Consider the following 68,782-nt stretch of genomic DNA (forward strand, 5'->3'; position numbering starts at 1 on the left):
GTGCTGAGAGTTGGCGGGGGAGGGAGGATTTGATGCTCCGACCCTGACTGCTCTATCCTTCCCTCTCGGTCTCCGGCGTTGCCCTCCACTTGCCCCCCCCCCTCCCCCAGCCCCCCCGCTTCCAGTTCACAGTCAATGGGAGCTTCGTGCCCAGAAAACGGGCTGGCAGGGGAGGTGCTTGTCACCTGACCCGTGGACTCTGGGCTACTGCCCCCCTGCCGTGGGCCAGGCCCTGGGGCCTCCGGAGCCTTTGGAGTGGAAAGTGTTAGGGTGGGGATCTGCCCTGTCGCCAGATGTAACTGTGCGAGGCCCTTTTCCGGTTACCGAGGCCCGAATTCTTGGAGTAGGGCCAGCGGGGAGAAGCGCGATCCCGGGTTGGGGGCTCAGGACTCGTCAGACGGCCTGCCTCGTGGAGTCGGGCGGCCTGCGTCCTCCGGCCGGGGGTGTCCGCTCCGTTACTGTGCACTCGAGGCCTGCTCAATGCCCCCCGCCCCCCGGGGGAGGGAGTGTGCTTAGGGTCGTGAACTAGAATAGCTTTTCATCCAGCCCCTGGTGAGCGGGTCTCCGTCTGCTCCCCCGCCCCCATCGGATGGGCTCCCCTACGCTTCCTTCTTTGTTTCAATTGTCTAGGTGCCCCCCGAGCCTCCCGCTCAACTGGGTCCCGAGAACGCGGCCTGGAGCGGCGTTCTGTCCCCCGGGGACCCTGAAGAGGGGCGGGAGGGAGACGGCACCGCCTGGGATCCGTTGGGGGGTGGGCCTGGGTGTCCAGGGGATCGTTAGGTCTCTGGGCACATGGAGACGCGGCTAACATGGCGGCGGCTGCGGGGAGAGGGAAGCGCTTTGCTGGAGCTGCATTGTGAGCACAAAGCGAAAGCAGAGGGGGAGGGAGAGACCGGGCAGCCGCCCGGCTGGCCTCCGTCGACCCCCTCCGAAAACAAAACAAAAAACAAGAAAAAAAACCCAGAGCCACTCCGACAGTATTTTGGATTCAATATTTAGTACTTCTAGATCACACCATGAGGTTCATCTTCAAGGCAGCCTTTTGTTTTATGCTTTCAGCCCAGGACAGTGTATCAACTGTTTTAGGGGGACACACGTGTGTGCATGTGTCTATAGAGGGAAGGTTTAGGCGGAGGGAATGCAGTTCACCCTTCGTACGATTGGAGGTGAAAAGGGAGAAACAGATTCAGTATAGAAAATGGGGTAATTACATCAGTGACTATTTTGCAAACTTTTTGTTTTTACCTTAAAAAGAAAAATAACTTTGATTTGATAACTTCTGCTGGTCTGTCTCTAGTAAAACTGATTATGACCTTGAATTTTGAGGAAGTCATTTAAAAATGTTTATTTTGCTAGCCATCTAATAGTGTTACTTAAGATGATGAGGCTAAAATTTGGGCTGTGGGAAATTTGGGCTTGAAAGCTGGTGATATAGAGGTCTTATTTTAATGGCTCATTTAATGATTCATTATACTTTTTTGAATTTTAAAACAATATTTTTATATTTGATACTTTGTCTCATCAGTATTGGGAATTTTACTTGGATTTCTTGGACATTATTTTCAATTGAGAGATGCTCTCTAATTATGGATTTCTATCTTTTTTTCTGACCCTTTGTTTTGTCAAACAAGTGTGGTTTATTATAAATGATTGCAGTAATAGATTTATGAATAGCAACAAGGCAACAAAAGTATTTTAATTGTAAAGTAGCTACATTCAAATATGTAATAGAATAACCATGGCCAAGGCCAGTGTTGGTCTGAGTCTGCCATCTGATTTAGTTTTTGGCATTCTATTTGAAATTGAGACTTAGGTATCTCTTAAAAACCCCTTACAGCAGTAAATCTGTTAATCTGGCTGATGCTTGAATGATTTCATTTTCAGATTTCCTAGGAAATCTTGATTCCTTTTAGGAATCAAAAGATAAATATTAATGATTTAATATTTTAAGTGTAGACATTTATATTTTAATGACTAAAAATAATTCTTCAAAGGTATTAATATAAAGGTGCAGATAAACAGCTAGCTTAGTTGTGAAGTGACTGTAAGAGACTAGTGTTCAAGTGAATTGGAAAAAAATAGAAATCTAGTTTATAAGCCTTAGGAGTGCCTGAACCATGACAGGTCACTCCTGCATAGGCTGATATTACTATATGCTGTACATTGCCCACCTCTCTGCCCCTCCTCCCAAGTTACAAAGGAAAAAGTAAAGTAAATATTACAGCGGTTATAGACTAGGCTAGTAAGTACTGAAAAATTCCCTTGAATGGGGATTTAACAAAGTATACAAAGTAACAAATGTATTTCATATCTTTTCTGGTCTTAAGTGTTTTGGGTGCTAGATATCAGAAAGGTCAAATTACAGTTAAGTGAGGCTTTTTGATAACTCACAGACTTGGAGCTACCTATTTGTGAAATAGTTAAATTGTCAGTATTGATGTGACTTAATTACTATTAAAACTTGACGCTTTACTTTTGAGAAACTCAATACTTTTTTATATCTAGATGATTTGGTGTAGAAAGGACTGAAGTGATTCATTTTTGTTATAGGGAGTGAGCATTCTTAATACACCTAAAATAGGATTTACTTTACAAACTGGTTTTGAACTTCGTTTAGAAACTGTTAGGGGATAAAGTAAGATACTGTGTATAACTGGATTTCTTTTTACTTCAGTCTACTTAGCAATTGATATTTGAGCTGTATTTGTCTTCTGGACAAAATGACTTTTCCAATGGGTTCTAAAAATCAAGTATCCTGACAAAAATGACTACCAGATATGTAGTATCACTTACATTAAGGCATAATTGCAATTTTTATTTCACTTTACTTAAAAAAGAAAGTTATTTGTTAATTTCCTAGTACGCCCAGTCATTAGAGGAAACCCCAAGCATCTGTTCAGTGAGAAAGCAAACTTAACATTGATGAAATACCGTCCTATTATGTAATGCAACTAAATGGCCTGGTAGTTTTTGAAATTTGGGCTTATTACATGAATGTTTAGCAGAAAGAAGAAATGCAGCTATAAATTAATCTAGTGTAAAACTCCATTTACAAATCTTTTAACTGATTAAAGTATAAATAATAACGAATTTTGAGTGATTGCCTAGTTTTCATCAGTTTATTGGTATAAAATTGGGCCCTAGGCTGTGAAAGTTGATTTTTTATATAACTTTAATATTATTTTAAAAAATATATATTTTTATTGATTTCAGAGAGGAAGGGAGAGGGAAGTAGAAACATCGATGATGAGAGGGAATCATTGATCGGCTGCCTCCCGCACGCCCCCTACTGGGTATCGATCCTGCAACTGGGGCATATGCCCTTGACTGGAATCGAACCTGGGACTCTTCAGTCCGAAGGCCGAGGCTCTATCCACTGAGCAAACCAGCTAAGGCTGCAAGATGATATTTTGAAATCAAGTCTTAATGTTAACTGAAGAGAGAGCTCATTTACATGGTGAGATGTAATCAGATATGATGCAGAATAAAGGGTGTTTTAATAGATAATATTTACAATTGCTATACACTTTGTAAATATAATGGAATTAGTATACATTAGTGACTTTGAAAGATTAACCAATGTTCTCTTGCAAAACAGCCTGACATCTATGTAACCAATATGTTACCAGATGTGTTAGCTAAAGTGTGCTGATTTTCATACCACTCCCTAAAGTCTCCTTGATCTTTATATCTTTGCAGTTAAATAATAATCAGAAAAAGGATGCTTTTGTTAGGCTAACATTTCTTACCAGAGCATGCAGTGTACCTCTGCTTAGAATTTTCAGTGCAGCTGTTGTACAGAGTTTCTTTTTAGTATTTGAAATAAAAACATTAACCATTTTGTGGGCTAACATCTGAAGTTTTTCTTGACAGTTAAAGTCTCTGATGTGTTCTTCATTGATTGCATGAACTATTCCTCTGCAATGCAGAGGACAAGATTACTTGGTTTTGCATTTACCTTGTCTTAGAAAAAACGCATTTATAATGCTTAATTTGTTCTTCTCTGCCTGCCTGTGTGTGCTGTGTGTGTGCCATAGGGAAGTATTTAAATTTGAATTTGAAAAGATGATGTGAATTCCCTCATGTGATAATAGGGTGTTGGGGTCCAACCCCAGCCGGTCCAGGGGTTCCCCAAAGGTGTGGACGGAGTCGGCGATGAAGGAATGACACGGAAGCAGCGTTCATTTGATCAGCATAGTGAGGTTCTCCCTCCAGGATCTCCAGCCAAGTTCTGTGTACAGGTTCTCTCCAGGATCTTTTGCCATGTTCTGTCTAGGTTCTCCAGCCAAGATCTGTAGCCAGGTTCTGTTGCCATGTTTTCTTGCTAGGTTCTGTCTCTAGGTTCTGTCTCTAGGTTCTGTCCCTAGGTTCTTCAGCCAGGTTCTCTCCCTAGGTTCTGTCTTCTAGGTTCTCTCTCCTGTTGTCTTGTTACATCTGTATTTATACCAGTTGATTTTAATCCTATCAATTTCTATTCCAAAGGTTAGGGTGTTTCTTATCTCCATTCCACTTATGTAGCTTAAGTGTGATTGTTCTTAGTTAAAGTGATTAACTACCCGCCTGGCACTTAGTTAAGGGGTTTTATTCCCTCCCTAACTTCAGGGAAAAATCCCTACCTGGGGAAACAACCTTTCTTGGAGAGGTGACCTTGGTTAAAACACATAGCGCCAAGGGGAGCAGACATATTAAGAACAGTATGCCATATATGCCAGGTCCCTTGAAACAGCAAGGATGGACCGGCTCCCGGCAATAGGGGTATCTTTTTCTGGGATCAAGGCAGAATCCTAAGTATTACAAGGAGAATGGGTTGTTTTAACCTAGCCACATTATTGTACTGTAGGATAATTCCTATGTGGCAAATACTGGTATAAAAATACATTTTGTGTGACTTAGATTAAGCTATACTTTGTCATAATTTTATGTAATTTCTTAAATTACAGTTAGAATTAAAGATTAGTAGTGTTTCATCTTTTAAAAAATTAGTAAATACTTGTGAAAGGTTAACCTAAAATAATATGGCCATTATTTTATTACTATTCTGTTAAAGAATCTAAGACTTTTTAAATAAGAGCTTAAAGCTATCTTACAATTTAATCCAATTCATTTACAGGAGAGGAAATTGAGATACTTGTGTGAAATGGCCTGGCTTGGAATGGGTGAATCTTAAGGTGTCTTGTAATGTTTTATGGGGGTAATTAGAATTGTAATGCTCTGCACCATAAGTTTACTTTTTTTATGTAGAACCAAGTAAAGTAAAGCCTTTTACTTCAAATCCTTCAGTTTTAGAGTTCTTTTGTTTTAAAAGCTGAAAGTAAAAGAAAAAGCTTCTCATTTCTTCATTGTTAGACCTTTATTAACATCTTATTGTTAAATTAGTGCAGTGGTCTCAACCTTCTGGCCCTTTAAATACAGTTCCTCATGTTGTGACCCAACCATAAAATTATTTTCGTTGCTACTTTATAACTGTAGTGTTGCTACTGTTATGAATTGTAATGTAAATATCTGATATGCAGGATGGTCTGAGGCGACCCCTGTGAAAGGGTCGTTCGACCGCCAAAGGGGTCTCGCGACCCACAGGTTGAGAACTGCTGAATTAGTGTTTGTAGGCTGTCCAGATAATGAGGTCCTCAGACTAGCAGTACAGGTAACGTCCTGTATTGTTGGGACATTGTGTAATGAAATGAACTTTTAAGTTGAACTCTGAAGTTTCTCTTTATGCTAAGGTAAGCCCCAAATGTACATTTACCAGTCTTTACTCAAGCTTGGTATGTTGTAGAGCAGAAAATTAGGGAAAAGCCTTACCAGTAAAAAGTAGGAGGAGGTATGTCAACTTTCCTATCTTAATTCTTATATTCCAAGCTTCTGGATAATTTTTAGTAATTGGTTCCTTTTTCTGGAGTAAATGAGTAGTACGTATGTTGCAGAGAAGAATGCGAGGAGTAGTCGAAGAGTTTAGCTCAAGTTGGAATTGTAAATTGCTTGGCTTCTGCATATTTATTTTTAATACTAGCTATTCCAGTGTTTTTGGTGGGTAGAATATAAGTGTAAAAACATAGATGAGCCCGGCCCACAGGGCTCAGTGGTTGAGCCTTGACCTATGAACCAGGAGGTTACAGTTCAATTCCTAGTCAGGGCATATTCTTGGGTTGCAGGCTTGTTCCCCAGTAGGGGGCATGGAGGAGGCAGCCATCAGTGATTCTCTCTCATTGATGTTTCTATCTCTCCCTTTCCCTTCCTCGCTGAAATCAATCAAAATATATTTAAAAAAACCATAGATGAAATAGACTTTATTGGGCAGAATTCAGAATTTCATATTTCCCGAGGAAAGGGGCAGGTGTGCTTTTTGACCATGCTCAGCTAAATTAGTCTGTTTCCTGTAACTTCCTGTGCCACCTATTGTCTGTATATTTCTTTGACATTTTTATATTGCCTTATGTTCTTCAGAATAGGTAAAAGAAGAGACTATTAATAGCATAGTGTGTCTCATGGCATATGCTAAGTATTTGCTATTTGATGAAGTCACATAGAAATATTTGTAGCTTCACCAGCAAAACCCTGTTAAAATGGATTAATCTATGAGGGGGAAATGCTTTTTGTATAGAGCTATTTATTGTTGTGGTTTCTCTACCCCCCCATCCCTCATCTTCACTCTTAAATTTTTATTGTTGAACTTGTGTGTGTGTGTGTGTGTTTTTAAATATATTTTATTGATTTCAGAGAGGAAGGGAGAAGGAGAGAGAAAGAGAAACATCAATGATAGAGAATCTATGATTGGCTGCTTCCTGCAAGCCCCCTACTGTGGTTTAAGCCCCCAACTCGGGCATATGCCCTTGAGTGGAATTGAACCCGGGACTCTTCAGTCCGCAAGCCAACGCTCTATCCACTGAGTCAAACGGGTTAGGGCAACTTGTTTTTTTTTTTTTTTTTAATTAAAACAGCATTTTTTCCTGAAGGATTTTTTTTTTTTTTAAGTGAGTAGAGTTAATGAGTAGGCGAGCAGAGCAGACTTATTTTAAAATCTAGGTAGTGTGCCTGGCCTGTGTGGCTGAGCATTGACCAGGAGGTCATGGTTCCATTCCCAGTCAGGGTACAAGCCCGGGTTATGAGTTCATTCCCCCAGTGGGGTCATGCAGGAGGCAGCTGATCAATGATTCTCTTTCATCATTGATGTTTATATCTCTCTCTCCCGCTTCCTTTCTGAAATCAGTATATACATATTTTAAAAGATCTAGTAGTGTAAGCAAGATTTGTGAATAGTCTTAGGAAGAAAGAAATTGCCAATTCTTGGTATCTGCACAATTATAAATTACTAGAAATTTCATTGCTTGCCCCTTACTGCTGTTATCCAGATAAAAATAACTGAAATATACTTTATTCATTGGGAAAAAACCTTTTGGTATTAATTTTAAATAAATTGCAGCTCACACCTTTTTACATTGAGAGTAAATCATTTGGTTGTACTGACTTATTCTAATGAGTAGCTGGATTAAAGCAACTAATTAAAAAGATTATATAACCTTTAAGATTATAAATGATTATTTGCTTTTCAAATGCACAAGCTTTAGACTTTACACACACACAGACACACACACACACACTCTCTATACTCGTGGCCTGGTGCACGGATTTGTCACTTTGAAAGGAAATTAATATGAAGAAATATATTTTTTAAAAATATATATTTTATTGATTTTTTACAGAGAGGAAGGGAGAGGGATAGAGAGTTAGAAACATCGATGAGAGAGAAGCATTGATCAGCTGCCTCCTGCACACCTCCTACTGGGGATGTGCCTGCAACCAAGGTACATGCCCTTTACTGGAATCGAACCTGGGACCCTTCAGTCCCCAGGCTGACGCTCTATTCAGTGAGCCAAACCGGCTAGGGCTGAAGAAATATTTTAATATTGCTATTTACCCTTTCTCTATAATAGAAGTGTCAGAGGTGAAAGAAAATTAGTAAAATGTATATGAAAATAATATATAGCAACAGACATGATATTAAAAACAACAAAAACATGATATAAAAAAACAACACTGATAAAAACAGTGACTGATAAATTGATTAAACTTATTCTAATAGTTCCCTGTATACCACATTAAGAGTAAAAACATTTTCAGGGTGCTTGACTAATTTCCCTTGTGAAGTATTTACAACAGTAACGTCACACGCTCTTTGAATTTGAAAGAAAGCAACATATAACTAACTGACCATGTCCGAAAACGGGTTCAGCTAGGAATATTCCTACCCTGTCTAGAGTTTGTGCTTGTGATTTACTAATAGTTACCGCAAATGCTGGCATCATGGTACACTGTCTTCGAATTACTTTAGATGGGAGACCAATGTCAGATTCCAATAGTTGGTCTTCAGACATGTTCTGTTGATGATGCTGCTCTCTTTCAGCTTTAGAATGTCAACAAAAACAACCAAATTCATGATCGACAATGATAGATTGAAACACGTATGGTTGGCGCCAGCAAGAGCTTTATATGTATCGTGCATGTGCAAGTCAACATTTATTTTTAAGTTTCTAGTCGCATTATATGTACTGGCTGGCCAGCCAGTCAGTCACATAGCCTTTTATATATATACTAGAGTCCCGGTGCACGACATTAGGGGGGGAGCGGGCCTAAGCTAGCAGTTGGACATCCCCCGAGGGGTCCTTAGTGCTGTTGTGGAGGCAGGAGAGGCTCCCGCCACTGCTGCTGTGCTCCCAGCTGTGAGCCTGGCTTCTGGCTGAGCGGCACTCCCTCTGTGGGAGCGCACTGACCACCAGGGGGCAGCTCCTGCGTTGAGCATCTACCCCCTGGTGGTCAGTGCACATCATAGCGACTGGTCTTTGCGCCATTCAGTCGATTTGCATATTAGCCTTTTATTATATAGGCTATAGATACTCTCACCTGAGGATATTTTTCCCATTGATTTTTTTTTTTTGAGAGTGAGAGTGGAGGGGAGGGGGAGAGAGAAATATCAATGTGAGAGAGACATAGCGACCCTTTCAGTCTATGGCCCCGATAACCAGCCAGGGTATGCTTTAGACTTTTAAAATATAATTCAAAGTAGATGATGCTGAGACTCTTTAACATTGAACTTTTTGTTTTCCTGCTAGGGTCAGCTGCTTCCATTCATTCACACTTAACTGCATAATTACAGCCATGGACAAGGAATAAGGGTTTTTACAGGATTATATCATTTTTTCCTTTTTTTTTTGTGGGGCAGAAAAGTCTTGTCAAATTAAACTCCTTGTTACTTACCAGCTTGAAAAATTATCTTACTGTTGGACCTTAGGTAGCTTCTAACTTAGTATCCTTTTACTGTTTTTAGTATTCAGAAATCCTACTATCTGGATAGGTAGGTGTTCATTCAGCTTCTGCATTAATAAGTTTTCTAGGGCGTGTGGAATGCTCATTTCTCAATGAAAGTCTTTCAATTTTGGACACTTTTTTTTTTTAAGTTCAAAAGAGAGAAAGGGAGAGTGAGAGAGAGATAGAAACATCAATGATGAGAGAGAATCATCCATTGGCTGCCTCCTGCACAACCCCTAATGAGGAATAGAGCCTGAAACCCAGGCATTTGCCTTGCCCGGGAATCGAACCGTGACTTTCTGGTTCATGGGTTGACCTGCTGAGCTGTACACGTTCTTAATGTTTGAGGTATACCACCACTGTTTAATATATACTTTGTTTCCTGGAACAACTTAGACTTCTGCTACATGATAAGACTTTAGCATTTGAAGATAGCTGGTATGGATCTTCTATGGATTGTATTATATGCGATCTCTCCAGTTCTTTTAAAAATTGAGGAAACATTTGTTTCCTGACTTCTAATGAATTTTACCAGCAACTAATTTTTAGTTGAATTGGTGGAGAGTGGACAGGAGGCAGAGCCAGCTGCCTACCGATATGTGGACAAAGTCAAAACTAATGTTTCTTTTTTTTTTTAAAATATATTTTTATTGATTTTTCACAGAGAGAGGAAGGGAGAGGGATAGAGAGCCAGAAACATCGATCAGCTGCCTCCTGCACACTCCCCACTGGGTACGTGCCCGCAACCAAGGCACATGCCCTCGGCCAGAATCGAACCCGGGACCCCTGAGTCCGCAGGCTGGCGCTCCATCCACTGAGCCAAACCGGTCAGGGCCAAAACTAATGTTTCTAGGTGAAGAACAGGGAGTATAAGAAGTGGGGACTTGAAATGGTATCCAGAAAAGCCACTGAATGTTATGGAAAGTTGAAAGGAAAAGAAATATTTATATTTCGTGTTTGTATTTCTTTCTACAGGTTCTTTCAGTACTGTAGAAGTGATTTATTTGAATGAAGACAAAATATAAAGTGTAGCTAGGTGCTCTTACTACTTTTGTTATTTTAGACTTCATTTTTAAGTATCTTTTGTATCCCAATTTGGAGATTTTCTCCTTAATTGAGAATAGGATTTACATATTTTCCTGGATAGCCAAATTTTCAGAGTTGTCTCTTCTTCCTAAATCTTGTTATGACGATTTACAGTTGTCTAGCTGAAGAATTATTTTTGGTCTCTCATCTCTGTTATTTCATTTTATTTGTCAGCTATTAAAGGTAATGAAGAAACATAGATTGGGACTGGGCAGCACTTGTTGGGGTAATTATTTCTTAGTACCACATGAGGATATAGTGTTTTGACATTTACCAGGTATAGTCACATCTATATCAGATGGTTCCCTGGTTCAGAGTCTCTGGGTAATCTGGGAAATGACCTGATCTTTGTCTTGCTCACATGTGGTGGTGTAAATGAATTTTTAATACATTCTGGACACTAAGTAGTTGAAAAAGGAACCCTAAGTTGAATTTTCACCCCTAGAGTGCCCGGGAGCGCAATTGCGCTCCTCCTGTCTTTCGCCAAAAGTGCCGGGAGCGCTATCGCGCTCCTCCTGCAGTGTCACTATTAGATGCTAGTAGTTCACTCTTTATTGACAGATGGCACCTAGTGCAGATTACTTATGATGCCGAATGTTTGTAGTTCTAAAATTGACCACTGGCATTTATCTGCCTAATTTTTTACAGGTACTACGATTTTATGAAGTTTACTCAGATTTTGTAGCCCTAAAGCTTTGAAATGACGTCCAGTTCTAAGTCTGCTTTTATTAGTGATGATGATATTGCTAAATATGTCAATTCCTGCTGTGAAGATGACGATTTTGTGGAAGATATTGGAGAAGGGTGTCCCTCTATTTTAACATTATGTGTCTTGTTCAAATTTTTTTTTCTACCAGTATTTTATAATACAATCAGCAAACAATATATGTCAAAGATGAAAACAAATGTAGTAAAGGTTTCCTTAAGTTTTTGAATATGTAACTTCATTTACTTGTGATTCATAATTTTTTTCCTAAACTGCTGTAAAATCAGCAAAAATGCCTTGGCAATTTTAGCATAGTTCCTAGGATATTGGTTGGCACTCAAAGGGTTAAGATAGAATCTAAGAGGGCAGGTTTTGATTACCAGTATTATGGTAGACTTTCTGATGAAGTTACCTTTTTATGCTAGGAAAACAGCCCTTCTCCCCAAAAAATGATGCTTAATATTTGTTTTATGTGGATGATATGAGTAGTTAACCCATTGGTCTAATGCCACCTACTGGGGTTCGAGTCCACAACCCAGGCATGTGCCCAAACTGGGAATTGAACCGTGACCTCCTGGTTCATGGGTTGACACTCAACCACTGAGCCACACTAGGTTTTAAATTATGAAATGCTCTGGCCGGTTTGACTCATTGTTTAGAGCATTGGCCCATGCTTCATTCCTACTCAAGGGCACGTACCTGGGTTGCAGGTTCGATCCCGGGCCCCAGTCAGGGTGCATGCGGGAGGTGACCAATCTGTCACATCATGTTTCTCTCACATCACATATCTCTCTCACATCAATGTCCCTCCCTCCCTAAGAAAATCAATTGGAAAACTATCCTTGGGTGAGGATTGACAAAATAAAATCAATAAAAAAGTAAATTATAATGAAAAACTAGAAACATGGTACAGTAACATAAAATCACAATAAGTTGATGGATGAGCTTTAATAGAATCATAGATCTTTATTTTGGCTGCACAGAGGTCTTTTTACATACTTTTCTAATGATGGTATTCCATGAAGATTTACGTCGAAGCTTGAGTTTCACATAGTAAACTGCTTTTCATTTCCTTTTTAACCTTGTTCCCAGTTACTGCTGTATGAGAGATTGCTTTAAAACTTAACATCATTATATCATGAATCTGGATTCTGCCTTTCAGTGATTCAGACACACTGGGGTTGGTATCTTCTCCATGATGGCTGGGTTCTCAACTGGGGAACTAAGGCTTGTTTACTCACATGTCTGATGCCTGGTCTAGGATGACTCCTAACTCTAGCATTGTTGACCAGATTCTTATACAAGACCTTTCTTCATGGCTTGACTTCTTCATAGTATGGCAACCTCAGGGTTATTGAACTTATATAATAACTTGGGCCCTAAACATGAGTGTTTTTAGTGACCAGCAAAGAAACACTGCTTTTATAACTCAGTCTTGGAAGTCATACAGGATCACTTTTACTGTACTGTTTTGTTTGAAGCCCACTCAATACAATGACAGGAGAATTGGACTAGTTCTTAATGGGGAGGTGCCAACATCACATTGTAGGAAAGTATGTGGGACTGCAGATATGGTAGCCATCTTTGGAAAATGGAATCTGCCATAGACCTGGATTGGATGAATATTAACATTATTATGTAGAAAATTGGAGCTTTTCTATCACAGGATAGCTTGTCCTACTAGAGGTTAGTATAGATTCATATTTAAGGATTTTTATAGGTGTAAGTCTTGACACTATCCTGAAATGTGTCAATCTTAACATATTTTATGTAGCATGAAATTAAAATTTTATAATACAAATTATATGTTCATTGCAGAATATCTAAGTATACAAAACAAGGAAAAGTAAAGTAGTTCTACTTACAATTCTATCATTCAGGCATCATATTTGTTTTTATATGTATACTAGAAGCCCAGTGCCCGAATTCATGCACAGGTGGGGTCAGTTAGGGTGGCCTGTGGGGATCAGGCCCCAGCTCGTGCCCCCTGCCCCATAGCCCTGCCTGGAACCCCACCTTGGCCTGGTGCTGCCCCCTTACCTGCTCCACTATCCCGCCTGCAGGTGATTGATCAGAGCCCGGCCCCCCACCCAGCTCCCTCAGCACCGGGGAGCCGGGTGGCGGCCCCGTCCTCTCCCCCTCATGCTGCTGCTGGTTGCTGTCTTTGGGCGATAGGCAGGGCGATTGGGCCCCCACTTGCACCTGCCTTGGTTTGGCTCCGCCCGCTCACCTGTTCCACCATCCCGCTGTGGTCCTGTTCTCGTTGGGGCCCATTGGGGCCGGCAGCGCCTCCACTGCCGCCCACTGCCAGCGCCACGTTGCCAACGCCTGCCATGTTCTGTGCCGCCCCATGGTGGTCAGCGCATGTCATTGCGAGTGGTCAAATTCCTGGTTGAACAATTTGCATATTAGGCTTTTATTATATAGGATAAGTATTTTTTTTAGGAGTTTGATTTGACATCTATTTTGATTGGCATATGTGTTTGAAGTTCTCAAGACATCTATATGTATACTACAGGCCTGATGCACGAAATTCGTGCAAGGGGCTTGGCCCTTGCAGCCGTGGCCTTCGCAGTCCTGGCTTCGTCCAGAAGGTCGTCTGGCCATCCAGTCTAATTAGCATATTACACTTATAGAAAAGGCTAAGTGATGCACCCACCCACTGACTGGCCGGAACATATGATGCGCACTGGCAATTTAAAAATAAACATTGACTTGCGTGTGCATGATACATATAAAGCTCTCGCTGGCATCAATCACACGTGTGTGTTTCGATCTGTGGATCTGTCATTGTTGATCCTGAATTTGGTTGTTTTTGTTGACATTCAACTTGAACCATGTCGCAATTTATTCATTGACTGACCGACTGGCTGGTACATATGATGTGCACTGGCAATTTAAAAATAAAACGTTGACTCGCGCATGCGCAATACATAGAAAGCTCTGGCTGGTGCTAATCATACGCGCGTTTTAATTTTATAATACTATATTATATATACTATTTTGACATGTAATTTTTTGCAGTAACGTAATTATCACATGAATCTTCTAATTAATTTTTTTTCAATGTGCATGAATCTGTGCACCGGGCTACTAGTTCAATGATAAAGTTAAGCTTAGGTATATAAAACTCTACCCTATGAGGGATGTAGAGTACACTCAGTGTGAATTAATTTCTAGATTCAGCAACAATTTCCATGAAAAATGTATAATACCATAAAAAGGGAAGATAATAAATGCCAGGTACACAGTATTTTAACTGTGTACTTGTACTAAATTTCAGGGACTCCGTCTATGGGCATATGTTATATTATCCATATATTTTTAAATAGAAGAATTCTGATTATAATACTGTTACATCCTAAGTTGAAATTAAAAGCAAATCTTAACTAGCTTAGTTTTTTATTAAAAGTAGCCTACCCTTTTAAAAACGAAAAAATATGGTTCAGGGTCAGAGGAGAGGGAATAAGTAGAAATCTAGATGAAGGGGGAGAATTTTAAAATTTTTATTTAAATTATATTATTATTATTTTTTTTTAAATATATTTTATTGATTTTTTACAGAGAGGAAGGGAGAGGGAGGGAGAGGGATAGAGAGCCAGAAACATCAACGAGAGAGAAACATTGATCAGCTGCCTCCTGCACACTCCCCACTGGGGATGTGCCCGCAGCCAAGGTACATGCCCTTGACCGGAATCGGACCCGGGACCCTTGAGTCCTCAGGCCGACGCTCTATCCACTGAGCCAAACCGGTTCTGGCTAAATTATATTATTTTGAATTGTTTTTAGAGTATTTTGAGGTAGCTGAGCATATCTTTTGCACCTGGGGTTAGGCTTGTCAGATCAGTGTAAAAAAACTTGATTTTTCACCTAATAAACTTGATTTTATACCTGTTTATCTGGAGGCTTATTGACTATGTGAAATAAAATAGTCCATAGAAGAATAAAATTAGACACTTTCATCTTCCTTTAAGTTTTGATGATCATCTTGGTTTTATTTACCTCCAGTAAAACTAACAAATTGTGGTAGGCTTTTTAATTTGGGGTAAAATGGTTATGGTATTTTCTCTTTTCACCCATAAAACAATAATTGAATTCTTGACTAGGCTACATTACTTGAATATCTTTTCCTTGGGATTTTTACTAATAGTAGTAGCCTGGGAAACCTCCAGAGTTTTCATCTTAGCAAAAAAAGAAAAAAAAGAAAAAAGATGACCAGTGGTTAATTTTCTGCCCCTACTCTCGCACATTTAATTCCATTTTTTGAGAAAATGACAAAGGAAAGCTGCTGACTATGATATGATAACTTGAAGTATCTGATGTTTTTAAGGAAAATGGATGAGGCACATCGACAATAATACGTACATGGGTTTATTCAGAAAAACACAACTTTATATTACTCGTGAATTCTTTTTATATCACTTATGTAAATTCTTTGGCAAGGGGAGGGAGGGACAAAAAATTTTAACACTTTATAAAATATCTGATAGGCTCACTTGGGTATAAGTGGTTCCTAAGCAAATTGTGGCCCTCACCCATGTGGGCTGGAGGAACCATGTGTATGGGTCGTCTGATCTATACTTTTTTTTTTTTAGAAACATAAAGAATAAACAATGTTGTCATTGGCTTATGATGTAATATTTGATACCATTTAGCAGTGGCTAGAGTATTTATATTCATTTTTAGCTCACTGTTTTTTATGTACTAATTCAAACCGGAATATATCGAAGAAGCATATTTAGGGCAAGATTTGAGACAGACTTAGGATTATGTGGGTTTTGTTATTTTAAGCTAGTATATACTTCCAATATGGAATATACTTTTTTTTTTTTTTAATACAGGGCAAGCTTGATGATTACCAGTACCAGGAGCGAATGAACAAAGGGGAACGGCTTAATCAAGATCAGCTGGTAAAGATGCTACATTTTATTTAAGGTTATATGTCCAATATTTTTAACAACAAAATTAATTTTGTGTTTGTGTTTCCAGTAAAGTTGTGTTTTGTCTTTGTTATTTTAGGATGCCGTATCTAAGTACCAGGAAGTCACAAATAACTTGGAGTTTGCAAAAGAATTACAGAGGAGTTTCATGGCATTAAGTCAAGATGTAAGTAAAAGGTGGTATATGTATATGAAATACTAAAAATATGGAAGGCAGAAAATTTTGTTGTTTCTCTGTTTTTAGTCCTTGTCATTACTATTGATAAGCTCTGCAAAGTGAAAAGGTTGGATCCAATTATATCTAAGATGCTTTCCAGTTTTGTAAAGTTTAACGCGTGAAAGGTAGATGCCTTTTAAAAGGACTGACTTTCAGATATGACAAACTTGTGTAATAGTTACCTTAAGGTTTTCATTGGTTTAAAAAATATATAAGCATGGTAGGGATTTATTTTAAATATTCCTTCATGTTTAATGACCATCTTACAAGTTCCTTAAGTATCAGAAAATGGGCTTGTTTATATAGTTGGTAACTATTTTTCCCATTAAGGATCTTAAGGAATGTGGCAGACTGATACATTGCTCTTGATCCAACAAAATGGAGTGTTTTTCCCCAAACATCTTTTGATATAATAAAAGCCTTTAGGAACAGGACAAAAATGAAATACAAAGTCAAATAATGTGTTCAGAATTGAGACCAGAAAATTAATCTTTCTGAGTTAGTGTTAACTTATTTGGACAAAGGCTAACAGTGTTAGAATATAAAGTTGTCCCAAATTTGATGAAATGAATGAATAATTTATTATGTGACTAGAGGCCCAGTGCATGAGATTTGGGCACTTGGGGGTTGTCCCTCAGCCCGGTCTGCACCCTCTCGCAGTCCGGGAGCCCTCGGGGAATGTCTAACTGCTGCCGCTGTGCTCGCCAGCTATGAGCCTGGCTTCTGGCTGAGCACACTGACCACCAGGGGGCAGCTCCTGTGTTGAGTGTCTGTCCCCTGGTGGTCAGTGTATGTCATAGCGACTGGTCGTTTCGCCATTTGGTCCATTTGCATATTACCCTTTTATTATACAGGACCAAAGGCCCGGTGCACGCAATTCATGCATGGGGGCTGGAGGTTGGGGGGGACAACACACCCGTCAGCCCAGCCTGCACCCTCTCCAATCTGGGACATCCCTCTCACAATCTGGGACTGCTGGCTCCTAACTGCTCACCTGCCTGCCTGCCTGATCACTCCTAACTGCCCCCCCTGCCAGCCTGACCATCCCTAACCACCTCTGCCTGCCAGTCTGGTCGCCTCTAACTGCCACCACCCCCCACCGGCTTGGTCACCCCCATCTGCCCCCCCCCCCGCCGGCCTGGTTGCCCCACACAGCCTGCTGTTCAGTCATTTGGTCATCCCTCACTAATCCCCCTGCCGGCCTTGTCGCCCCACGCAGCCTGCTGTTTGGTCGTTACTATTACTGTGATGGTGTCCTGGACAATTGGCATATTCCTCTATTATTAGTATAGATAGGATGAGAGGCAGTACAAAGATTATGAGTTCTGATTCTGGAACCTGACTGTCTGGTTTGACTACTGATCCTGCCATTTTTATTTAATAATTGTATGATTTGGAATGGGTTACTTAATTTCTCTATTCCTTGATCAGTCTGGATTTTCCAGAGAAACAGAACCAGTAGGATAAAAAGAGAAGAATGAGACAACGGGGAGGAGAGGGAAAAGACTATCACTCTGCTTCTGTTTTCTAATCTATAAAATGGCAATAATAATAATACTACCTACCTCATCAGAAGGTTGTGCTTAGAATAGTATTTGATGCATAACTAATAAATTTCATGCAAAACTAATATATTTCATGTACTTAATATTCTTATTAAATTCAATTAAAGTTTGATGATATCTTTCAGAACTGAAGGAAATTTAATTTACATTCAAGTAGGGATTTGTTCCCCTTAGCTTAGGTCAGAGCCTTCGTCTTGATGAACCATGAACTCTGCCCAATTTCTTTTTCTGATACTATACAATTTAATAAATAATCTATTTCTGAAGCTACTATCACTGTGCAAATGAAAATACTTGTGTCGTCCTTTGCTTTTATTTTAACACTGGTGTTTTTAGCAACTTTTCACTAGGCCTTTAACTTTACTGGCCATCCTTAGGTTGTATTTGCCACAATTATTGAACACTTTTCTTGTTTGGCATTCAAGAGCTTTTTTAAACCTAGTCCAGCCCACTTGTTCTAATTTTCATATTCTTCCCTACTTGAGCTTCTCACTTCATCTAATGTGACTTTCTTAATTTTTTTTGCTTTCTTGACTTCACTTCGTATTCCTCCCTGTCTTCCTATAATGTTTCCTGTTTCTGGCTACCTATAAAGACCTCTTTACCCTAAAAGCATACTCCCCAATACGATTTAAAGGTCTTCCATCTTTGGAGTAGATGGTACTTTTTCTCCTTGAAAGCTATCTTGTTCACCCTAGGTTAAGAGATCTCATCTTTACATTCATATATACTACTAGAGGCCCGGTGCACAAAATTGGTGCATGGTTAGGGTCCCTAGGCCTGGCCGGTGATCAGGGCCGATTGCGGCCTTCTGGCTGCTGACTGGGGCCTTCTTTCCCCGGCTGCCAGCTGCCAGCCTGGGCCTTCCTTTGTTCTGCGCTGCCCCCCTGGTGGTCAACACACATCATAGCAAGTGATCAAACTCCCCGTCTCCCAGTTGAACTCCTGAAGGGACACTTTGCATATTATTAGCCTTTTATATATATAGATTTCTTGCCAGTATTGCTAAGATACCATTTAATTTACTATCCTCTCTGCTGCCATTATAAACTTGACTTACTGCAACCTTCATTATTCCTTCCAGGTCTTCCCTACTTCTCCCTTTATTATATGTTTTCTATGTCCTTATTTTGGTTTTCTCTGTTTCCAGTTATCTGAGTGAGTCTCAAGAAAGGGGAGGGTGTGGGAAGGAAAACAATGTCGTGGCTCTTGAAAAGATGCACTTTTCTTTGATCACACACTGATGCGATGAATGAGAAAAGAGAAATATTTGAGTTTGATTGATGCTCTCCCTTCAACCGTGCCAGAAAAGAAAAAGAGTGTAGTGGAGAGAAAACAGTGGGAAGAATACATTCATATTTAGCTTTTATCGGTCTTTTTCTGCCATTTTCTTTCTCTCTGCTAGTATCTGATTACTCATAAAAACAAGTCAGTTTTAGTTACTATTTTCAAGTGTTGAAATGCTTTTACCAGCAGGGGATTGTTTGGGTTGAGGTAACAGTGGTGAGTTTTGATGCTTCTTTATGAATCAGTAATAGGTACTTAGAACTTTGGATCATTTTTCCATAGAGAATATATATATAGTTAAGATGTTTTGTTGTGGTGGTTGGGGTTCTCTTTTAATTGACTCAGGGCCTAAATTAAAAATCATTCTTTTTATTATGGGAAATTTCAAAACTAAAGAATTTAATGAAACTCTATATACCATATCTATCTTCTACACTTATCATTTCATGGGCAATCATATTTGGTACAGTATACGCACACCTACTTCCCTACTCCCTGTTTGCTGGATTATTATGAAGCAACTTCCAAATATATCATTTTATTGGTAACATTTCAGTAGCATAATACCTTCAGTAATATAAAAGGTGTGTTCTGAAGTTCTAACAACTGCTTAAAGTAGATCATGTATTAAACTCTCTTTGTAAGATGGGGTCACATTTAACTCATTGAGTGAAATATGTCTTATTTACATTGGACCTGAAATGGATTGAATTAAAAGAGTCTTTAAAAAAATTTATTTTGATGTCTTACGTTTATATTCCTATGCAGATTCAGAAAACAATAAAGAAAACAGCACGACGGGAGCAACTTATGAGAGAAGAAGCTGAACAAAAACGTTTAAAAACTGTACTTGAGCTGCAGTATGTTTTGGACAAATTGGGAGATGAAGAAGTGCGAACTGACCTGAAACAGGGTTTGAATGGTGTGCCAATACTGTCTGAAGAGGAATTGTCATTGTTGGATGAATTCTACAAGTTAGCAGACCCTGAACGGGACATGAGCTTGAGGTATAGTGGTATTTGATAGAAGCTTCTAAATGTTACTTTAAATTGACAATTGAAAGGTAATTAATTAGCTATTTATTATTATAAGGTTGAATGAACAGTATGAACATGCCTCCATTCACCTGTGGGACTTGCTGGAAGGCAAAGAAAAATCTGTATGTGGAACAACCTGTGAGTATTGCTGACACTTTATCTTCTATAACAATAAAAGTGTAATATGCTAATTAGACCGACAGCCGAATGACCTCCCGGATGAAGCCAGGGCTGCGAGGGTCTGCGAGGGTCGAGCCCCTTGCACGAATTTTGTGCATCGGGTTTCTAGGGATCTAGGGATTTTATAACTAAGAATCTTTTAAAATTAGTTTCCTACTTAAGAGTAGTGTTAATTGAAGAAATTTTAGAATTATATAAATAATATCTGCTGTTTACTTTTTTCATTTTGTGTATTTTGTGTGTGTATGAATGTGTGTGCATGCGTGCACGCCTATAGGTCAAAACACTAACAACCAACCAAAAGTCTATAATGATGGGAGCCCTAACTTAATCTGGTTTTGTTTATAAATAACTTAACTCTGCTTGAGGTGAACAGATAAACACCAAATTGACTTTCCAGTTTTTGGTTATTAGTTGGGGACTGGTTTTTCCTTGTAGCTGAAATTTGGTGAAAAACATGTACTGCACCTCATATGGTCATTGTCTTAGTCTCTCTTCAATTTTTCTTAGACTTTTGCTAACTTGGGGACATTCATTTTTTTTCTCTTTTAAAAAAGGTATTGATATCTAGTCCAGTTTTCTATATGTGAGCTCCTTAACCTGAAATATGCAATTATATGTTGATTTTTTTTAAAGGACATTTAAGTTTCGCTAAGTTAATTAGGAGGAATTTTAGGTTTTTAACTATGTAGTAAATCAGGATATAGCTCCTTATGTTGATTGTTTATGAAGTTGATTTAGCCAAATAGATATTTGAACCTATCAAGGTAATGTTTATACCTTGTTTTTAGCTATTGGGTTGAAAAGAAATTAAATTGGATTTTAAGTTTTAATTGCCAAAACAGTATGATACAATTTGGTGTGTACAGGAAATGTGTAAAATCATATATGAGGAATCGAGGATTTTATATCATTTCATGTAAAAAAATTTTTGTTAACTTGTGTTATCTGTATTTCTTTGTAAAACATATTTTTAGCTTTTTTATTTTATTTCTGCTATAAGTATGTACTGAATTTACCACTTGAAGTTTAGAAACTAATTGATATATGTGCATAAGCTTGTTAGCTTAAAAAAGTAGTTTTAGGTAAAGGTTGATCAAATTTTCGTGAACATTATTGAGGAATGAAAAGGGTTAAGCATCTAACCTTGTAGCTTGTTTTGGTGTTAGTTTCTGCCTAGTCTTGCTCTTGCATCTTAAGAATGTCACATCTTTATAGCTAAAAGAAAGTTATTAATGTACTCAATATTAGGGTGTTTTTAAAAAATTTTTTGTTGTTGTTAATTCTCACCCAAGGATATTTTTCCATTGATTATTTTATTTTATTTTTTTCCATTGATTATTTTAGAGAGAGCGGAAAAGGAGGGGGAGAGGCAGAGAGAGAAACATTGAGTTGAGAGAGACACAATGGTTGCCTCCCGAACTTGCCCTGACTGTGACTGGGCTTTAAGCCTGCAACCGAGGTACATGCCCTTGACTGGAATTGAACCCGGGACCCTTCAGTCAGTGGTTGATGCTCTATCTCCGGGATCCTCAAACTTTTTAAACAGGGGGCCAGTTCACTGTCCCTCAGACATTCCACACATGCGCACTGCGGGCCCGGGATGAGTCGGCTGCTAAGCAGAACAGGTAGTGGTGGCAAAAACACCCAGTGGGCCGGATAAATGTTTCGGCAGGCCGCATGTGGCCTGTGAGCCGTAGTTTGAGGACCTCTGCTCTATCTACTGAGCCAAACCAGCTAGGGCTGTTTTTTTAATCCTCACTTGAGGATATGTTTCTTATTGATTTTTTTTCTTCTTAGCAAGGGAGAGAGGGGAAAAAAAATCAGTGTGAGCCAGGGTCGAACCTTCAGCCTATGTATGTGCCCTGGCCAGGAACCGAACCTACAGTCTTTTGGTGTACAGGAAGACACTCCAACCAACTGAACTGCCCAGCCAGGGCATTAGTGTTTTTATATGCATTCAGTTTTCATGCATTTTTATTTTTTTATTTTTTTATTTTTTAAATATATTTTATTGTAGAGAATGGAAAACATGAAGTGTTCATGTTGTTAATAATTTTATTGTTAATAGGATTAATTTTATTTAAAATTTGATATAATATGGTCCCTGAAGCTTTATTTCTGTGGTGTGTGACCGGAATCGAACCCAGGACCCTTCAGTCCGCAGGCCGACGCTCTATCCACTGAACCAAACCGGTTTCGGCAGTTTTCATGCATTTTTTAAAAAAATAAATAGTTCTGAGTCATGAATCTTTGAAATGTAGAGAATGGAAAACATGAAGTGTTCATGTTGTTAATAATTTTATTGTTAATAGGATTAATTTTATTTAAAATTTGATATAATATGGTCCCTGAAGCTTTATTTCTGTGGTGTGTGACCTATGAAGGAATAGCCTTACTGTACATTTGCTATATAAGGCCAGGAAATTGAGATTTTAATTCTTGACCCACACCTTTTCCTGCTGTCCTGCCCTCCTTATAGCCTAGTGCAGTGGTCGGCAAACTCATTAGTCAACAGAGCCAAATATCAACAGTACAACGATTGAAATTTCTTTTGATAGCCAAATTTTTTAAACTTAAACTATTTAGGTAGGTACGTTGTTATTAACTTAATTAGGGTACTCCTAAGGCTTAGAAAGAGCCACACTCAAGGGGCCACAGAGCCGCATGTGGCTCGTGAGCTGCAGTTTGCCGACCACTGGCCTAGTGTACCAAATTCTGACAATTTAGCCTTTTAAATATCTTGAATCTGTCTACTTCTCTTTCTCTTCTACTTTCCTGCCTTTCTCTTACCTAATGCAGTCTTCTAACTGAATCCACCCCCTATGCCTCATTAAAATCTTATACTGGCTTTATTTTAATTACATTTTATATACATTTATTTCAAGACCTTGCATCATAGGGCCCTTACCAATCTCTCCAGACTCAAAGTTTCTTATGCTTTTTCTTACTCCCTGTGGTTCAGCCACAGTGCATACTTGCTTTTTTTTGTATTTGGCACGCTTCTTCTTTGTACAGGGCTTTGTAAATGCTGTTGCTTCTGCCTTGAAACACTTCTCTACTACTCATCTTCCAGATCTCAGCTCTTCCAGCACCTATACCAGGAAAGCCTCTGGTGGTCTCTCTGAGTAGGTCCAATCCATTGTACTTCTTTGTAGTACTTTTCACAGATGTAATTTGACTGTTTTTTTTTTGTGTGAGTATTTGATAACTCTTCTTTATTGGGCCGTAAAGTTAGGGAGGGCAGATACGGTATCTTTTTTACATATCTTTTTCTAGCCCCAGTGCCTAGCATGTTGACTAAAATTAATTAGATGCTATATTGAATGAATAAATGACAATTATCAGCTATTTAAAAAACTAACACATAAAATTCATGAAGTTTAATACAAATAGGAGCTTTTGTTCCCTGTCCTATAATAAATTTCTGTTCTTGATGGAATTTAATGTTTTTATATGTTTTAGTAATAGTTGGTGAGGTTTTTTTCTTACAATATTTTGTAGGATGTTGCATCTTCAAGTCAGGCAACCTCAAATAGTCTTAACATTATAATATTCTAATTTTAGATAAAGCTCTAAAGGAAATTGTCGAGCGTGTTTTCCAGTCAAACTACTTTGATAGCACCCACAACCACCAGAACGGGCTATGTGAGGAGGAAGAGGCAGCCTCAGCACCCGCTGTTGAAGACCAGGTAGCTGAAGCTGGTGAGTACTGAGGGGGAATGAGGTTTAGTTTACAGGCCTGGTTTTACTTTCCTTTGCCACCACTATAATCTATATGCTGTTTTATAACATGAATTCTAAGAACAGGGGGAAGTTTTAACAGTAGCTCTTAATTGACATTATACCTGACCCAGAAGTAAAACTGAAACTGAAGTAATTTATTGAAACTGAAATAATTTTTTCTGGAATAAATAGTAAAGAAAATTCTTTCTAAATACATTATTGTAAGAATGATAAAGTATAGAAACTTATTGTTAACTATAAGTTTATAAATAAATTCAGATATAGTGATGGTAAACTGTTAAAAAGGTTCCTTATACTCTTTTGTATCTTTAGAACCTGAGCCAGCAGAGGAATACACTGAACCAAGTGAAGTTGAATCCACAGAGGTATGATTTTTATATAATGCTGGTTTTCCCTTTCTGCCTTTCAAACAGAGGTCTCAAACATTTACTTTGCTTTGCAGTATGTAAATAGACAATTTATGGCCGAAACACAGTTCAGCAGTGGTGAAAAGGAGCAGGTAGATGAGTGGACAGTTGAAACAGTCGAGGTAAGAGTTCTGTTACAAGATTGATTAATTTTTATGTCTCCTAAGAGCAAATTAAGATTGTTAGTCTTAGTACATTTATTGTAATAAACTCTTTATACAAGACTGTTAAGTTTAAAAGGTGATTTGTTTATCCCTGTTGAAGTTTAATAGAATCACTGATGCTGATCCAGTTTCAAAAAATTATAACCATGTATAACTTAAGGTTAGTGTATTAAAGTATATGATTTTTTATTAGGTTGCTCTATAAAAACCTGGGTTCCCACATGGGTAACCTTTAGAAAAATCCTACTCACAGGGGCTCTATTGAAATGTCATCTTAGACTCCTTTCCTTCACCTTAAGGCTGTTTGGTTACCAGGTTCTATTATCTCAATATTCCTTATAAAGGAAGGTTATGACTTACTTAGGCTTAACAGGTATGACTTCCCCTGGCTTAAAAAGTCAAACAGAAGAATATAAAAAAATTTGTAAACCTCACCTGAGGATATGTTAATTGATTTATTTTTTAAGATAGGGAGAGAGAGAAAGAAAAAGGAAGAAAGAGAGAAACATTGATGTGAGAGAGAAACGTTAATCAGTTGCTTCTCATAAGTGCCCTGGCGGGGAATCAAACTTGCAGCCCTTTGGTGCATGAGCCACCTGGCCAGGGCAGAATGTACATTTGATGTAATAAAGTTTAGTGATTTTTTCCAGCAGAGCAGGGAACTATTAAAAATGATAACCAGGAGAAATTATTAGAGCTAGGAAAAGGACACAGAGGGAAAGAGGTTTGGCTTTTGTAGCAGTTTAAGTGAAGTGATGGACCTTGACCTATAATATTGGTTGAGAGGATGGAACGGTGGGAACTCAAAGCTTGATGATAATAATAGCTAACATTTCTTGAGTGCGGACTATATATTGGATACTGAGATATGTATTTAATATAGATATATAGGTTTGCTTAATATAGAAGGCTTAGCAGTTTAAGCAAAATGCATTCTTTTAGGAAATAAATAACTGGTAGTCTTTCTTTGAAACCAGTCTATAAAGTAATTGTGAAATGCTATATGGTAATCATGTGGAATGACAGCACATTAGAATTTTAATATTGATCAGAATGTTAAATTTGACATAATTGTGATCAGTTTGAATAACTACATTAAAATCTATTCTGTTTACAGTATAGATAGCGTATGTAGTTTGGGGATCTGTCATGATGGTACTGAATGGAGCGCTTTCATTCTACCAATCCACTCCCCTCTCCTTCTCCCTTTAGGTGGTAAATTCGCTCCAGCAGCAACCTCAGGCTGTGTCTCCTTCAGTACCAGAGCCCCACTCTTTGACACCCGTGGCTCAGGCAGATCCCCTTGTGAGACGACAGCGAGTACAGGACCTTATGGCACAAATGCAGGGGCCTTATAATTTCATACAGGTATGTGCAGTTTAATGAAACACTAACAGAGTACCTAAGTGCTTACATTATATAACTTAATTCCATTGTATTCTCCCTTGTAGGATTCAATGCTGGATTTTGAAAATCAGACACTTGATCCTGCCATTGTATCTGCACAGCCTATGAATCCAACACAAAACATGGACATGCCCCAGCTGGTTTGTCCTCCAGGTTAGTAATGACATATTTTTATGTGAGAAATAAATAAGGGTCAGTGCTTTCAGGTTTTGTAAAGTTTGTAAAATTATTTTTTTTCTTTTAATGCTTGCTTAACTTTTAGATCTACCTTTTAATTTGATAAGAAACATTTTTTCCTATAATGCAAATGCTAACTGTAGTTCTATATTTTTTTTAATACTTTAAAAAATCTATATATTTTATTGATTTCAGAGACGTAGGGAGGGGGGAGAGAGAGAAAAACATCAATGATGCACATCCCCTACTGGGGATCGAGCGTACAACTCTGGCATGTGCCCTGACCAGAAATCTTAACGGTGAACCTGGTTCATAGGTTGATGCTCAACCACTGAGCCACGCCGCTGGGCTTTTTTATTACTTTTTATTGGTATATAAAAATAGAAAAGTACATACAAATGTACATTTTGACGAGTTTTCATAAACTGAAGATATCAGCACTCAAAAATGGAACATTATCAGTACCCAGAAGCCTATTTTTGTCACCTTTCAGTCACTGGCTACCCTTCCCCCTAGCTCCATGGTAATTACTTCCTGACTTATAAAACTATAGACCAGTTTTTCCTGTTTCTGTAATTTATGTAAATGAAATTTTGCTTGGACTTTTTAAATGTCAAGATTAATCTCAGAATAAAAAATAATAGAGGTGTTTTTTTCTGAAGAATGTTTGCAGCTTTTTGAAAATGAGATTTAACAGTCAAGTGGGTAAGGGAATGCTTAAGATAAAAGGTGAAGATAAAAAGACAGTTGAAGTTTCAGACTCAACACTAATCTTACACCATTATTTGAAACAGCAGCACTAAGTAGAGTTGGTACCTTTATTGGGTTAAGTGGATTGTTAGTGATTTTTAGTCTTGTTTTCTTCCCAGATCATGTCAGCATTAAGGGCACAAAAGTGGAACTATGCAAAGTAACACATTTAATGTATAATTTTAAACGTTATATAAAAAGCTTTGCTGAGTAAAAGCATGTTTAATGACAGTTAATCTGGTAAGGTAGCTGGGATTTTTCCCAAGCAAAGGGAGCTCATCTTGGTCACATTTCTACCAAGAGTTAGAAAAAAGATGAAGGTTAGGCGTTAGGCCTGCTAGAAAGGAATTAGAGTTATTGGCATTCATTTTCTGAGCTCCACCGGAGGAAGAAAATACACAGTTTTCTAAGCTAGTAAGTTGTGCTGAAGCACTCATGTAACTCAGGTAAATAAATGCTGAGTCCATTAGATCAGTGGTCGCCAACCTTTCGGACCTCACGGACCACCAGTAGTCTACGGACCACCAGTAGTGCACCGACCACTGGTTGGTGGCCTCTGCATTAGATTCTCCAGTAAGAACAGGCAATTTTAAATGACTAACCAAAGATCCTGTATTTTTTTTTTTAATTAATGTATTTAAATATGCTTCATTTTTTTTTTTTTAAGGGAGGGAGGGAGGGAGAAACATCAGTAGGCTGCCTCCTGCCCACCCCCTGCTGGGGATTGAGCCCAAAACTCAGGCACATGGCCTGACTGGTAATCAAACTGGGTGACTCTCAGTGCACGGGATAACACTCAACCAGGCAGGGCGAGATCCTGTATTTTTTATTTATAATCATGTTTGGTAGGGGAATGGAAAGATGGTGGGAGTTAGCAATAATATGTACACTGAATTGAATATAGGCTTTTTAAAAGTATACTTACACTTTTATTTTTTGTGCAGAAACATTTGAGAGATTATATTGAAACTTGATAATCCTACTTAATAAAAGCCTAATATGCTAAGTGTCCAGTCATCTGATCAACCAATCAAAGCATAAAATGCTAAAGATATGCTAAGGCCACTCAGTCGCTCGCTATGATGTGCATTGACCACCAGGGGGCAGATGCTCTGACCCGTAGGTTAGCTTGCTGCTGGGGTCCAGCTGATCTGGACTGAGCGAGATGGGCTGGGCACACCTTGGAGCTGTCCTGCGGTCCCTCCTCGGCCCCGATCGTGCATTGGTGGGGTCCCTTGGCCTGGCCTGAGCCCTCTCGCAATCCCGGACCCCTCAGGGGGTGTCGGAGAACCAGTATCAGCCTGATCCCGCAGGCCAGGCCTAGGGACCCCACTGGTGCACTAATTCGTGCACTGGGCCTCTAGTGTTAAAATAATACTGAATATTACCTAAGGTCTTAAGAGTAATACTACTTTATAGTTACTGCTTTAGAAGCCTTTTTCATAACACTGGCACTGATTCTTACCTGTTCTGCTCTCTACCTTTTTTAAAAAAATATATATATTTTTATTGATTTCAGAGAGGAAAGGGGAGGTAGAGAGAGATAGAAACATCAATGATGAGAGAATCATTGATTGGCTGCCTCCTGCATGCCCACAACCCGGGCATGTGCCCTTGACCAGAATTGAACCTGGGACCCTTTAGTCTGCAGGCCGATGCTCTTTCCACTGAGCCAAACCAGCTAGGGCTGCTCTCTACCTCTTTGTTAATACTTTATTACTAACATCTTTACCTTTGTAAAACAGAATGAAAACCATTGTGAGAGTTGATTAATAATGACTACCAGTAAACACAATACTAAAATTGTGTTTGAAATTGAAAGCTAATATTCAAAGTATCTTCATGATTGCTAAACAGTTTATTTAGAATTTGGCTATAGAATTTTGCCTTTTGCTACGAAGTAAAAGGTATTTAGACATCTTTGAAAAAATTTAATTTTGTATAACGATTATTTTTTTGGTCAATTTTTCAGTTCATTCTGAATCTAGACTTGCTCAGCCTAATCAAGTTCCCGTACAACCCGAAGCTACACAGGTGAGAGTGATATAAATATTTTTGCAGGTTTGTTTTTAGCCAGTTCTTTAGTCACTTTCTTAGTTAGCTTATGAAAGTCAGGTATGAATTTTATGAGTGTCCAAATCTGGCATGTGTAGCTTTATTTCCATGACTACATTTATTTTTCTTGGTGATGTATAAAATTTTTTTCTAATTCTTGTTTTTTTAGACTAGTTTATTATAATGAAAGAAGAAACTTTTAGACATAATTCTAAAATTTAGTGCAGATATTACATTTTAGAAGCATTTGTGGGGGCCTTACAACTGGACTAATGTTTAACTTTGAGCTCTAATAATACATGTATTTTTTGTAGTGGTTAGGTTTTATAGTCTACTTATCTACTTTTTTTTAGCCTTGCATGTATCAGAGTTGGCTTAGAACACAAAGAAGCTTTGATTACTTTATCTCTGTGTAGGTTCCTTTGGTTTCATCCACAAGTGAAGGGTATACAGCATCTCAACCCTTGTACCAGCCTTCTCATGCTACAGAGCAACGACCACAAAAGGAACCACTTGATCAGATTCAGGCAAGTTCTGTTACCAGGTCATATAAACTTGATGAGGTGCTTATTCATGAATTGGGCAGAGGTAAATGACTGTTAATATAGTGACTTTCATTTTGGACCTAATGCATGTACTACAGCATTTTTATTTCATGAAATGGTTGAGTTTGTTAATACACATATGGGCAGTAGCCTTGGCTAAGTGTAGTTTATCACTAAAGTGCATCTATTCACTTTGTGTTTAGGCAACAATCTCTTTAAATGCAGACCAGACTACAGCATCCTCATCCCTTCCTGCTGCCTCTCAGCCCCAAGTGTTCCAGGCTGGGACAAGCAAACCTTTACATAGCAGTGGAATCAATGTAAATGCAGCTCCATTCCAATCCATGCAAACGGTAGGCAAATTAATTCAACCAACATTGAGTACCTAGTGTGTACTATTATGCTAGAGTTTCAACAAAAAGTCTTTATTTAACTTTGTGCTTGAGTCTGCATCTACCCTAACTGTAGGGTATATTTAATTGAACCTAAACTCTGATTTTCCTGCTTCCAACGGTAGATTTGAGTCTTAGGAGTTATGTGTTTTACAGCTGCACTCTTTTGATTTGATTAACAAAATTTTAAATATGCAGAAAAACAGACCAAAATAATATCTATATATAAACATTGTTACCTAGATTTAACAGTTGTTTAAATTTTGCTATATTTACTTAATTGTTTACTGAAGTATATCAAAGTAAATTTCAGGCAGTCTGATACTTCACCCTGTTTCTTCAGTAAACATCTCTAAATTGTAGTTTGTAGAAAATGATGATAATGGAAAATAATCAGTGGGATAGAGTTAAATCAGTGCTCATAGGAAAATTCATAGTGTTACATACTTAAAATATTAACTTGTGATTGAAAATATCATAAAAATAAAATTACTGAAGTAAATATTCAACTCAAAGTTGAAGTTTATTTAATTAATTTGTATAACTGATATTGTATCAGGGGTTTATGTCTTTATACAGATTTATCATTTATAATAGCATTTCCAAGGCTATTGATTATATGTCTTTAGATTTTTAAAATCCCCATTCATAATTCTCTTCTTTAAGTGCTGGATGGCATATATTTTTTCCCACATTGAAGTGCATTAAATGAAAGGGGTGTGTGTGTGTGTGTGTGTGTGTGTGTGTGTGTGTGTGTGTGTGATGTTTGAGACTTTTTTACATTTGAGGTAAAACCAGCATTGAAGTCTGCCATGTTAAAAGTGAGGAAATTATTAGCATAACTGGATGAACTAATCATTTATTTACTTACAGGTGTTCAATATGAATGCCCCAGTTCCTCCTGTTAATGAACCAGAAACTTTAAAACAGCAGAATCAGTACCAGGCCAGCTATAACCAGAGCTTTCCCAGTCAGCCTCACCAAGTAGAGCAAACAGAGCTTCAGCAAGAACAGCTTCAAACAGGTAGGGTACCCTGCATCACGTCCTGGCTACTTGTTTCCCAATGCAGGTGTTGACAGTGTAGGACAGTTCAGACTTCAGAGTGGCCGCATCCAGGAAGTTTTGTGTTAGCATTAGACCTTACGGATTTTGCATTTTTGGTCCTGAGTTAAATTGAGTACGTATTTGCTATATATGAATAACTTGCAGTATTATACCCATTTTCCTTTGGTCAGTGAGCTTTCATAGTATCTTTTTTATTATATTTTTAGTGGAATTAAACTTGTTACTCAAATTATGTATAATTTGCTTTTAATTGCTAATTTATTAAAGCCTGCTGGCATGATACTCAGCACTCAGTTATACAAAGCCAGGAAGCAGTAAGGAGTTGGTGGTGGCTGCATTTGGTTGATTGGTTGAAACAAAAGTCCTTCTTGGAAAGTATGGTTGTAATTTGGCCTGTTATCATACCTGTCACAGTAATAAAGTAGATAAAGATATTTTAGATTTGTTAAATTTGTAACACATGAAATACCTTTTTAGGTCTATGGTTATTTAATTCCTAGGACTTTAATTGGGATCCCACAACAAACTATAGCAAACCCCTGCTAAAACCATAGGAGTTGTTATTACTTTGATTTTAGTAACTGAAATTTTCTTGTTAGACCTGGATCAACATGGTAGATTTTTCAGTAATAAATCCTTACATAGCCCTATAGTACTCAGCATTTACTAATCAGCAGGTAGGTTAAGTCAGTCATAATCTGATAGAAATTTGCCAGTTATGCTATATGTGCTCAGCTTCTGAATAACTGGGCTTCTTGCTCTCAGGCTCCTTTAATTATTTCATTGCCATGTATTCATAAATTGGTTTGGAGCAGGTAAATTTGGGGCCTTTTGACAGTGTGCTGACATGCTTGCTATTTTGCCATTTTTTTCAGATGGTGTGATGAAATGAAAAGTAATTACTACATATCATTTGATTTGCTTAATTTTACCCCTTGTGCCAGTTGATTTCAAACTCCCTTGCTCTTATATTATAACTTGCCTTCACTAATTGACTGAAGCACTTGAGCTAGATAACCTTTTGTTAGCATTTTAAAAGACATTATTTATAAAGATTAACTGCATAACATTCAGACATTTTCAATAAAAAAGCAAAATCAGCCCATATATTTTGCTTATTTAAACTTGAAACTCTAGCCTAGTCTGTTCTTTACACAGTAGCCCAGAGTGATTATTTTAAAATGTAAATAAGATGTCTTTCTCTTGTTCAAAACCTTTCAGTGACTTCCCATTTTATTTAGAAAAGAAATCCAAAGTCCTTGGTTTATAAGGTCCTTTATGACCTGGCCCCTGCCTTGATCCTGTGTACATTAGGTCCTCGGGTTACATCGGAGATATGTTTCTATGGTATGACATAACGCGATTTTCGCCTAAGTTGGAGCCCACCTACATAAGCACCTATGTCATTCACATGGAGCACACACAGCAGCAATGAAGTAAAACAGTAAAAATAAAATTTAAAAGAAAGATAACAATTTCTGACTTTTGTGGTAAATAAATAATAAAAAACAAAGAACATATGTACATATGTCGAAATGACGGAACTTTTTTTTTTTTATAAATGGGAGATGGCGACGTAACCACGAAACGACGTACGTCGAGTCCATCGTAACCCGAGGACTGTCTGTACATCCTATTTCCTTCCATACCAACCACAAACACAGCAGGTTCTCTGCTCTCTCACAGCCTTTACACTTTCCTCCTTATTGCCTGAAACTTTCTTCCACTCATGTTTATGGGGCTTTTTTTATTGACCTTTATTAGGTTTTTGCTCAGATAGCACCTTACAGAGACCTCCCTTCATTGCCCTGTCTAAATATTTCACACTCACTTTAGTCACTTATTTATCCTACTATGGTTTAGTCTTCATCACTTATTACCTGATACTATATAGATGTTTCACTTGTAAGTGTATTTTATTCACTTATCTCCCATTATTAAAATGTCCATCTGGGCAAAGGTTGTGCGTTAGTAACTGATACATCCCTGATGTCTAGGACATGCTTGGCATGTTGAGAGCACTCCGATAGTTGTTGAACAAATCAGTGTGTCCCATCATTCCAGAAGTGTTGTTTAATTTGAATTAAAGGAGAAAAGGAGTCCTGGTATTTTTAAATAAAGATCACTCTTTAATTGTTTTGCTTTGAGTTTCTTACAGTGAGATTTGACCAACATTAATTCTTAGTGATAAAAAGTGAGTCGAAAATTCGGTTCTTTTACCTACTTTCTACCCGCATACAAATGAATCTTTTTAGATAGACAATGTTACTTGTACTGGTGATATTTGCTTGTAATTTTAAATTTTGGGAATGCAGTAAAAGGTAATTAATCTAAAGATCACATTGTAAATAACAGTGTATTTGTTCCATTACATAATTGAAAAAGGAGTCATGATCCTTCCTTCCTTAGACATTTCCTACCCTTTTAATTGAAAAATACAATTCTATAAACTAAAATGTACTTAGGGTTTCTTGAGTATATAAGTCAGGTAAAGATGTTCGAGAGTCACGCCACCTTTTCTTTCTGCCCAAGCAAGGGAGGTCTGGGCTGGCTAGAAGCTGCTGTTTTTGTTCCTGGGTGTAGGCCTTCCTGTGGTCTCTACTTTCCTCATCTCCCAAAGGTTTAGTTAGCACCCCGTTTTTTGCCTCCGCCATCCCGTGAATTATGAAAATTATGAACATTGGCATAATAGCAGAGATGTGCCTCAGTATTTAACATTGGAAGGTTCCTAGATCCCCCACTGTAGAGAGGAGGAGGACGGGTGCAGAGTAGTGGGCCTTCTAAGACCTTTCATTCTAGCTATTGCATGCTGGTGTATCATGTAACTGTCTTCAGAATTGGCTGCACTCAAAAGTGCTTGAAATGAATCAAGAATTAAGGGGGGTACAAGTTAAAGGCCTCTGCTGGTTTATCTTTGTAATTGACTGAATATTGTAGCTTAGCTATGGAAACAGTTTTTTGTAAGTTTTCACTAAATTTGAGGGAGATTTAAAAGAATGAAAGCTTCAACCACTAAGGAACTTTATAATGAAAAGAAATAATTAAATGCTATAAAATGATAACTTTACTGTTTCTGTATGTGAGATCTTCTGAATTAGTTTCTTGTGCTAATAGGTGATGCCTTTCAGAAGATGTTTAATAATATAGCTTTTCAAATCATTTGGAAGGATAGAATTGTGTGTTCTCAACACAGTTGTGTGCTTTCAGAGATAAGGAATTGTTGGAGATTTTTATTCTGTTGTAGGAGCAAGGCAGGGACTTACTAATGTGTAGTTTTCCCTATTAATATGAAAATTTATTTAAAGACAGAATTAAACTTTGAGGAGATTGTATAAGACACTTCTTAAGCCAGAAAGCATGTGGGAGAACAAATTGTAATGAGCTGTGTGTAGTGTGTGTGTGTATACATGTTTTTCCCTCTCTTTTATTGTAGTGGTTGGCACTTACCATGGTTCCCAGGACCAACCCCATCAAGTGACTGGTAACCACCAGCAGCCTCCCCAGCAGAACACGGGGTTTCCTCGGAGCAGTCAGCCCTATTACAACAGTCGTGGTGTGTCTCGTGGAGGCTCTCGTGGTGCTAGAGGCTTGATGAACGGATACAGGGGCCCTGCCAATGGATTCAGAGGTAAAAATTAATACCAAGTTCATGTCCTTTCCTGATTTGTAAAATACGTAGAAATAGTCATGTTTTTGGGAAAGATATGTATCTCTCTACATTAGTCTCCTTTATAATTTAAAAACTTGTATATTTTGATACAGTCATTTAAATTGACATTGAGTTTTTTATGTGTCAGACCCATGCCTACTATTGTCCAATAAGGGATAATTGCTTTTCATATATTATCAGACCTTAGGGATATTTTTCTGGTTGTTTTTTTGTCTTTTCATGTGTGTATGTGCATGGATGAGAGAAAATTTCATCTTCTAATTCAGCGGTTCTCAACCTGTGCGTCGCGACCCCTGGGGCGGGGTTGGGTCGAACGACCCTTTAACGGGGGGCACCTAAGACCATTGGAAAACACATATATAATTACATATTGTTTTTGTGAGTAATCACTATGCTTTAATTATGTCCAATTTGTAACAATGAAAATACATCCTGCATATCAGATATTTACATTATGATTCATAACAGTAGCAAAATTACAGTTATGAAGTAGCAATGAAAATAATTTTATGGTTGGGGGTCACCACAACATGAGGAACTGTATTAAAGGGTCGTGGCATTAGGAAGGTTGAGAACCACTGTTCTAATTACTGCTCATAGAAATATATAAACAGATTGGGTCAAGATAGTGATTAGAAATTAATATGAATAGCTTATAATATTTTAGTTCTTCCCTTGGTTAGTAGTAAGTAAGAAAGTAAACATTCCTTGTGAAGAGAAAAAAATTATTCTCTTGTCCTAAATTTTAGGAGGATATGATGGTTACCGCCCTTCATTCTCTAACACTCCAAACAGTGGTTACACACAGTCTCAGTTCAGTGCTCCCCGGGACTACTCTGGCTATCAGCGGGTAGGTAAAATTGTTTTAAAATATAAACCTGACTGAAATATACCAATGGAAGTGATTGATGTAGTTTCTTTTTAAAATATATTTTTATTGGTTTCAGAGAGGAGAAGGGAGAGAGAGAAGCATTGATTGGCTGCCTCTTGCTCGGGCGCATGCGCACGCACACACACATGCACTCACACCTCCTCCCCACTGGGGATGGAGTCCACAACCCGGGCATGTACCTTGACCGGGCATCGAACCTCAACCTTCTGGTTCATAGGTTGATGCTTAACCACTGAGTCATACTGGCTGGGCTGTAGTTTCTTGATGGACTTGATTAACTAATTTGGGCTGATTTTTATACCTGTGTGTTTTTTTTAATTATTTTTATTGATTTCAGAGAGGAAGGAGAGGGAGATATAGAAACATCAATGATGAGAGAGAATCATTGATTGGCTGCCTCCTACACACCCCCTACCGGGGATTGAGCACACAACTCAGGCATCTGCCCTTGACCAGAATCGAACCCAGGACTCTTCAGTCTACAGGCTGACACTCTATCCACTGAGCCGAACCAGCTAGGGCTGATTTTATACCTTTGTACAAGATAAAGATAGTTCATTATGGAGAATGATGACTTTTGCTTTTTTTAGTACTCAGTGTAGGTACTCATTTAAGAACATCTGTTAAAAACAATGATTTTTAAGAGCAGAGAAAATATTTCATTGAACATTCTTAAGAATAATAGGCATATAACAATTACAGAATAATAATTATATTGAAATGTCTAAAAGAATAAGGAGGAGTTCTATATTTTGCAAGTATCTGACTAAGAATCTAGATGGCTAAGGATTTAAAAATTACCGTCTCTTCAGTACTAACTAGCATGTCTTTTAGGATGGATATCAGCAGAATTTCAAGCGAGGCTCTGGGCAGAATGGACCACGGGGAGCCCCACGAGGTAATATTTTGTGGTGGTGATCCTAGTTCCTAAGTGGAGCTTCTGTTCTGGCCTTGGAAGAGCTGTTCATAATCTGCATGTAGGTTACTTGTTAGGAATACATTTATCATTTCCAGACTTGTTGCAAGGATTAAATGAAATGCTCTGTTTCTAAAATTTATCTTGAACCCAAATTTAATTTTTTGAATGACTGTCCCTGTTACTATAAACTGTCTCAAAAACTAGAACATTTTTCCTCCTCAGAAAAAAATGTTTTTCCAACTGCAAATTATTTTTCAGGTCCTAAAACCTGCTAAATGTTTTTAGGAAGTACTTACTGAAACATTTTGTAAGACATTTTTGGAATGAGATTGAACATTTATATAAATTTATTATTCCTCTTTTATTTTTGAAACATGCATATTATATTTTAGGGCCAGAGACCCTTTAATGGCCAGATAAGCCATAGTTACATTTAGAGAACCATTTAGAAGTCATAGAACTAATTGAAATTTCAATGCCTTTTGGACCACTATTATATAAATACCCATTAGTTTCTGACTTTTAAACAAAACCTCCAAATTCCTAACTAATTAAATCATATTTAAAAATACAGCTTTTAAGAGTTTTTGGTTTTGTCTATTTACTGTAGGAAAACTACTTCGTACTATTTGGGCAGGAAGTCAACCTATGTAACAGAAGTAGCATTTCATCTGATCTGAAGTTCTAAATGGTTCTCTTATTGGAAGGATGTAAATTGAATAGGTTTCCTCTAGATTTTGGCCATCACATGTATAAAATGTATATTTCGGAGGAATTATAAAGTACTTTGATTTTAATGCTAATAGGAACTGGCCAGCAAAAGGTGCATTTTTAAAAAATTAATGGATCACTGGGAAATTATTGACTTGAAATATCAAAGGATATTTGCATGTGAATGTGAGTTATGTTCATTTTCACCTTGTAGCATATTCTATGAAAGTTGAGTTTACTGGTAGCTAAAAATCTGTTTTAACAGCATGTAAAAAGTTACTTTATCTGTTACAAGTCATTATACAATTTTCAATGTTATGTAGTTTCTTTTTAAAAGTTTAGGTAATAAGGTCTGTTTTTCATTCTGGTGCTTTTATTAATTTTGATAGTATGATGTTACTTACTACTGAAATGTAATAAGCTAGAGTGTACACTAGAATGTAAGCTCCATGAGAGCCAGGTACCTTGTCTGTTTTCACTGCTGTATCTATTTCCAACGCCTGATGACAGTGCCTGGCACATAGTAGGCACTCAATAAATACTTGTTGAATGAATGAATGAATGAGTACTGGTGGAATACTCCATTAGCTCTACTCTTCTTTTAGCTAGAGAACATGAGCAAATTTGGGCATGACAACTTCCAGGACAGGTGAAACTTGAACACTGAAGAATTGACCTCTTAAACCTAATAATGTGGTGACAAGCTACCCACATGCTTCTTGACTTCAGATGAAAATCTGCTTGAAGGCGAAACAAAAAGTATTTGAAAGAAAAACCAAATGCCATTTTTGTCTTCTAGGTCGTGGAGGGCCCCCAAGACCCAACAGAGGGATGCCGCAAATGAACACTCAGCAAGTGAATTAATCTGATTCACAGGATTATGTTTAATCGCCAAAAACACACTGGCCAGTGTACCATAATATGTTACCAGAAGAGTTATTATCTATTTGTTCTCCCTTTCAGAAAACTTATTGTAAAGGGACTGTTTTCATCCCATAAAGACAGGACTACAATTGTCAGCTTTATATTACCTGGATATGGAAGGAAACTATTTTTACTCTGCATGTTCTGTCCTAAGCGTCATCTTGAGCCTTGCACATGATACTCAGATTCCTCACCCTTGCTTAGGAGTAAAACATAATATACTTTACAGGGTGATAATATCTCCATAGTTAACCGAAGTGGCTTGGAAAAAGCAAGATTGACTTGTGACATTGGATAAAGTCTACAAATCAGCCCTAGCATTATTCAGTGGTAATTGACAAAAACATTTCCCTTGAAAGGAAGATGGAAGGAGGAGTTTGGTTTGGCAAAAAAAACTGCACTTCACAACTTTTCCAGTTAAATGGAGCATTGAACGTTTAGATGCACATCAAATCACGCATGGGCCCTTAATCACACATATAAGGTTGGCTACCAGCTTTGACACAGCACTATTCATCCTTGGCCAAATGACTGTGGTTAAAAACACATGTAAATTGCTTCCTAACAGCTGACACTGTATAAGACAAAGCCGAAATGCAATATTAGGCTTTGATTGGCACTTTTTGAAAAATATGCAACAAATATGGGATGTAATCTGGATCGCCGCTTCTGTACTTACTGTGAAGTATTTAGATACCTTTTGAACACATAACATTTTCTTTGACAATGACTTTTGTAAGGATTGGTAATATGTATCATTCCTTACGATGCTCATTGTCACTAATCCTTGGATCTTGCTGTTTTGTCACCTGAAGTGGTACAGGTACTGATGGAAATCTGTAATGGATAATCATAACACTCTTGGCCGTTTCCCTGCAGCCTGAAGGTTTTTAAAAGATAACAAATGCCTGCTGCTACCACCCTTTTAAATTGCTATCTTTTGAAAAGCACCAGTATGTGTTAGATTGATTTCCCTATTTTAGGGAAATAACAGTCAGTAGTTTCAGTTCTGATGGTATAAGCAAAACAAATAAAACATGTTTATAAAAGTCGCATCTTGAAACACTGGTGTTCAACAGCTAGCAGCTGTTCAGTCATGCATTGTGTTTCAAATTTTATGGTCATCTCCAGCAACTATTTCTATAGTACTTTACTTAAATTTGTCTAACCCTAATTATCCTTTTCTCCTGGAGGAATTTATATTCAAAGTGGTGATTCCTTCCCTTAGATGCACAGGGAGAGTCACAGATTTCGGTGGAGATTGACAGTTTAGTAATTTATGAACCATGCTGGAATATGTGCTAGCAGTTTGAGCACTAGTTCTGTGTGCCTGTGAACTCAGTGCTGCTTGTTGTATCCCACTTTGACTTCATGGGGAACTAAGCCCACCTATTAAGCAAAGGCTACTAAGTTAATGGTATTTTCTGTGCAGAAGTTACATTTTGTTTTCAGCCTTTAGCTAAGGAATTTTTTCAGTAGGTGCTCAGCACAAAACTATTCTCAAACATTCATCATTAGACAACTGGAGTTTTTGCTGGTTTTAACCTACTAAAATGGATAGGCTGTTGAACATTCCACATGCAAAAGTTTTGTAGGGTGGTGGGAAGTGGGGGGGATCTTCAATGTTTATTTTAAAATAAAGTAAGTTCTTGACTTTTCTCTTGTGGTTGTGGTACATCATATTGGAGGGTTATGTTTACATTTGCAAATGAGTATTTTGTTGGCACCTCCCCTTGTGTGCTTTAAAATGACATCTGCCTGGGATGTACCACAACCATATGTTAGGTGTATTTTAGAGGGATTATATAAAATATTCGTGGTTTATTGGGTAATCCCTAGATGTATGCTTACAGTCCTCTATAAAACTAAATTTGCTATCTGTGTAGAAAACAATTTCATGACATTTACAATCAAAATTGAAGTAAATAAGTTCTTTATACAGTGATCTCAATCAGTTCAGAGATGGGATGGGGAGAAACTTTCTAGATTTCAAAGTTCTATGCATTAGTGTAGATGTGAATGTGTAAAGGTGTTTGTTTATTTATATGTTTTTTAAAGAATTTTTTTTTGAAATACTGTGTATTTTTTTGGCATTCTACCATTGCAGTGTAAATGTAAAGCGTTTATGCTTCAATTCAGACATATTTTTTAATTTTTTTTAATTGATTTTTTTTTTTTGGAGAGAGAGGGAGAGGGATAGAAACATGGATGAGAGAGGAACATCATTGATTGGCTGCTCCTGCACTGCCCCTACTGAAGATGGAGCCCGCAACCTCTTGGTTTCTGGGTTGACGTTCAACCGCTGAGCCACACTGGCTGGGGCCAGGCTATATGTTATAAAGGAATTCCTATATAAAGGAATACCTCAGTATGAGGCAGAGAACTTTGTAAAGGTTTCATTAAGATCTGAGTCTTGGTTCTAAGTATTCTGTCTTAATATATTAATATACTTGTCCTATCTGCAGAAAGCCTTTTGTTTGGTCAAATGCATATATTAGCAGAGTTGCAAGGAAATGATTGTCACATGTGTCATTGTAGTTTCTTGGTATAGCAAGACTCCATACATAGAATTTTTGTAAATGCACAGATACAGCCATCTCACATGGATAATGTGACCTTTTTAAAGCTTTAAGGTAGAATGTCATGGATTGCCTCCGTTAGGGCAGTTTAATTTTCAGATCCTAATATCCTTAAAGAATAGGGAAGAGTTTTTCCTGATCATTGTTATCTTGATACTAAAATAAGTATCCTTTCAATATTCTTTTCATCAGTTAGCTTGTATAGTTGTTTTGCTTCATATATGCAACATGGGAGACTTACCCACTTACAGGAGACACAAGAATGTGTTTTATCAGAAGGCTCATGAACTGAGGTGCTTTGTTGACAACCAATTCATAAAATGTAGAAGGGAGTTGAGTAGTCAATCTTGTAATTGTCTTAGGAAATTTGTATTGTTCATTTTATTTTCAATAATATATCTAATTAGGGGGAAATGGGATACAGATAAGCACTGAGTTCAAACCCTTCATTTCTTCTTTAAGCTCCTGAATTCCCAACTCACTGAGTTCTTGTTAAGCTTCTTAAGTTTTGTTGACTATATTTAAAAGAGTCGGTATTGCCCTTGAGCTTATCCCTTCTAAAGAGGTAATGGGGAAGGAAAACCCTCAGGAAACTGAAAGTAAATTGTTAAGGCTCATCTCCACACCTTTTCCAATTTTGAATTCTACAAAAATACTGGAGAAGACTAGTGAATGTTTCAATTACATTAGGTTAAATCATTAAAGTCTGATTCCTTATTATCCTTGAGTGAAGTCTGCCTTAGTTGTATATACCGTTCAGCAAACCTTTAAGTAAAGATGTAATCCTTACACTTAGGAGAGGAAAAGTGAAAGACATCTCTTTGGTAGCTTTGATTTCTAAGAGGGCAGAACTACAGTATTCTCAACAGGCTTTCAATACTTTTGACAGCTGCTCTGAAGCCTAATCCAGTCTCATGCAGAAGACTGGTTGTTTTGAGTTTACATAGTGAAGGTTCACCTAATCTATTCAGCCAATTTTTAGTATTGTGTTATTTGTAAGTACTAGTTTTCTTTAAGTCCTGTGTTTATATTAGGGAGCCACTGAACTAAATCTTCATTGAGAAAATTGGGGTAGCCTTTGCCAGGCATGCCAAGCACTGAGCACTCATGGTGACAAAATCACTGTGGTTCCTTCTTTCACTGAACTGTCAAAAGATACTGATGTGGCATTGAAGTGTAGCCAATGCCACGATGGAGGAGCATGGTTGATGGTAGATTTTAAGGCCACAACTGATATAACCTAGTCAAAACCATCAGGCAAGACTTCATTGAAAGGGATGTTGAACTAAGACTTGAAGAATAAGGCAAAGAAGGTGAGAGGAAAGCATGTCCAAAGGTCCAATCTCCAGTGACTGAGAATGCTGCCTGGCTCAAGTGAATAGAGTTAGTTGGGAGATGGAAGCAGCACACAAGCCACTATAGATGTCTTTATAGTTACACGCCATGTGAAGTTTTATTTTGTAAGAATAGGTGGGGATTATTGAAGAGGTTTGAGCTGTGTGTATAGGGGAAGGATGGTGGGCCTCCTAATAAATGCCATTTTAAAGAACACTCAGTGCAGTGTTGAGAACAAAATGTACGGGTCAAGAGATGCCTGTTAACGTAACTCATGTACTAAATGAGCACAGTGTGGAGGGTGGTGAATGGATTCTACATATTTTATATCTGTGTACTTTGCTGAGTTCTCTGGGTCTTGGTTATCAGACATCATCTCTAGCTAATATTTTTTCCTAGATGACCTCTTAATCTCATGATTTTGACACAATTAGCATTTTAGTGTGAAATATGTCTAGGTCCCAAACTCTCGAGGCAATTCATACTCAGTGTCTTCATTTGAATGTGGTGAGTATGCCAACTTGATCTCTTATTAGCCCACATTCATCCAGTTGCTCAGAGCAAATACATCTTGGACATTGTCTTTGATTTCCTTTCATACCCTATACCTAGTCCTTACGCAAATCCACATGGTTCTACCTTGAAAATATATCGAGTCATCTAGCACTTGTGACTATCACCAATACCAGTTTATAAGTTAACTACAGTAGCTTGTAATGGTTCTCCCTGCTTCTACTCTTGCTATGGTTTTTACACAGTGGCCAGAGCGAGCCTTTTAAGAGGACAGATTTTGTCGCTTCCTGGTATCCCAAACTGCAGTGGTTTCCTGTCACACCTGGAGTTAAGCCTAAATCTGGCCCACATGCCCTTCATTACCTGGCCTGATCTATCATTTTCTTTTTGCTCACTGGCCACATTGGCTGCTTTGCCAAGATTTTCACTAAGTTTGGATCTTTGCTTCATGTCCACCTCTAAAGCAGTACCTTTAATCACTTTACTCAATGGATAGTTTTAATGCCACTTAAAACCTACCGGAAGCTTCACGAGGGACAGGAACACTGGTTACTGTCCCTTGTGCCTGGCATGGTGACTTCGTTGAGTAAAGAAATTGGACTGGTGGGTGATGGCGCTGACTGCATCAGCTTTAGAAGTGTCTTGATTTGTGGAACGTTTCAGGGAGCAAGGGAAACGAGCCCGACTTCACACAATGAATTTGAGGTGTCCGAAGTGTCAAGCAGTTGAATTTGTTAAGTTCAACGATCTGGCCCAAAGAAGGCATGGGTGACCCTTGTAGCCATGTGCTTGGGCGAGTTGTGGGAGCTGCACCCGGGGGCTGGTTTGCAGCAGAGCGCCAGCGTTAGGTGGCCGCGGGCCTCGAGGGAGCCGGCGAAGGAGCGGCCGCCGTGGGTGTAAAACGATTCCAGACTAAGGTCATCGGCGGGGGCTGGGTTAAGTGAGATGAATGGAAAAGGTCTGCAGATGGAGTTTCCTCATCTTGTCAGTAAAATGTGAAGGTATTTAAATAAGAGGGTCGGTAAATTACGCAGATTCCTGAAACCAGAAGGTCTCGCATAACCAGGTTGACCTGGAAAACCCTGGACTACTTACCAAGTGGAGTCCCGGACCTGCCCGGCACCAGCTGCCCGGCACAGGGCAGGGCCGCTGGTGCGGCATCTGCGGGCTTTGTCCTTGGCAGCGAGGTCTCTTCATTGGCTACGAAGAGGGCAGATTACCGGACCTACCGCACCACAGCCGCCACCGCAGAGGGAAGAGCCGCGGTCGCCACCGAGATGGTAGCCCCGCCTCCCGGGTCTGACGTCATCGCGCAGGGACAGGGCTGAGAAAGGCCCCCTCGGGCACGCGCCGCTTCCCAGCGCCGACGGGGCGGGGCGGGGCGCGTCGCGGAGCCCGGCGTTCGCTGGGGGCGGTCCCTGCGCCGTCCTCCGAAGCTGCTCGGGAGCACGTCCTCCTCCACGTGCTTCCGCCTCGCCGCTATTTGGGATTCGCCGGACTCGGGGCGCAGGTACTTCTCGCGGGGCGGCCGGGCTTGGGTGCCGAGGCCGGTGTCCGTGGGCCGGAGGAGACCCTGCCTCTGCCCGGCCCGGCGCTCCTGGATGACAGGAGCCTCCTCCCCAACAGGCAGCCACGGCGTGCTTCTCGGGGGCTCTCGGGGGCTGCCTGGCTCGCTCTCCACCCGCCGGGGACCTCTAGCTGGGGGAGTCGAGGTGATGGGCTGGGGGAGTCGAGGTGATGGGGTGGGGGAGTCGAGGTGATAGCTGGGGGAGTCGAGGTGATGGGGTGGGGGCAGCCCTTCGGCCTCCGCGGACCCGCCCACAGGCCCTGACGCCCGCACGGGCGGACCTGGTTGCCGCGCTGGGCGCTGAGCGGAGGCAGCCTGAGTCCGCGTCCTCCCACGCTTAGCTGCTCGCCGGTGCTGGTTCATTTCATGCTCCGCGTTCAGCAGTCGCATTCGGGACTTCGGTTTGTTTACTAGCACTCCTTGAAGGTGCCTGGCATATGGATGCCATGTGTATGTGTCAGACGACAGATGAGTGAATGAAAAATAATCACCCTTTTCCTCCTCCAAGGCCTTCCTCCTCCATTCAGCCTTTCATGGCAACAGCAATCTCAGACTTTAATCAGAAGTCAAGACTTTGTCTGGTACTGTTCTGGGCCTCCCAGGTAACGAGCAAAAAGCAGTCCCAATAACTATTATTGATGGATTATAATGGGGTCGTTATGTGGCCCGCAACTCAGCCGTCAAGATGGGCAGGTTAGAAAAACTGGAATGACCTCAGGCTTCCGAGTCAGGCAGGCTTGAGTGTGCGTCCTGTCGCCACAGCTTTTCTTCCTTGGGATACTTGCTCCTTTCCTTGTAAAATGGGAACCACTGATTGCGACGTAGTGTTTATAGTAAAATAGAACTGCTAATTTCTATGTTTGGATTGGGGAATTACAAGGACAGTAGAGGCATGGTTAAGGTTCAATTAATGAGCTTTACATTTAGAATGTAGCAGACACTGGAGTTTCTAAGTAACATTTAAAATTTCATGTTATAAATGTGATTAACATATCTGATGTTTCTTTGGTGTATTTATTATGGTAATGATGTGATATTTTATTATATGTAATTACAATAACTTTTGAGGTCTGCATAGCATGTGCATTTTAAAAAGCAAAACTCAAAAAAAACAACAACAGCAAAATAAGAATCACCAGCAATTGCAAATTTAGAAATAGCTACTTTATGTTTTGGTGTTTTCTTCCAGTCTTTCTTTTTCTTCTCTCTTTTTTAAAAATAATACTTTTATTTATCGATTTCAGAGAGGAAAGGAGAGGGGGAGAGAGATAGAAACATGAATGATGAGAATCATTGATCAGCTGCCTCCTGCATGCCTCCCACTGGTCAAGCCTTCAGCAGCAACCCTGGGCCTGTTCTCTGACTGGGAATCCAACCGTAACCTCTTGGTTCAGCCACTGAACTACACTGGCCAGGCATTCCCCCCCCCCCCCCCTATGTATTATGTACATGCATAAAAAACCCAGTATCATACTTAATCCTGCCATGTTATTCTCTCATGAGCATCTATATCCATATCTATAATAATAAAAGCTTAATATGCTAATTAGACCAGGCGTCCTTCTGGCTATCCTTCAGGACGACCTTCTGGACAAAGCCGGGGCTGTGAGGGAATCCCGGGTTCCGTGAGCTGGAGGGAAGCCGGTGCCCGCAGCCAGGGGAAGGAAAGCCTGATCTTGCGCAGATTTCATGCATTGGGCCTCTAGTTTGTAGATAATTTTAATGATTTTGAAAAAGTTTTATTGAAAACTGCTTTATTATATCCCATAGATATACCATTATATAGTATAGTCACTATTTTTTTGAACATTGTTTCTGATTTTAAAAAAAAAAAATATTTTTATTGATTTCAGAGAGAGGAAGGGAGAGGGAGAGTTAGAAACATCAATGATGAGAGAGAATCATTGATTGGCTGCCTCCTGCACGCCCCCACTGGGGATCTAGCCTGCACCCGGGCATGTACCCTAGTAGACTGGAGTCGAACCTCGGACCCTTCAGTCCGCAGGCCAACACTCTATCCACTGAGCCAAACCAGCTAGGGCTGTTTCTGATTTTTTAAAATGCTCCTCCATATACTTGTGAATTACAGCTTTCCTGTTGACTTCCCACGTTGAAGGAACATTTTCTTCACCTCCCAAGCCTCAGTTTCCTAATTATAAAAAAATGAGGGTGATGTCTTCCCTAGAGAGCTGTTTGAGGGTTAAGATGTTACCTGTAAATGTGCTTAGTACAGTCCCTGGCCCCACAGGAGGCAGCCACTAATGTTCCTCACCCAGAATCTGGTGCTCATGTCAGTGTGCTTCCTTCCATTCTGTTTTAGTGATAGTACTCACCATGCATCGGAAGAAAGTAGATAACCGAATCCGGATTCTCATAGAGAATGGGGTAGCTGAGCGGCAAAGGTCTCTCTTTGTTGTGGTTGGAGATCGAGGAAAAGATCAGGTAAGACCTGGTACATGCTCCTGACTTACTGTGCAGTCCCCCAGAGTCGGCATGTCACAGGCCCTCTGGGGTTTTAGCACAATGACATTACGGTCCCTTGACTTTCTTTAAAAAAAGTTTTTTTGTTGATTTCAGAGAGGAAGAGGGAGGGATAGAGATAGAAACATCAATGATGAGAGACAATCATTGATCAGCTGCCTCCTGCACACCTCTTACTGGGAATTGAGCCCGCAACCCGGGCATGTGACCTGACCAAAAATCGAACCCTGACCTCCTGGTTCATAGGTTGATATTCAACCACTGAGCCACACTGGTCCGGCTTGATTGGTTTTATTTTTTAAAAAAATATATTTTTTATTGATTTCAGAGAGGAAGGGAGAGGGAGAGAGAGATAGAAACATCAATGAGAGAGAATCATTGATCAAGGACCAACACTGGAGATTGAACCTGCAACCTGGGCATGTGCCATGACCACAATTGAACCCGTGACGCTTCGGTCCACAGGCCAATGCTCTATCCACTGAGACAAACCGGCTAGGGGCTTGACTGGTTTTCTTTAAGTAAAATGCCAACTGGGGAATCTTTCTTTCTTTATTTGTAAGTGATAAATACTCTATAGTTAGAAACATTAGCAGACAGGTCAACAACTTTAGATGCTTTGGGTGGTGGACTGAGCACAAGGTTAAGGGTGTGTGGCTTCTAGTCCCATCTTGAGCGCTACTTGCCTAGTGACCTTGGGCACTTCCCTGGCCCTCAGTTTAGTTTCCACATGTGTCAAATGAGGTCTTGGGCCTGGCAGACTCAGAGGTCACTTTTGGTTCTGAGATTCTGTGACTTTTTCCTTTGGCAGGTGGTCATACTCCATCACATGTTGTCCAAAGCAACCGTGAAGGCTCGGCCTTCGGTGCTGTGGTGTTACAAGAAAGAGCTGGGCTTCAGCAGGTAAGCTCGGCCCTTTGAGTGCCCTGTGCTACTTACGATTCCTGCTCCTTAGTTAAGTGCCAGGAAATGATTTCTTTTTTTTTTTTTTTTTTTGAGCCTTTTGATTGTTTCTATTACTCAGAAAGCTTCATTTTTAAAATTTATTTAGCTTTCTGACTCTGTGCTTGTGCCTTCAACACTTTCACAACGATTTTCTGCTCCTCAATAAGGAAAGCACGCTTGATCCTGTCACGGACGCATTTAGCACACGTGGATCCACCGTAGACCCTGCTGACGTGTTTTTCGCTTTAGACAACCCCATTACAACTTTAGGTCTCACGGCACGAGCTCCGCGAAGCCGGCCTGGGCACGCACCACATGCAGACTTTGGTGCTTTCCCAACCTTCTTGGTGTAAAGTAAACAATTGCGTTACCAGGGGCTCGGGACAGCCTCGTTTTTGTTAGAGGCTGTCTTGTAGGACAGCCTCCGACAGTATGTCAAATGCTGGACCATGGTGAGTACCTGAAGTCACCATCCCCGGAAGAGCAGGAAATGATTTCTTGAGTTTTTCTGGGATTGTTAGTGGAGGTGCTGTCTCTGAGAACATTTCCAACTAGAGAAAATACTAGAGCTGGTGTCTGCCTTCATTCCTGACAATAAGTTTCAAATCATTTTCATGCTCTTTAAGTCCCCAGTGCAGATCCTTGCTTTCTGCATGTGATTTTTCTTCCTACTTTCCTAAGCCCATGGAATGCAAGCTCCCTTAATTGCCTTTTCTTACCTCAATTTTTCACTCTCCCTCTTCCTTCCCTTTTGTTTCTGAGGATGTCCCTCATCCCATGTTTAAAGCAAACCCCTTGGTCTACTCTGGATCTCTTCTCAAACTGCTCTCCGGACCTGTACTTCGTTTCCTCTCCTAGACACTCTATCCCCCTTTGAAACTTTCTCCTTTTTCCTGTTAAACATGCTCAGCTTTCTCCATTATATATATAAAAAAAGCTACATACCCAGCTTTATCCCTCGGTTTAGCATTTTTACTCATTCCTATTGCCAAACAGCTTGAAACAGAGCCTGTTGCTCTTCCTGGCCACCCTCATGATCAAATTGTGCTCTTGGATATTTGATGACCCGATGCCCAATGCGATAACGTTTCTTCCTCTTTCTCCTTTTCAGAGCTCTTCCTCTACTAGTTTACTGCTGTATTTGACATGGTACTGCCTAATCTGATTTTTTTGAAGCTGTGAACTTAAGACTTGGGGCTGTAAATAGCAGACCTCCAGCACAAACACACTTAGGTACAAAGGGAGTGTATTGGAGAAGAGGGGACAGCTCATGACCCTCAGGGGATGAGACCTCCGCTCTGCTTCGGGCTGGAGAGCCACAGTGCTCCCAGTCTTTGCTCATTCTCTCATCTCTGCATGTCTGCTCTGTTTTTTCCCACTTCAGCTCAGCTTTCTGTTTTCTTTCTTTAAAAAAAAAAATGTTTCTCTTGATTTGAGAGAGAGAGAGAGGGAGAGAGGAACATTGATTGGCTGCCTCCTGCATGCCCCTTACTAGGAAGCAAGCCTGAAACCTGGGCCTGTGCCCTGACTGGGAATCAAACCTGCAAACCTCTTGGTGCATGGGACAGTGCTCAACCAACTGAGCCACACTGTCGAGGGCAGCTTTCTGTTTTCTGTTGTCCCTATTGCAGACACAGACTTGAGTTTTATATGTAGAATCAGTCTTTCTCCCTAATTCTTATGGGAAGACCCTTCTCCCCCCAGCCACTGAGCCAGGGGAGGTGGGTCGGTTACCTAGTAGAAATTTGGCAGTTCTACCAACAGCTGTGTGTGTGGAGGAGTCCGGGGTGCAGAATGCTGTCACTTGGCAGATAACCTCAGAAATGCCCTCCTTTTCTTACTCAGACCACCTTCCTGTGCTTGTCTCTTCCCTTTGATCTTATTTTTTTAATTATATATTTTATTGATTTTTTTTACAGAGAGGAAGGGAGAGGGATAGAGAGTTAGAAACATTGATGAGAGAGAAACATCGATCAGCTGCCTCCTGCATGCCCCGTACTGGGGATGTGCCCGCAACCAAGGTCCATGCCCTTGCCCAGAATCGTACCTGGGACCCTTGAGTCCGCAGGCTGACGCTCTATCCACTGAGCCAAACCGGTTAGGGCCCTTTGATCTTATTTTCTCCTGTGCTGAGCCCAGCCAGCATGTGCGATTCTGTCTTTGGGCCTCTTCCTTTATTCCCAAATCTGTTTGTCTCTGATGCTGACTCTGAAGTCCTATCTCCAGCCCTGGCTGCTCTCTGCTCTGGTGGAACTTCCTGCCTTCGCACCTGCTGCCTCCTCTGCCCCGGGTGCCACCGCTGCCTCTGCCATCACCCGGTGAATGCTCCACACCTCTCAGGGCTGCCTCCTTCCTGAAGCTTTTCCTCGGCCCCGCAGCCCAGCCTCTTCAGCGCTTGTCTCCTCTTGCACTGCCCGTCCCCCTGACAGTGTTGTCTTGGGTTAGAACTGCCCTTGGGGACTTGCTCCCACGGTGTGGGAAGGAAGTGATGGGTTCGTGCAGGAAAGCTGAGGACACGAGCCTGCCCTCACCACGCCTTCCCAGGTGTTCTGGGGAGGGCAGCCTGTAGCTGAAGCAGCGGCTTGAGACTGAGGTAACGAGGCCACTGAGGTTGGTTTCAAGCCCTGGCTCTGGCCAAAAGGTTTCGGTGCTCTCATCACCGTGCTTTTAAAGTGACAGAGCAGGACGGCCGAGTTCACACACAGGCTTGCCTCTGTCTCCCTCCGAAGCCCAGCTTCTAAACCGCTCTGCTCCAGTGCCGCTCCGGTTTTCTTCCCCTTTCAGGGGCGGGGATCAGCCCTGCGATTTCCAGCTTCCCTCCCAGCTCTGAGGGTCTAAGCCCGTGATCATTGGCTCCCAATTCTCTAGCCCCTCTGGTTAACTGGCTCTCGTGGGATGGGGGGTGATTGCAGTCACCGGAAGAAAAGAATGCGTCAGCTACAGAAAAAAATAAAGAACGGAACACTGAACATAAAGCAAGACGACCCCTTTGAACTCTTTGTCGCCGCCACAAACATTCGCTACTGCTACTACAACGAGACCCACAAGATCCTGGGCAATACCTTCGGCATGTGTGTTCTCCAGGTGGGTGGCATCCTCCGGCCTGGCCTGGAGGCGGCATGGGGGGTGCTGGGCTGCCTGGTTCCCCGGGAGAGCAGTGGGCAGCAAGAGAGGATTCACACGAACCTCCTCCCCCAAGTATTATCAGCGGAACACTTGGCCACTTTCAAACAAACGATAATTCATCCCGTATTAAGAGAACAGTTTCTACTTAAAGTGGCACTTGTCTAGTGATACCAAAACTGGCAGTGATGTTCTGTCACAACTGATTCTAACAGGCTAAAGCTGATAAAGAAAGCACTGTGACCTTCAAGTGACTCCAGGTCTTTATGGGAAATAACTGAAAATTTTGGTGACAAGTTGGACTTGTTTTAACCAACTGGGTACAGACCTGTGCGCTCATGTCCTGTCCAGAGTGCTTGACTGGCATAACCCTCACCAGCTCTCTCCTGCCCCTTCTAGTCCTTAAACTCCCCTATACAAACACACACACACACACAGAACTACCTGGTGAATTTCTTCACTGGTACGTATTATTTTGTCTGGCAAGTTAATAGACTGTTTCACATTTGTCTTTGTTTTGAGCTCGCATGGTCTTTGTTTTATTCTTTGATTCACACGCACAAAAAAGACATTTAAGCACAAATCCCCACATTTTGGTATCTATTTATTTACAAGTACTATTATGATTACATACATTATAAAGCAGACCTTACAAAATATAAACTAAGAAAATCATGACTAGAAGTTCTAATTTCCCCTCCTCTGCCTTCCAGTGGGTTGTGCCACCTACTGCTGGCTTGCATCCCACCTTGGAGGCCAGGAAAAAGCATTTTGCCTCATACTCTGATTACTGACCCATAGGGAGTGTTAAGCTCACCACTGTTACAGTGTTACCAGTGGCAGTGACTGTGCCTCCTTTAAGCAATGGCTCCCCCGTGTGGTGTAGTTGAGTTTTGTCAGTTACAGTTTCCATCTATAAACATCAAAATGAATGTGAGATGTTTCTGAAATTCAAGTTTGAATCAGTGAAGACTGGAGGATGGCTGTCCAAAATGTATGTTATCAGAGATTATTAGAAACACTTTTGACATATAAAACCAGGTACCCCTATTCTCCAGGGCTGCGCTCTCTTCTGTGGTCCCCCTAAGTAAGGGTAAGGGTGTTTGTGTGTGTGTGTGTGTGTGTGTGTGTGTGTGTCGGTGAGTTGGGTGAGGGGTGTGGTCCTGAGCTTGTACTCTGAAGCCCTCCTTCTACTTCAGCACCTGGCCCTTGGTTAAGCTTCCGTGTGGGTATCTGTATGACCAGCCCTTTCTAAAATCTCTTTCTTCCAGGATTTTGAAGCTTTAACTCCAAACTTGCTGGCCAGGACTGTAGAAACAGTGGAAGGTGGTGGGCTGGTGGTTATTCTCCTACGGACCATGAATTCCCTCAAGCAGTTATACACGATGACCATGGTAAGTGTCTGTTTTGTAATTTAATTGTGGAGGGTTCAAATCAATCGTTTTTACTGTAGACCACTTTGAAGAATTCCTGTTGAGCAACTAACTCCAGTGAGTGGTCAGCACAGTCTCTGGCTGGGAGCTCTTGGACTGCAGCTAATGAGAAAGTCACTGCAGTGAAATGGCCCTGAGTGTGCCTAGGAATCTCTGAATTTTGCATTTGCTGCTGGGCATTTGCAAATTCTATTCCAGTGAGATTCAGAGGCAATACAGCTGTCAGAGAGTTAAATTTCTGAAATAGTAATAGCAGAGACTCAGGCCAGTGCCTAAATCTGTGTGTTGCAAAAAAAGGGGGCTGTGGACAGAGTTCTTCACTGGCCCTTATCCTAGTGGAGAATGAAGGACCATTTGCCAGTCTCCCCCCCCCCCCCCCCTTAACAAGGACTTTGACTCCGGGAGGGGTAGTTTACTCCCAAAGCAGAGGACGTGGTCAGGAGGGGGGATACGTCTCATCGGATGCCACGTGGGTGTTCCGAGCAGCAGGTTTGGAGTCCTGTCCACTGCCCAGCTGTTCGGAAATGGTGTTAGGATTGGCCTCAGGGTTTTGTGAGCTGCATTCATCCGGTGAAATGGACTTTGCGCAAATCTTAGTACCTGCTTCCTGTCACTACTCCTCCTCCCTTACTTGTCACTATAGCCCCTCTGGCCGCTTTGAAAGTCCTCAGACATGCCCAGCACACTCTCACCTCCAGGCCTTTGCACTTGCTGTTCCCAGGCGATGTCTGCATGGCTCACTTCCTCACTCCTTCAGGTCCCTGCTCAGATATCACCTCCTCAGTGTGGTCTCTTCTCACACCCTGTTGAGAATAGGGGGTTTTGTTAACCACTCCTTTAACCTGCATTCTTTGTCTTTAAAGCATGTTTCAGCTCCTGGGCTAGTCTTTAAACTGCATAAGAGCAGGGCCTTCTTATATTTTCTCCCTGGTTTTCTCCCTGGAAGAGTGCCTGGTCTGTAGTAAGCACTCATTAAATATTTGTGAATGAACAAGTGCCTCTGTGCCCACTTACTTGGCTGCCTGCTTATCACCTCAGAGGCCCTTCCCTTACTACCCCATTAAGTAGTATCCCCCACCCCCTTTTGCTATCTGCACCCCGTTTGCTCATTTGTAGCGTTTGCCAAAACTTGTATCTGTTTGCTCATTTCTCTCCCTCCAATCATGGGGCTGTAAGCTCCAGGAGAACAGAGGTCATGCTTTACTAAACACTAGTGTGTGCCCAGCATGTCTGGCCATGGCTGGCATTGTTCGTATGTATTTTTAGTGAACGAATGGATACATTTTTTGATGCTGGATAAAATGTGGACAGAGTCAGAGATGAGGTGAGGGGCAGTTTGTTGGAATAAGGAGCATGGCGCTGGGTGTCTGATCCCAGTTCCAGCAGAGAGCTTTGGCCAGTTCAGCGCAGCGGGCTGTGGAGAAGTGGGTTTGGTTTCCAGCAGCATCGCCGGCGCCTCCTCTCCCCCAGGGCTGCTCGATGGAGCTTCTTCCCGTGTGGACCCTGCGCCTCGGCCTCTGTGGATGCCTTTGTTAATGGATGTTCTCTCCTAGGACGTGCATTCAAGATACAGGACGGAGGCTCATCAGGACGTGGTGGGAAGATTTAATGAGAGGTAGGTCTGTCGCATATTTCTCAGGCCTCTATTGTGGGGAGCCACCGTGGGAGGGATGTTTTATCTTGGACCCAACTGAGAGTTGGGCTTCTGTCTGAGGGGAGGTGGTACCGGAGCCCAAATGGTGAGACTTTGGACAGCAGCAGCCGTGAAACTAACGGAAAGCAGTGCAAGCCGAGTGCAAAGCTGGGCCAGGAGGCCTGGATTCTGTCTCGCTCCGGCCCTCACCAAGTCCCTCTCCCTCTCCCCCTCTCCAACTCTTAGCTAACTCATCTGTCAAAGGGGTGATTTGTCTGGGTCACTGTTTCCCGAAATGCGTTTTGCAGAACACCAGTGTTTTTTTTTAAATTTTATTGATTTCAGAGAGGAAGGGAGAGGGAGAGTTAGAAACATCAATGATGAGAGAGAATCACTGATTGGCTGCCTCCTGCACGCCCCCTACTGGAGATCGAGCCTGCAACCGGGGCATGTGCCCTTGACCAGAATCGAACCCGAGACCCTTGAGTCCACAGGCCGAGGCTCTATCCACTGAGCCAAACCAGCCAGGGCGAACACTGGTGTTTTGAGAGGGACCTGCTGACAAAAGGGTTTTGTGGCCCGGTATGTCTGGGGAATGCTCACACTGCTTCTCCTTTATGAAGAGTCACATTAGCCTGTTGTAGCCTCGGAAAGTCTTGCAGCAGCAGGGACCTGTTTAACGGACGCTTACAGATGCTTTCCCACGTTTATTTAGCCACAGGGCCCTTTTACAGGGAACACCAGTTAGCAGCCCATGAAACACCTTGAGAAACCCGAGCAGTAGTTCTCAACCAAGCAGTAGTTCCCAAAGCCGTTTTGCCCGGGGGATTTGGCAACGCCTGGAGCCACTTTGATTGTCATGTCTTGGGGGAGGGGTGTGTGGTAGAGGTGCTACTGGCATCTAGAGGGTAGAGGCCAGGGATGCTGCTAAACAGCTTAAAAGCCACAGAGCAACAAAGAATGATCTGGTCTAAAATGTCGGTAGTGCTGAGGTTGAGAAATCCTGGCCTCGATGAACCCTGGGGCCTCCTGAGACTGACTCCTAGGAGTAGGACAGGAAGTTATGCTGTGCTCCCCCGAAGCCTGTGAAAGTAGCGCGTGAGGCCTTTTTCTTGTGTTTGTGGGAGAAGTTTCAGTTGCATAGCCAAGCACATGTTTTCCTACACGCAGGAATGTTTAGTTCTGTTTCTTAAGGGAGCTTCCTGTCTTCCCTTCTCTTTATTTTTTCCTCCTGTGACAGCAGGTAAATCCATTTGTGCATGTTTCTCTGTGAGCGGTGAGCACATGGCGGTGGGTTTGGAGGTCCCCATTTAAGGGAGCCCTGGGACACCATAGTGCTAAAGGGTGAGGGGATGTGGGGAGGGCCAAATGGCACAGGGAACGGTGGCGGCTGTGCACAGAGGAATGCTTGTAAGCAGTCTCTAGAGAGTTCTCGGCTTTCTCTGCTGCAGGAAGCGTGTTCAGGCCCTGGCTGGTGTGGCTCAGTTGGTTGGGCCGAAGGGTTGTCGGTTGATTCCAGCCAAGTACATGGCCAGGTTGCAGGCTCAATCCCCAGGGGCATGCAGGGGCAGCTGATCGATGTTTCTTTCTCTCCCTGTCCGAAAATCAATTAAGAAATAAAAAGAAGAAGTATGTTCAGGTGCCCTGGGGAGGAGCTCTCTTCCCATTGCTCTCCGACTGGGTTTTGACTTTCTCAGATCGTGGTGCCAAATGATTAGCCGCCCTTTGCTGTGTAGACATTGTCCTCTCCCCGCAGCACCTCACTGTGGTGGTTTTGCTCCTCAGGTTTATTCTCTCTCTGGCCTCCTGTAAGAAGTGTCTCGTCATTGATGACCAGCTCAACATCCTGCCCATCTCCTCCCACGCAGCCAGCATTGAGGCCCTCCCTCCCCAGGCCCCGGTGAGTAGGCCAGGGTCCGAGAATCTGGGGAGGCCGCCTTGTCTGTCGAACTCTCCCCGGGCAGCGGCAAACCTTCTCTCCTCTGGTAGGATGAGAGTCTCGGTCCTTCTGATCTGGAGCTGAAGGAGCTGAAGGAGAGCTTGCAGGACACGCAGCCTGTGGGCGTGTTGGTGGACTGCTGCAGGACCCTAGACCAGGTGCGTGGCATCCAGACGTTCCCTGTCCCAGAGTAATTAGCACAGAGGGTAACTGTAACGCGCAGAAAGCAACACGCCAAGTCAAGGCCTGGCTCCTCCCCGGGGAAGGCGCTTTCTCTTGCTCAGACTCAGCAGGGCTGTTCCGTCTTGTCTGGGTTCACAATAGAAGTCCAGGGTTACTCTGCCCCCAGCTCCCCAGGAACAGTTCAGGCCTGTGAGAACTGCCCCCTTTTATCTGGCCTTGGCATCAGCCTGATTCTCCAGGGGCTGGGGTTGATGGCTGGAACTCCGCCTTTCTCAGAGCTCACCTAATGCGTGTCTTTCCACAGGCCAAAGCTGTCCTGAAATTCATCGAGGGGATCTCTGAAAAGACCCTGAGGAGTACCGTGGCACTCACGGCTGCCCGAGGGAGGGGGAAATCGGCAGCCCTGGGACTGGCTATTGCTGGGGCAGTGGCTTTTGGGTAAGGGCACCCGAGTCCCCCTCTTTAGGAACTCTGGGCTCCGGGGGAGCAGTGTGCGTGCGGATTAGGGAGGGAGGCTGGGAGGCTCTTCTGGGGCTGAGCAGGCTTCTGGTGATTTCTCTGGGGGTTGGGTTCCTGTCTAGAAACAGCAGCACATTCCCCGACTCTCAGAGGTGCACACACATGTGCAGGCACAGACACACTCCAGGGCCTCTGTGGTCACTTTAAAGTTGAACAAACACTAAAACAAAGAGATGCTGCTGAGAAACTTTAAAATCCCCAGGACATGAGAATGTGTATGACCAGCTTTGCTGACTGAGGAAAGTACAAGTTGGACATTTTAATGATTTTGATCAATAGAGGATCTTGTTTGCTTCTGAGGAGCTGCCTTGCGTGCGATGTTACTTCTGTCTTTTGCCCTGAGTGGGAGGTTCATGCAGCTGCCAGCAGAGTACCTGCTTCTGGCTTCACAGACATCAGCAGTGGACCTAGGAGACAGTGTTCTCCGAACGCACCATCTTCCGTGGTGCTCCCAGTCGCTCTGAGCATCTGGGAGAAACGTCCCAGTGGCTGCCAAGATCCTGAGCAAGTCAGAGCCAGCAGCCCTGGGCTGAACTCAGCTCCCGACTCCGAGTCCTTTGTTCCTCTTGCTGCTCCCAGGGTACCAGTCGGCCCCTCAGTTGTTAGCACCTGTCCAGCCACAGGACACCCTCCGGTGCCAGTGCAGCTCTCTGGCCTCCCAGTTTGCAACGCTCTCAGCACAGCTAGTGGTCAGTGTGGTGCCGTCCCTCTCATCCCAGGGCACGCACCGGGAGGGGTTGCACTCTGAGGGATCGTCCGCACAGCGCCTTTTAGTGCGTTTTCACGTGGCGGTAGCTAATTGCGGGACATGCTGCCTTCAGACTGTTAGTGGTTTCCTTCGTTTGGGAGGAAAGACATCCTCGTGTCCGGAGTTGCTTTACTTTTCCTCCTGATTCTCCCTCCCTGGCCACCCCCCACCTCCCACCCCCCATCTCCATCATTGTTTGATTATTACCTGTGTGACTTGGGCAAACGAAAATGTGTTATTTTTTTCTTAAGTTCCCCAAACAGTTCCTAGATTTCCTCATTACTTAAATGCCTTCTTCTTTTGTTCACTAGGTACTCCAATATCTTTGTTACCTCCCCAAGCCCTGATAACCTCCACACTCTGTTTGAGTTTGTATTTAAAGGATTTGACGCGCTACAATATCAGGTAGGAAGTCAGGATAAGAATTAATTTTGGTTGAGCGCTGAGTTTAAATCCAGGGGAGTCTTTAGAATGCGTGCTTGCTTTCTTATGGTTCCATTTCTAAAGCTTGTTCCTGACGCTGGTCGTTGGTTTCACTCTTCCCCATCAGGAGCATCTGGATTATGAGATTATTCAGTCTTTAAATCCCGAATTCAACAAAGCAGTGATCAGAGTGAACGTATTCCGAGAACACAGGCAGACCGTTCAGGTGAGGCTTGTTCCCCACTCTGCTGTGTGGGGAGTGCCCTGCTGGTTTTCAGTGGCTCCAAGGTGTTTTCTGGTGTAGTCACTTTATGTCCTGTGTAATTGCATGTCTTTTAGACAGTTGTTGTTTTAGGATAAACCTGTTGCAGATTTTTAGCCTCTTCTAAAGAAAAACATTCAAACAAACTAACACAGGGGTTCTCAACCTTGGCTGCACATTAGAATCACCTGGGAATCTTTTTAAAATCCTGATTTCTGGGCCTCATCCAGAAATTCTTTGTTACTAATCAAGTAACAAAGATTCTTTGTTACTAATGTTGTGGCCCCACCCCATAACAAAGAAACAGAATTTCCAGAGGATGAGGCCCAGAAGTCAGGATTTGAAAAAGATTCCCAGGTGATTCTAATGTGCAGCCAAGGTTGAGAACCACTGAACTAACATATGTATGTAGCCAGATTGGAAAGTTGCAGTTTGACCCATGAAAATTGAGTGAGTGGGATGGAGATGCTGATCTGCTGAAAGAAGTACAGTTGTTCTGACAACAGTTCTGATTTTGCTTCGTTACAGCAGATTTTGAAATGGTGCATCAGTAGCTAGAACAGCAACCTCACCATTTCAAAGAAAAAGAACTTTGCAAAAATGGACTCTGAGTCTTAGTGAGTGGCCTATTTTCCCTTTTAAACTGCTTCACTGAAAGCTCTATAAATCTCCGGGCTTCGCAAGCCTGAATGGTCGGCACTTGTCCGGAGGCCGCAGTTTTGTTAAATCGTAGAGAAGCATCAGTGTGACTGGCTTGGAAGGGATGGAGGCCCACAGGCCCCTGGTGGAGGAGGCTCTTTGGTTATCGCTGGGGTTGGGTGGGTGGGAAGCAGGCAGGCAAACTTGGCAGTTTATGCCTGTTAGGGAGCTATGCCCGTGAAGGAGGCATGCTTTTTTAAAAAAATATATTTTATTGATTTTAGAGAGGAAGGGAGAGATAGAAACATCAATGATGAGAGAGAATCATTGATTGGCTGCCTCCTGCACGTCCCCTACTGGGGATCGAGCCCGCAACGCAGGCATATGCCCTTGGGCCAATGCTCAATCCACTGAGCCAGACCAGCTGGCTGGCATGCCTTTTTATCAGAGTCCAGATTATAAATGATGTTAAGTGTTTCTGCCTTTTACCTAAGGATCTTTATTTTTTCTTAGAAGGTCTCTTTCTAGAATCTCTCATTCTGTACATTTCTTCCCATTTTGCCTGATTCCCTCAGCTGAGAGGAGGAAAGACTGATGTTGGGGTGGAGGATGGGCTGCAGGCAATGAAAATGCAGAGCCCTGTTAAAACTGAAGAAAAACACACAAACCAAAGAAGGAAAACCTCTCCCTGAAATGCCCTGGCTCAGCCCTTGTCGGTCCTTGGATTTTTAATCACAGACCCTCTTGCGTTAGCAGAGACCTCTGTCTCCAGACTGGAGTTTAAACACAGAATTGGTGAGGCTCCATTTACATCCCTGTGAGGCCTCCTCCTTTGTGCTGGAAATTGGGGAAAAACAAAACCAAACCAAAAAAACACACCAAAAAACAAAAAACCAACCCACAAAGAATATTAGATTAAAGTCTGCTAAGCCTCCTCTAGGGGATTGCTTTCTGCCTTTAAGAATCCAAGACATGGGGCCTGTTGGCGATGTGTATCCTGCTATTAGAAATGAGTGGGGTCACTGCCTCCCTGACCCGTCAACTTGTCAACTTGGAGCCAAGCAGTTACCGAATGTTACTTGTAATGAAATACCTCAGACACACAGAAAAACACGGAGACCAACATAAGACTCAGATGCCCGGCAATCCGGCTTAAGAAATGTTGACGTTTTCCTGTTTGCTGTGTTTGTTTCATATTTTAAAAGCCATTTATATTTTTGTTTTAAAGATCTAAAACATCACAGACATAGTTGATGTCCCTCTTGTACCCCTCCCCCTCCCATTCCCTTCTGTCTCGCCCCTTAGTGACTCTATTCTGAGATTGGTGTGTTTCCTTTCAATTCATGTGTTTATACTTTACTACATAATTATGTATCCATAAATGGTAACATGCTATACTTGTCCTTTTTCAGCTTGCCTTTTTTTACTCAACATTTGTTTTTAAGATTTGTCCAGATTGAAGCTTGTAGGTCTGGTTGATGTTAAGCACTGTGTGTATACACTGCAGTTTATTTATGTTTCTAGAAGTGGAATTGTTAGGTTTTAGGGGATATGTAGCTTTCCAGCTTTCTTGGATTTTGCCAAATTCTTCTTTAAATTTACCTTCACACCAGGCTTTTTTAAAAAATATTTTTTTATTGATTTCAGAGAGGAAGGGAAGGGAGAGTTAGAAACATCAATGATGAGAGAGAATCATTGATCGGCTGCCTCCTGCACGCCCCCCACCGGGGATCGAGCCTGCAACCTGGGCATGTGCCCTTGATGGGAATCGAACCCTGGACCCTTTAGTCTGCAAGCCAATGCTCTATCCACTGAGCCAAACCAGCTGGGGCACCAGGATTTTTTTTTTTTAGTTTTTGTTTCCCCAAGTCCTCACAAACACTGGGTGTTAAAGCTGTTTAAGTTTACCTTTGCGTGTGGAATGGGATCTCTGTTGCCTTCAGCATTGCCTTGATCGCCAGTGCTGCCGACTGCCTTTGTTTATGTTAATTGGTTATGCAGGTTCTCTCGTCATGCCTGTTTGCAAACTAAAAATAGCAGGAAGCCCTGATAAGACTGAAGGAAGGATGTCAAGCTTATGGCAAGTTTGTGGCATTAGGTGGCCAAGCTAATAATATAAATAAACGTGTGAATGGGTGTGTGTGTGTGTTAAGACGGGGATAAGTCTTAGAAGTATCCCGTTAGTGCAAGGAGACGTGGCCTTTATGATGATGGTATCAGCCTGGTGCACGGTACCCAGCACATAGTGGGTGCTTGAGAAATCAACATCCTCCCATTGGCCACCGCTAGGGCCGAGCTGTGCCTCTGGCTTATTGACCAGAGAGAGGCTTGGGGGAGGCATGAGAAGACAGAAGAGACAGGAAAGGGAGGCACCACCTACCACACTAGGCCAGGCACCGGGCAGGGACTCGCACAGATTTACCTGATCTTCCTCTCCAGCAGCCAGCAGCTAGGTATCCATTTTGCAGGGGAGGAATCAGGCTGTCGGAGTAAGTAGCCTGTCTGGGGTCACACAATTGGGCGTTGAACTGTTTGAACCCGGGTGTCTGATTCCAAGCCCAGTACATTTTTGCCTGGCCAAGGAAACGAGGGAATGAGAAACGAAAGAAAGGAGTGGGAAGGGGGAGAGAGGAAAGAGAGGCCTTCATGATGCCTCACCAGGGACCACCGCTGCGACACGAGGTGGCCAGGCTAATGATACAAACGTGTCTTTTCCCCAGTATATACATCCCGCAGACGCCGTGAAACTGGGCCAGGCTGAACTTGTTGTGATTGATGAAGCTGCCGCTATCCCCCTCCCCCTGGTGAAAAGCCTCCTGGGCCCCTACCTTGTTTTCATGGCATCCACCATCAACGGGTAAGGCACCTTGGGGTGCAGCCATCGCTCTTGTTGTAGGTTCTTGCAGTGGCCCGTAATGAATGTGACCGGGTGGGTAAGTCTGTTCCCGACGCCAGAGTCTTTGGGGCTGCTTCAGTCTCCTAGGATTCCTGCGAATGGGAGCTGACCTCTTAGTAATCCACAGTAGCTCACTCTGGTCTGACATGAAAGGGGCCGCACACGCCTGAAGAACTCGGGTGCGAGTGTCTCCTCCTGTCTCTAGGCCTGATCAGGTTTTTAGTATATGGATGGCGACACCAATGTCTTATAGCTTAGAGTCATAGCACAACGTGGTGTTAAAGTAGCTACAATTAGCATAAGCCAGCGGGCTTATAATGGCTCGGGAGATTTTTTTTAAATTTTGAAATACTTAGTTCATGTTTGCTATAGAAAATTTAGGGAAAACGGAGGCAACAAGAAAAATCGCCAGTGACCTGGTCATCTAGAGATAGCGTCTGTTAGAATGTCGGTGTACATTTTCTGTGCATTTATTTTACCTTTGCGTTTGAACAAGAACGTAAACATAGTTTACATGTTGTTTTTAATTTGCTTTTTTCCATAACTGAAATTTTCCAGGTCAGTAAATACATAACTTTAATATTGGAAATATTTTGATATGTCAGCCACATCTTGCAAAGATAATTTTATTATAGATTTATTATTGTGACTGCTTTACTGACACTGAAAATATTTAAATAAAGTGGACTTTACTTTTTTTGATAGCAGCTTTGTTGAGATATAATTAACATACCACACAATTTACCCATTTAAAGTGTATAATTCAGTTGTTTTTTAGTTTATTCACAGAGTTGTGCAATCATTACCAGTCAGAGTTAGAATATTTTCATTAGCCCCGAAAGAAACCCCATGCCCTATAGCTGTCAACCTCCAACCCTCCCTCCCCTCCCCCAGCCCTAGGGAACCACGAATCCACTTTCTGTCTCTGTAGATTTGCCTGTGCTGGACATGGCTTATAAATGGCATCCTACAATCTGTGGTCTTTTGTTACTGGCTTCCCTCACTTAGCGTAATGCTTTTAAGGTTCATCCTGTAGTTTGTATCAGTATTTCATTCCTTTTTATGGCCAAATCATATTCCATTGTGTGTTTATAAACATTCTGTTTTGATGGACACTCGGGCGGTTTCTGTCGTTTGGCTGTGGGGACTAATGCTGCTCTGAGCGTTGCTGTACAGGTTTTTGTGTGGACATGTTCTCAGTTTTCCTGGGCATCTACCTCAGGGGTGGAGTGACTGAGTAAAATGGTAACTTTGTTTAACCATTTGAGGAACTGCCAGACTGTTTTCCAAAGCAGCTGCACCATTTTACACGCTCACCAGCAGCGTATGAAGGTCCCAGTTTGTCCGTATCCTAGCCAGCATCTCTCCTACGTCCTTTTTATTACAGCCACCTAGTGCGAAGAGGTGCCCATAGGGTCTTCAGTGCGTTTCTGTGGCTGGCGATGTGGGGCGGCTTAGGCGCTGATTGGCCATTGGATATCTTGGAAGAAATAGCTATTCAGGTCCTCTGCTCATTTCTAATTCTGTGTTTTTTAATTAGTTGTAAGGGTTTCTTATATATTCTAGACACAAGTCCCTCATCAGATATATGATTGACAGAATTTTTCTCCCATTCTGGGTTTGTTGTTTTTGTGTGTCACTTTCTTTATACTGTCCTTTGAAGCACAAAAGTTTTTAGTTTTGTTGTGTTTATTCTTGTTTTTGTTTTTAGTAAATGGAATTCTTTTAAGAAAGTTTTGCTATGTGGAGTGGAGAGGGTGAAAAAATACTTCACAATTCCAATTTCTTGATCATTCTTTAAAAGTAGTATTTGAGTAAGAGGAAGTGTGTGTATATACACAGTACTAAGCATTATAATAACGAGTACTACAAAATGTAATAATAAGAAAGAAAGCCTGCTGAGCAGTCTGTACTCTGTGGTCACTTGTGCTTGCGACGAAAGGCAAGGAGGAAATAGGATTGAAACGTGCTGGTTTTGTGATCAGTTTATAGATGATTTCTCCCCCCACCCCCAATTTTCTTCAAGTTGTTTTATGTCACCTTTTAAGTAAAAGTAGTAATTAGAATAATTACTTGGGTAGTGGGTTTGTTTAATCTTGATTTTCCAAACTGGATGTTCTCTGTTTGTTCCTTCAAGCTGTTACTTCTAACAGCAGCTCTGAGTAATTGACCATTTAACAGTCTTTTGGTTTCATTATGCTAAAGGCTTTACTCACATAGCTTTTCCAGTCCTTATTTAATCCCTAGCACCGTCCTGTGCGGTGTGTAGCATAGTCCTCCTGTGAGGACGAGGCTAACAGAGGTTGAGTTCCTTGCCCAGAGTACTAAGTAGATGTGCCAGGACTGGAGCCGCTGTGCCACCTGCCTCCCTGGCTGCCCTGTGCTGTCCGGGAAGTTCAGAGGTGAGCAGGGCCGTCCTTGGGGAGCAGGAGTCTGCTGTTTCTGCAGGATGAGGAAAGTGGTTCTTGTTCCCCCCCTGGAGAATGGATTTGGGACCTTGTGCCTGATGGCCTTTGCTTTTGCTTCTAGCTACGAGGGCACTGGTCGGTCACTGTCCCTCAAGCTAATCCAGCAGCTCCGGCAGCAGAGTGCCCAGAGCCAGATCAGCACCACGGCTGAGAACAAGACCACAACCACGGCCAGGCTGGCCTCAGGTACCTGCAGCTCGAATGCCCTGCAGCCAGCGCACAGCAAGTCCTTTTCATTCTCACTGGGCCCTTCCACTCGTGACGTCATGGGTGGTGCCAAACCCTCCCACAATCAGGTTCACTCCCCAAGGCTGGAGGTGCTTTTCTCCATAGCGTGGCCAGCAGTGACCAGATGGGAGCCTCACGGGCCTTCTGGTGGCTGGGCCCGTGTTTGTCCCCATCTCGGGGCGAGCCTTTGGGACTGTGTAGCGCCTTTGGGACTGTGCATGGCAAAGCTGCACATCCGCCAGAAAAGCTTAAAACCACTCAGTTCACATTCTCCAGCCATATTTGCGTGGGCGTGCTGTGACAATGATAAAGTAGAACATTTGCCCCGATCTTTTAGACAAAGTGTATTTAATAATTGTGGAGCAGCGAGAACGCTGCATGAGGTTTCCCTGCAGGAGTCGATCCGATACGCCCCTGGGGACGCGGTGGAGAAGTGGCTGAACGACCTGCTGTGCCTGGACTGCCTCAACATCACTCGGATCGTGTCGGGCTGCCCCCTGCCGGAAGCCTGCGAGCTGTATCCTCCGGGGGCCCTTTGCCCTGCAAAGGGGAGGGGCGATGAAAGAACCACACGGGTTTCGGCCCTTCGTTTCGTGGGCTGCTGCTCTAGGGAACTCTGTTTCCTGCTTTCCTTCCCTAACGTGTTTCTGCTCAGGACACGGGGTTCCTCTTCCCAGGTGACCCTCGGAAGTGGGATGTCCGGTTTGGGGCTCTCTCTGCTTTGTTTTGGTTGCTTAACTCCAGTGCCAGCTACTATGTGAACAGAGACACCCTCTTCTGCTACCACAAGGCCTCCGAGGTGTTCCTGCAGCGGCTCATGGCCCTCTACGTGGCTTCTCACTACAAGGTAGCTGCAGCCGCCCCCGGGCGAACTTCAGCCCCGACAGTCCCCTCTCCCCTGGCTTTTCACGTCTTCTGTTACCAGTGGAGTGCTCAGGTGACCATTCCACCCGACTTCACTGTCCTGACCTTGGCAAGGGCCGGCGACCTTGCTGGAGGGCGGCATCGCCCACTGTTGTTGAACTGGGGAGGTGGGAAGCATTGCCCTTTCCAGAAGGGGCTTCTGTTTCTTGCCCATCTGCTCAGCTGACAGGCTCAGGTGACAGCACTTGGAACCTGCTGGTGCTGTTTGACCCGAGACCAGTCTTGTGTACCTCTGGGCTCTTTTTAAGGAGCAGTGAGTGAGAAGTCGGGATATTTGAATGCCATACAAACTAAAGGGCACGTTGGAAAGGAAGTGTTTTGAGGGTCTAGGTGTCATTTCTATGAACCCCCTTTCATGGAAGGCTGAAGAGTTGGTATTAGAAGTGGTGACAGGCTCTCTCAGGAGGAAGTTCCCTTCCCATCTGAGAAACAGACAGTGCCAACTAGGCAGTTCTTCGCCCCCCTTGCAGCCTCAGCGCTCGTGGAAGGTGACAGCAGACACTGGAGGCTGAGTCCCACTCGGGCCATTTCGAAGGGTCTCGGGCTGGCTGCCCAAGACACGCGGAGGGCACGGTGCTGGGTCTGGCCGGTCACTGGCTTGGGGAAGGTCGTTGACCCCCCGAGTGAAGGACACGCAGAGGAGCGGTTCTCCCTGACCCGTGTTTTGCCCACAGAACTCCCCCAACGATCTCCAGATGCTCTCCGATGCGCCTGCTCACCATCTCTTCTGCCTCCTGCCCCCGGTGCCCCCTACCCAGAACGCCCTTCCTGAGGTGCTGGCCGTCATCCAGGTACAGAGCGGAGGCGTCCTGGGGGCATGGAATTTGGGAAGCGCTTAGGTGTCGAGGGTTAGTGGCTCAGTAACCGCGGTGGGAGCTGTTGCTTGCTGGGTGCATCGAGGCAAGCGATGAGGGTGCATCGAAAGAAAGCACCATGGACAGAGCCAAGGCCCTGCGGTTCATGGGCTGGTGACAGTTGGCACTGGCTCCTCCTAGGACAGAACTTGTTTGTGTTCCTCCTTCAGTACAAAGCAGTACATGGCGCTTATAAAATTAGAAGGCAGATTGGGAAAAACGGTTCTGAATGCCTGGCATGTGTTTATGCGTTTCTATATGCCTGGCATGTGTTTATGCGTTTCTATATCGTTTTTCCTTTTCATAAACATGGGATCACAGTGCTTGGTAATCTGCCTTTTTTTTCTTGCAGCGTGTCAAATATCTATAATTTGTAGACTTTTAAAAGGCTGCATTGTATTTCATTATATGCACGTACCATGTTGTGTGTGACCGTCCTCCTGGTAGATACCCGAGTCACGGGGAACTTGCACTCTCTGTGCAGAGCTGCGTGAGCTGTCTTGGTGGGTGTGTACACACACACACCAGGAAGATGTCAGTACTCTGGTTAGTGAGTGTCAGGCACCCACGGGTGTAGTGATGAAGCTTTCATTGGAAGTGGATGAGCCAGTTACAGGGTCAAGCCTGACCTGGAGTGGAAACAGCTGGCCTGGCCAGACCAGCGGACGCTGATGCTGTTCTGTGAGTGGACTGTGGGCCGGGGGCTGGACTTCCTGTCTGCACTGCCCTGCTTCCCCCGCAGGTGTGCCTAGAGGGAGAGATTTCTCGCCAGTCCATCTTGAACAGCCTGTCTCGAGGCAAGAAGGCTTCGGGAGACCTGATTCCCTGGACAGTGTCCGAACAGGTGATGCGCTTCCCCTCGCCCGTCGGTGTGAGCGAAGCCGGCCCTGTCCGAGGGCGTGTTGTGTCGCTAAGTTGCTGGCTTGTGTCTCCCACACAGTTCCAAGATCCAGACTTCGGTGGCCTTTCCGGTGGAAGGGTGGTTCGCATTGCTGTTCACCCGGATTATCAAGGGGTAACGTGTCCTCCCTCCTCTCGGCAGCTGTGCTGCGGGCTCGTTAGGGCAGGCGTACGTGGCTGTGTGAATGGGAAGCTGGTCCAGGGCACGCAGTCCAGTGCTGTGGGGTGTGTCGGCTGGGGCTGGGGGCGGACAGGATGGTTGTATGTGCTCGCTTTTCCTTTGTTGTGAGGACAGGGGACCTGAGAACCAGATCTTTTTGTAATCACCTCCCGTCTCTTAGAAATCCCCACTGAGGAGTTAGCTAGAGAGACATCAGGTTTGGGCTGATCTGTGGGCCAGAAATCCCAGCCGGCCTTCCTCACGCTCAGATGGCTAATGGGCTGTTCTTGATGGGCTTAGGCCAACGGTCGCTAACCAGTGGTCTGCGGGGTCCGAAATAGAACCTCTCTTCCTTGTCTGTTTCCCTCCGTGCTTGCTCACAGATGGGCTATGGCAGCCGAGCTCTGCAGCTGCTGCAGATGTACTACGAAGGCAGATTCCCTTGTCTGGAGGAGAAGGTCGTTGAGACGGCGCAAGAAATTCACACCGTCAGCAGCGAGGTAAGCAGCTCTGGGCTGAGCTGGTTCCTGGAGGCCTTCCGGGTCTGCAGGAGCACCATCGAGGCTAGTGAGTGGCCTGGGCCTGTGCGTGGAGCAGGCACAGAGCTGTGGAGGAGCTGCTGCTTGCTTGAGCCTAACGGTTGAGATCTTCAGATCAGCACCATTAGCATCAGCTGGAAACTTGTTAAAAATGCAAGTTGTAGAGTCCTGCCCAGACCTCCTGAGTCAGACGCTCGGGCGAGGCCCCATAACGTGGTCTTAACAAGCTCCCAGGTGATGCTGATGCAGGTTCAGCTTCAAACCACCCCTCCCGGGTCTCAGTCCTAGCCCGGCCTCGGAATCTGCCCTTCTTGGTGAGCGTGATTAACCCGGAGCTGGAACGCTTTCTGCACACACGCGTTGGAATTTCACATGTGCCCGTTGGGGGTGTGGGGCAGGGGTTATATTTATGGTCAGGCTCAGAGGTGTGTCACTTCCCAGTGACAGGCCTGGACCTTCAGCCCCACCTCCGGGACCTACCTTGTCTGTCTGTGAACCTGCTGGCGTGTCTAGGCCGCGTGGCTCTTCTGCATGCTGAGCAGTTCACGCTTACGGGGGTCGGTGAACTCGGGATGAGCCCTGGGCTCACTGGTGCTCCTCTATTTTGAGAACCTTGGGAACAAGCCAGGCAGCCTGTCGTGCTGTTTCTGCTCCGTCTAGAGCCCGGAGTGCAGGCTCGGGGAGGTCACTGACCTTGCTCCCCTCGGCCGGTGGGCGGCTCCCCTGCCTCCTCCAGGCCGTCAGCTTGTTGGAAGAGGTCGTCACTCCCCGGAAGGACCTGCCTCCCTTGCTCCTCAAACTGAATGAGAGGCCTGCAGAGCGCCTGGATTACCTGGGTGTGTCCTATGGCTTGACCCCCAGGCTCCTCAAGTAAGGGTTTGCCTGTCTCGTCCCCCCAACCCCACCCCCACCCCACCCCAGCCTTGGTATCTGAGAATGAGGGTTCTGTGGGCTGTGCGCCTGGGTGTTGGTCCAATGTGCATCGACTCCCTGCCCTCCTGGCCCTTCCCAGCTTGGTCTGCCAGCTGCTCCCAGAGGGCACACAGTGACCTGCTCCCTTTGCGTCTTTGCAGGTTCTGGAAACGGGCAGGGTTCGTTCCTGTCTATCTGAGACAGACCCCGGTGAGTAGGCGCCTAGCAGAGGGGGGTGTGGGTTTGTGGTTACAGTGGGGACAGGCCTGTCCTTGCAGAGCCCTGTGCCCCCCGTGTGCTGAGCAGGTGCCCCGCCTGAGGGCCACCAGAGCGCCGTCCTCCCTGCCAGGCACTGCGCTGCTCTCCCCGGTGCGCTGGGGCTCTGCTTGCACTGTGACATAGCCGAGGCCCTCCTGCCCTTGCTCAGCGAGC

The 68,782-nt window shown here is 42.5% G+C and overlaps 2 protein-coding genes and 1 pseudogene across 4 annotated transcripts in view; 2 read left to right on the plus strand and 1 right to left on the minus strand.

The window, feature by feature from the left end:
• The first annotated feature begins 15,145 nt into the window (after positions 1–15,145).
• On the plus strand, positions 15,146–39,202 carry CAPRIN1 (cell cycle associated protein 1). Its single transcript, XM_023761816.1, has 18 exons — positions 15,146–15,154; positions 15,937–16,005; positions 16,115–16,201; positions 19,873–20,111; positions 20,197–20,279; positions 23,889–24,026; positions 24,381–24,433; positions 24,511–24,597; positions 25,852–26,007; positions 26,091–26,199; positions 28,946–29,007; positions 29,445–29,555; positions 29,777–29,926; positions 30,839–30,989; positions 34,465–34,659; positions 35,451–35,551; positions 36,428–36,491; positions 38,023–39,202. Exons 1-18 carry the CDS (start codon positions 15,146–15,148, stop codon positions 38,085–38,087), a joined length of 1,929 nt encoding a protein of 642 aa, XP_023617584.1. The 3' UTR covers positions 38,088–39,202.
• A 4,781-nt stretch (positions 39,203–43,983) lies between these two features.
• Positions 43,984–68,782, plus strand: part of NAT10 (N-acetyltransferase 10) — a 28,662-nt gene continuing 3,863 nt past the window's right edge. Inside the window, exons 1-21 of one of the 3 annotated variants that reach the window (XM_014463744.2) lie at positions 43,984–44,084; positions 46,462–46,583; positions 47,434–47,525; positions 50,480–50,651; positions 51,962–52,084; positions 53,677–53,738; positions 55,542–55,656; positions 55,746–55,853; positions 56,183–56,316; positions 57,457–57,550; positions 57,696–57,794; positions 61,190–61,326; positions 63,895–64,019; positions 64,428–64,578; positions 64,812–64,908; positions 65,660–65,776; positions 66,582–66,683; positions 66,780–66,854; positions 67,283–67,399; positions 68,175–68,308; positions 68,512–68,560. In XM_014463744.2, the coding sequence (XP_014319230.1) occupies positions 46,476–46,583; positions 47,434–47,525; positions 50,480–50,651; positions 51,962–52,084; positions 53,677–53,738; positions 55,542–55,656; positions 55,746–55,853; positions 56,183–56,316; positions 57,457–57,550; positions 57,696–57,794; positions 61,190–61,326; positions 63,895–64,019; positions 64,428–64,578; positions 64,812–64,908; positions 65,660–65,776; positions 66,582–66,683; positions 66,780–66,854; positions 67,283–67,399; positions 68,175–68,308; positions 68,512–68,560 (2,211 nt within the window). In that variant the 5' untranslated portion in view covers positions 43,984–44,084; positions 46,462–46,475. The other 2 variants (XM_014463745.2, XM_023761808.1) reach the window with 2 other exon arrangements.
• Positions 47,648–48,033, minus strand: LOC106698718 (annotated as a pseudogene).

The sequence above is a fragment of the Myotis lucifugus genome, unplaced genomic scaffold (genome assembly GCF_000147115.1).
Source record: "Myotis lucifugus unplaced genomic scaffold, Myoluc2.0 scaffold_218, whole genome shotgun sequence".
Classification (NCBI taxonomy): Eukaryota; Metazoa; Chordata; class Mammalia; order Chiroptera; family Vespertilionidae; genus Myotis; species Myotis lucifugus.

Coding starts and splice junctions, on each gene's coding strand:
- CAPRIN1 (XM_023761816.1), top strand. Junction 16,202..19,872: donor TCATGGCATTAAGTCAAGAT/GTAAGTAAAAGG, acceptor ATTCCTATGCAG/ATTCAGAAAACAATAAAGAA. Junction 26,008..26,090: donor GGCCTTATAATTTCATACAG/GTATGTGCAGTT, acceptor TCTCCCTTGTAG/GATTCAATGCTGGATTTTGA.